Source organism: Lactuca sativa, chromosome 4 (genome assembly GCF_002870075.4).
Source record: "Lactuca sativa cultivar Salinas chromosome 4, Lsat_Salinas_v11, whole genome shotgun sequence".
In the NCBI taxonomy this organism is placed as follows: domain Eukaryota; kingdom Viridiplantae; phylum Streptophyta; class Magnoliopsida; order Asterales; family Asteraceae; genus Lactuca; species Lactuca sativa.
Genome location: NC_056626.2, coordinates 243,768,319 through 243,840,407, shown reverse-complemented (window position 1 = coordinate 243,840,407; position 72,089 = coordinate 243,768,319). Strand labels below are relative to the sequence as shown.

Genomic DNA, 72,089 nt, shown 5'->3' with positions numbered 1-72,089 from the left:
TAGCGTGTAAAAAGGAAACGTTTCACTTTCCTGCGTCATCTTCGGCACGCCAACTGTTCACCCATCAAGTCAGCCGCTATTTTTGAGATAATCCAAGTTCTCAGCCGGATTTTTCTCTCTCTTCCTTGTACGTATAAAAGGAATTGGAACGGTACTCTCTTAACTTTTATCACTCACCAATCTCTCTCAAACAACACCGGCGATTTTCTGCAACTGTTCATCATCTTCTCCAAGCTACTACAATGGCAGACTCATCATCAGTTCACGGTACTTCAGTTCGTCACCCCGTTTTATCTATGAGCCATACATGCAGTATGTGGTTGAGCGTCTCAAATACTCACCGCTCGTCGACGCGCTGACTAAAGTCGAAGTTGTTCCAATGTCTTGCCTGTCTCTTGTGTACTCTACTGCCTTCTACGACAAAATTAATGAACGAATTCACTTCGAACTTCATGATGAGAAGACCTCCATCTCTGAGCATCGATTATGTGCCCTAATTCGTCTTTCTCAAGATCAATCTCTGGTAAACCCTGACTCTATTACTACTGGTCAATTGTTTTCTATGTTCTATCAGATGGGGTATACCAAAACCCTAAACACCATCACAAAGTTCAAGAAGTCCTGCCTTCCTCCTCAATGGAATGGCCTTTTCACGTTGCTGTTCAAGGGACTTTCTGAGCGAAGCGCTGGCTCAGATGGTGCGAACAAGTCTTTCATGACTGTGTTGTATGGGCTGTACCATGGGATTGACCTAGATTATGGGTCTATTATCTGGCAGCAGTTGGTTCAAAGCTTGGTCTCTTCATCTAGGCATTCTGAGATCTCATGTGGGCACTTTTGGTCAATCATCACCAATGGGGCAATGGACCGCCTTCGTGTTCCAATAATGGCAGATTCTCTGCTCTCATCCATAGCTACCTTTCATACGACAAAAATCATTGTCACTGATCCAACCAAGTTCTCTTTTATTGGATCCATTCCTGAAGCAATGCTCGGTCGTATCTCTGCGTCGAGTAACGTTCTCCAACAGTACAGGAAGCATCCATCGGCTGGTCCAAGAGAGCTTACGGCAGCCATGATTCGCTCTACTGAAGAGGTGACAAGCCAGCCAAAAGGGGTAAGAAGCCTGATACACAGAAGAAAGGCCCTGTCATTAAACCAACTAAGGGGCAAACCCCCATGAAGTGAAAGTCTGATAAGGTTGAAACTTCTTAGGTTCAACCGAAGAAGCAGAAGAAGCCTGCTAGGAGGCTTATTCTTCAATCCACAAGTGATTCAGATTCAGAATATGTCCTTCCTAAGCATAAGAACACTCCTCCTTCAGAATCTGAGGGCGAAAGCTCTAATGAAGAGGCTTCGAGCCGAGGTGATACTCCGCCTCGCTCCCCTAACCCAGAAATTCCAGGTTGCTCTAATCCTCCTTAACCTCCACCTGTAACCATCACAATATCCATCCCTCCTATATCTCCCATTACCACCTCTCAACCATTCACTACAATTCCTATCCCCACTCCCATTTTCACAGATAGCACTACTACCACTACTTCCACAAACCTCACTTTACTGTTCCCAATCCACCAGGAACCGAACCACCTATCACAACCGAACCTCCACCTACTTCAAAACCCTTATGTCCCACACAATCCATTGAAACAACCCTTATTCTAGGTGGTGAGGACTTGGAATTTGATTCCACGTATTTCAGTCCTTACCGAGTGCAGAGCGATGATGATGACGATGAGGCTGTTACAAAGCGTCATCTCAAGGCGGTAAATGAAAAGCTTGATCAACTGCTTTCATCCTCTTCGTCCGGTGCTTATTCTAAAGTTGCATTGAAGGCCTTGTTCTCCTCTTTCATTACAGAACACAGTGCCACTTTATCTGCTGCAGCCAAAGCAATCGAAGCCTCTACTTCCCAATGTCAGCAAGCCTCTCTTGATGTTGATGCTTCTACTAAGGAGTGCAAGGAAGCGACCGCAAAAGTCGATAAACTAGTCTTTGAAGCTCATTTGTTTTTAGATTCCTTGCAGGCTGCTGCTGCTAAGAATGTTGAAACTGTCAACACTTCAGTAGAGAACCTTCAAAGGTCTCTTCAATCTGAACGCTCAAACCTTGAAGTTGCACGCCAAGCCATTGAAGCAGCCAACGAAACTCTACATGCTAACTTCAATGACCGATTAAATCAACTGGAGGCGGAGTTAGGTATAGAGAATCATATTATGGATGAGCTGGACAGATGCACTGCACAGCTTAGATTGCAAACTCACAAGCTGTGTACTGCTAATGCTGAGATTAATGACCTAAAGTCAGAAAGGGAGGCCATTAGGAGTTCTGCTGCTGATGCTCACTCCATCCTCCTTCATCTCACCGGCATTGGACATCCTTAGTCATATCGAGGGTGTTCCAGTGACCGGGGTGCAACCGAAACAAGGGGGAGAGAAGGTGACAACTCAACCTCCTTCTGGACCAAAACCATATACTGAACCGAAGGGTAATGAAGCTTCGGTCAGCAACAAGGAGAAAAAGAAGAAGAAAATTGGCAAGGACGACATAGACAATGAAGATGATGTCTATGCCGAGAATCCCAAGAAACCCTTACAGAAGGTTAAGACCTCTAAAAAAGAAATGGAAGAAAATATCAAGAAACAACGAGTTGAGCTAGAGCAGAAGCGAAAGGAGGCGGAGCTCCTAGAGAAGAAAAAGTCCATGTTGCCTGTCTGGAACATAGACTCACTTCAAAGATGTGCAATCGATGAGCCAAGCATTCTCTGGCTTGACCCAATAATGTCCTTTGGACTTGACAACTCCAAGGATGCACAATTCGATATGCCAATCACTCGAAAGGCATTTATTTTCCACTGCTTCAATTCGACTTCTGTTATTCCGTCTGCAGACCCGAAGGTAGACAGGGATCTTCTGGATTTTTACTTGGAGTTTGCTCAACCCCAACACCTGACTTGGAGCTCAAAGAAAATTACAACTGTCAAGGTTATGAAACCCTATTCAACGGGGAAGTTTATTAATGTCAAATTCAGGGTGACTCGAGGAACCGAAGGCTCAGTGTACCACTTTACCCTCGTTGATCTACCGAACCTTAATCCCCATGACTGGATACTCCTCAACAATATTCTTCTGTCAAATCCTCAGGAGTATCAGCCAATAATTGATCATGTCAAGCGTATGCTTTTTTGCTACATACATGAGGTAGCGAAGATGGACCAGGAGATTGCCTCTGCCATACACAAGTGAACAAAGATCAAGACTATAGGCAGGACTGGCAATGTCAACACTATGAACAAAGGGAAAATAGATTCAAAGTACCACACTGTTATGTTCATCAGAGGCGAAGGTCAAAAATGCCTGTTCGCTCTTGTTGACAAACACCTCTTCTCAACATCTTGCCTAGAGCACATCTTGGAGATCATTCAGAGGTGCGATCAGAACAGTGCTGCTGATAAGAAATTATTTACTGACATGCTGAGGTGGTACATACATTTTAGACAAACACTTCTCGCTATAATTCCTCGTTTGTTTAAACTAATAAAGACGGTGAAGCCTACTCAGATGAAATGATCTCTCGCCTCATTTGACGCAAAGGGGGAGATTTTTGGGTCTATTAGGTTGCGTCATGGGCTCGGTCCTTAGCCCAGTTTTGATTGCCGGTATTGGGCCTGTCCAACTGTGCATATTTTTGTACTAGGGTTTAGTATATAAGTTGCATGCATGCAGACTTAGAAGTTATCGCTTTCATTGTTTATTTTCTCTGAGTTTTGTAAACCCTAGCTCGCCTTTACAGCGGAATTTCTTCATCGAGCTCTACTGAGGCATGACTTTATTTTGAATCATAAGCATACATTTGATTCTATTATGTGTTCATTCTCTTACTGTTCTTGAGTTGTTTGATTTCAATAACCATACCTCTGAAAGATCTAATCGATCTAGAGTTTAATTCTCATCAGATCCCATCACTAGCCGACACTGGGTGGCAGATATGGAGAATGCCCAACGCATGATATTTTGCACTGAGGTGGCAAAGGTGGGGTTCGCACCTTCTATGTGGTGGGATCGAGCACGAGATTGGTGGGAGGAGGTTACCCATGAGGTGGGATTAGCGGGTGTGGCTGAGATGACGTGGGAGGAGTTTGTGAGGACGTTTGATAATGACTCTTCACTGTCCATTGAGGTGCAACATTTAGTGAGAGAGTTCCAAGATTTGCAGCAGATTACAAAGACTATGGTGAAGATCACAGCCAAGTTTCGGGAGAGGGAACTATTTGTTCTACAATATGTTGCGGATGAGGACATTTAGAAGATGAGGTATCATTCCATGCTGATGGCTGATATCTATGAGTTTGTGAGATTTTTATGGTGAAAGACCCTGAATGACGTGGCAGAGAAGGCTTGGGAACTGGAAATTGAGTTGGAGCTCCGGACAAAGAGGAAGCCGGAGCATGTTCAGGCCGCAGTGGGTCAGGCTAAGAAGCCTAAGACCTCAGATCCTCCCAGCAGTGGCCAGAAGGGCCATGGCTGATGTGCCAAGTACGGTAAGCCGCATATTGGAGTTTGTCGAGCAGCGGGCTCGGCATGTTATGCATGTGGCAAGCCTGGCCATGTGAGCATGGATTACCCCAAGAAGGGCTTGTATTGGTTCCATTGCAACTAGACCGGTCATAAAAAGGCCGATTGTCCGAGGTTGGTTAGAGGACGAGGAGTAGTGGTGGCGCCTGCGCCCGCCAGAATGAGGATTACTAATGGCCGCTCGGTCAAGGCGGAAGCTCTTGAGGTGAAGAGCAACACATTTCAGCTGACTACAAAGGAGGCTCCAGCAGTGCCATATGTCGAGACTGGTATGTGATCTAGTTCTGTTTTATTTATTTTATAGTTTATGTTTATATGGTTATGATCTAGTGTATAAAACTTTTTATTCAATGGTTTGTCAGATCCTATTCTTTTTGATTTGGAGGCTACCCAATCATTTGTATCTCTTGCACTAAGCTAGAAGTTTCGAGATGCTTCGAGGACTTTGGAGTCCCCACTTAATGTGGAGATCGCGGATGATCGTACCATGAGCACTGTGAGGGTATTTCAAAGGAGTGTGTTGAATATGTTCGGGGAGAGGTTTCTCATTGATTTGGTTCTGATTCCTTTGAGAGGATTTAAGGTGATAATTGGGATGGATTGGTTGGGGCCCAATATGGCCATGATAGATTGCAATAGTCAGTTGGTGAGGTTTCGAACCCCAAGTGGGGGAGAACTGGTTATCCTTGGGGAGAGACCTTGCATGGGCCAACTCTTTATTTTTGGCTGCGAGGGCTAAGAGACTCCTTCAACAGGGTTGTTCTGGGTTTTTGGCTTATGTACCGGATACAAGGGGGAGGCCGTGTCAGAGATGAGCAGGGTACCTATTATGCGAGATTTTTTGGACGTATTTCCAGAGGAGTTGCCTGGGGTGCCTCCCGAGAGGCGAGTGGAGGTTTGTATTGATTTGGTGCCCGGTGTGGCTACGATATCCAAGGCGACGTATCATCTAGCTCCGCCTGAGATGCAGGAGTTGTATCCATTGCTTCATGAGCTGCCAGACAGGGATTCATTCATTCGATCAGTTCCTCGTGCGGAGCACTGATCGTGTTCGTGAAAAAGAAGGATGGGTCACACAGGATGTGTATTGATTATCGGGAGCTGAACAAGCTAACAGTGAAGAACCGTTATCCGCTTCCGAGGATTCACGACTTATTTTATCAACTTCAGGGTGCTTGTTGGTTTTCCAAGATTGGTCTTCAGTTAGGGTATCACAGATTAGGATCAGGGACGACGACACACCGAAGACGACATTTAGAACTCGTTATGGCAATTACGAGTTAGTGGTGATGCCATTTGGGCTCCGCAATGCTCTAGCCGCATTCATGGATCTCATGAACTGGGTTTGTAGACCAATGTTGGATTAGTTTGTTATCATGTTCATTGAAGATATATTGGTCTATTATAAGACCAAGAGCAGCAAAAGCAGCATTTGAGGGGGTGATGGAGATCTTGAGGAGGTAGAGGCTTTATGCTAAATTCGACAAATGCGAGTTTTGGTTGCATGGGATGTAGTTACTAGGGAACATCATAAACCAAGAGGGTATTTTGGTAGATCCGGCCAAGATTGAGGCGGTAATGCGTTGGGAGGTTCCAAAGAATGCATCCGAGATCTGGAGTTTCTTGGGTCTAGTAGGGTACTATCGGAGGTTCATCCAGGATTGCCGTACCTTTGACTCGTTTGACCAAGATAAGTATGACCTTTTGGTGGGGTCCGGATCAGCAATCGGCTATTGAGACCTTGAGGAAGAAATTATGTGAGGCCCTGATTCTAGCGCTACTCGAGGGATTGGATGATTTTGTAGTGTATTGTGACATTTCTATTTCGTGTTTGGGAGCTATTCTGATGCATTGGGGCATGTGATTGCTTATGCCTTGAGGCAGCTGAAGATTCATCAGGCGGTGGTATTTGTCCTCATGATTTGGAGGCCTTATTTATATAGGGTCTGATGCACCATTTTCACCGATCACAAGAGTTTGAAATATTTTATGGATCAACAGAGTCTGAATACTAGATAGAGGAGATGGTTAGATGTGGTAAAAGATTATGACTGCGAGATTATGTATCATCCCGGGAAGGCCAATGTGGTGACTGATGCCTTGAGTCACAAGGCAATTAGTGTTCTGATCCGAGATGTTTGTTTTTGGGTGACGGTCACCTCACCATTGATGGAAACGATCAAAGGAGCACAGGTGGAGAGATATAAAATGAGAACTAGAAGATTGAGTGGATTCGGGGAAGATTCCATTGTTTGTTTGAGATTGTCGGGGGTTATTGACTCAGTGTGGCATAGTTTGAGTTCAAACATTTGGGGGAGTGAGGCAACAGATCTTGGAAGAGGTGCACAAGTCCAAGATTTCTATTCATCTGGTGGGCACGAAGATGTACCAAGACTTAAGATTGTCCTTGCATGAAGCGGGAGGTTGCTTGGTTTGTTAAGTGGTGTTTGACCTGCAGGAAGGTCAAAGCTGAACATCAGAGGCCTCACGACAAGGTTCATCCGCTACCTATTCCCATTTGGAAATGGGAAGAGATCACTATGGATTTTATCACCAAATTACCTAGGACAACACAAGGTGTGGATTCCATTTGGGTTATTATCAACAGGTTGACTAAGAGTGCACATTTTATTTCAATTTTTGAGAGTATCTCCGATGAGAAATTAGTACATATTTACGTGCGAGAGTTGGTGGTCAGGCACAGTGTGTTGGTACCTATGCTCTCGGAACACGATGTTTATTTCACCTCTAGATTATGGAGGAAGTTTCATGAGCAGTTGGGTACTCAATAGCATTTCAGCGCTGCTTACCACCCTTGGACTGATGGTCTGAGCGAGTGGATGATCCAGACACTCGAGGATATGCTTTGGGCATGTGTATTGGATTTCGGATGGAGTTGGGATACTTACCTTCCACTAGCAGAGTTCTCATACAACAATAGATATAATGCTAGTATCAAACGACTCCCATTTAAGGCGTTGTATGGTCGGATGTCTAGGACTCCATTGTTTTTTTTGGGGGGTGGGAGGTTGGTCATCGATTCATGGGAAGCACCGAAGTCATGCTTACGACCACTGAGTAGATTCATTAGGTGCGTGATAGACTGCGGATTGCACAGAGCCATCGGAAAAGGGGCAAGCTGGGGCCCCGATTCATCGGTCCATTCAGTATTTCTGCCTAAGTTGGTAGGGTTGCTTATCGGTTGGATCTTCCGGACGAGCTCAGTCAGATCCATAACACCTTTTGTTGAGTATTAAGTGTTGCATCTATTGGGCCTTTGTATTTAGTCTTTTGTATATCCGAGTTAGGCCTGTCCACTCATGTTTAATGAATATGGTTTTACTATTTAAGGTTCATGCATGCATCATGTTTTAATAAATGATGTCATTGTAAACCCTATACACCTCTACAGTTGCAGTTCTTTATCGAGCTCTTCGGAGGTTGTGATTTATAATAATTCAATACATTCTTGATTTATATTATGTGCTTGATTGTTCATACTTGTTTGAATCTAATCGATCTTAAGAGTTTTCAACTCTTCAATTGGTATCATAAAGGGAGACTATGTAAACTATACCCATTTGTTTTGTTGAAAGAGTTTTTATGGTTTCCGCTATTATAGGATCTAGTTCAGCCGTCATCGTTGTTATCAACACTAATCTTTGATTTTATATTACCCAAAAATCATTTAGTTTACACATCTGATTCATAGAGGTTTTGTCAATCTCTAAACATGACAAACAATTCTCCAGTTAACTCGATAAATCTTTCAAGCAACATCAGATCTACAACAAAAATTCCCAATCTTTTACCCAACAATTATGAAGTGTGGGTGTTGCATTTTGAAGACTATGTCCTCGGGCTTGAAGATAATGGCTATTTGATTTGGGAGGCTATTATTGTTTAGAAGTTCACTCATATAAGAACAAGAAGAGAAATTAAAACTCAGTAGACTACAACAAACTTCCTATTGATATAAACGACTTATCACAGGATGAGAAGGACATGCTGATAAGTAATGTTAAAGCAATGAGGATTATCAGGTTTGCCTTGCCACCAGACACTTTCCGTTTGATTAGTTCGTATGACACCGCAAAACCTATATGGGATAGGTTGAAGGAATTCTACTCAAATGATGTTGATCTCGAGCATTCTACTCAGACTCTATTTCTTTCTAAGTTTGGAGCGTTGATACAAAAGACAAAAGAGAGTATGGATCAAACTTCGAATCACTATAATCATCCTCTTAGTAGGATTATGAAGCACAAGATTGGACATGAGCTAATCGAGCAAAAATTCATGTTCATGAAGGGGCTGAGATCTGAGTGGAAGGCGGTTGGTTCTACTGTGAAAGCGCATGAACATTTTGAGAAGTACAAGCTGACTAAGCTTGATGGAATTTTGAAGTCACATGAAGCTGAGGTGACAAAAGAAGGGAATATTTTTTCTGGGATGGGATCGTTGGCCCTCGTTGTGAAGGGTAAAAAGGCTATAGATGGTGATGATTCAAAGTCTGATCTCTCAAATAGCAAGCTTTCTAAGTAAGAATTCGCTCTTATGGTTCCTAATCCAAAGAGATTCGCAAAGACGAAGTTTGGTAAGAGTAAGAACCAAAACTGGCAGGGCAGTTATAGCTCTAAAAAGGTAAAGGAATAGAGTGCGAATAAATCTCAGAAAGAATAAGCAAAGAAGGATAAGAAGCTTATGGGAGACTCTGGATATGATTGTTACTACTATCATGGCAAAAACCATCTAGCTAAGGAATGTATGTTGAGAAGATTATGAGAATAAAGAGTGAGAGGACGACGAAGCTTATTATCTCCAAAAGCTGGAGGAGATTAATAAGAAGAAGAATAATGATAACACCATGCCTGCTTTAATTGTGCAGGAAAACAATGCTGAAGGCGAGTTTAGCAGAGTCGAGGTTCGATCGACTGACTCTGAAGATGAAGAGGTCCGCAGATCTACCCATGGTAGGGGCTTCGTGGCGAAGGAAGAAGGTTCACAACTCAATTGAAGGTGTTTGATGGTTACACGCAAGGTCTTATAGATGAGAGGCTATGCAACATATGGAGGATGCAACATCGATAACTGTTTCATTGCAAAACCAGTAGCAAAACAGATAGGCGAATGCAAGCAGGTGATCAATATGGTAAACTCCATTATGTAATCTTTGAATATACCTCTATCTAGATATGAAACTGAAGTGAACGACTTAAAATACACTTTTTCAAGTTTCAGTGATAGTTTAAAACAAACTCTCTTAACAAACTCTCACTTAACCAATAAACTCGACAGGGTCTCGTCAAAGAGTGAAAAGAGACGCATATGGATTGAAAAGTTGGAGTCTTATTTATCTAAGTCTAGGGATGAGACTATTTATATGCATAGGTACAATTTAGGTCTGTTAAAACATCGTAATATTTTCTGGTTGATTGCAAAAAGAATTTACTTTAATATTACTCAGTTGCATTTAAATTGTGAGATAGGAAAAAAAATTCACAAGATGATTCTGCCTTTCCTTGAGCTGAAAGAGGACGAAATAGACGCTGAATGTTACCGGTGTGAATCCATCGTCTCATCAGATGAAATTTTTGATGCTTACAGGGTAGGACTAGACAAAATTTAATCCTGCATAAAGTCCAAAGAACACAAGAACATGCTTAAACAACTTTTAGATGAAAAAGATAAAGAACAAAATAAATCTGAAACTATATAGAAGTTTGACTCATTAAGCACCAAGTTAAATTCAGAAAGTAAACTCGATGTTTAAAATATCTCTGAATTTGACGATGAAAGTGATATGATTGAAATCATTGTGGAGGATGAGGTTGACTACTCAAAGTTTGTTAAAAACGAACATTAGCCAACGAAAGTTCTAATTATTTAAAATTCGGTTGAATTCACACATGCTTCTAAAAACAAATATAAAGTATTAAAAGCGAAAACAACTATTTTCCCTGATGTCCAAACTATTCCTAACCATGTCTTTACAACTAAAGGACTGAACAAAAATCAAACAATTGAATTAACGTCCATGGTAGAAGATGATACCTGTCACACCCCAAAACCGAGAACGGCGGAAACGTTATGAGGCGGAGGACGTCATGTAAAGTATCACAACATAGTATAATAGTAAACAAGAAAACAACATCATCCATTGCATTAAATATATTATTTTAATACAAGCGTCTTCTGTACAGTTATAGACACCAAAAATGTAATTCAAAATAATAAGATGAGTCTTGAATGCGCTCCATCTTCTCAAAACCTGGCCTCGGTACCTGTCTACTGATGACCTAAGAATACAAGTTATTTAGAAAGAGTTTAACAGCATTAAAGTTGGTTAGTTCATAAGTATTTAGTGTCGGTGTATGTATCAAAACGTTTGAACGTGGTTTGAAGTACGAGTTTGTAAACATTTGTGATAAAAGTATGTGAATGTTTGTAAGTGTTTGTAAAAGTTTGAATCTCTTAGAAAATCCTATATCTCCTATTAAAAGTAGCCTTCTACCAAGGCGTAACTGCTTTGTATGTTCGTTTGTTGTAAAAGTGTGTAATTTGCCCAAGTATAACTATCATTATCAAAATATAGTTTGTACATTAGTGTTTAAGTGAAATGATCACTAAATATATGCAAAGGGTAAACTAATGTAGTACTGTAGTGTTGTATTATAGGAACTGCTGCTGTACTAACTACCTTAAACCGGATTTATATTAAGGTATTATGTGATTGATTGCACCATACTATCGACTATGTAACACGACAATGTAGGTCGTAAAAAGGTATGACGTTTGGCACCCGCAGACCTGCAGGTCCTTCTGTAGCTAGCAGCAAGGTGTAGGATAGTCACTCTAGTATAGATCTATACGCAAACTTAAGCTCTCCCTCCAAGAGACTCTGGCTACAACTCGGGCCATGACATTGAAGGCATGCTCCGATACACTGGATCACATTTATGTTAATGTATTCATGTATATATGTAATGTATTATTACACGTTCTAATATCGTTGTATATGTTCTCTTTCTAGTATAGTTGTATATGCTCTCCTTCTAGTATAGTTGTATATGTTCTCATTGTAATGTAATGTATATGTTCTCATAGTAATAAGTATTGACTCATGAATGAACTGACTCATTGTATGTTTCATTGTTCTAGTAATAGTATTAGTATTCTCCTGTGCTACCCCTATGGTAACTTACTAGTGATGTAATGGGTATTATGAATATGGAAGTATACCCTTGCTACCTAAGGGTATTGAATAAACTGGAAGAACTTTTATGACTATATATGTACACATTATATACAACTAATATTTAAACAACCTTCGGACGGATACCCGATACCCCACTAGACCACATCTCAACGGCGAAAAGGAAATAAGGCGGGCAGGCCTTCCTAAGCCTTTTAAACATTGCTTATATAGCTATACATACATAGACATGCAATTGATAATAAGTATAACAAAGCTTAAATAATTGTATTTGATAAGTATAAGAATTTGTAAAACAGTTTGAAGCAATGTTTGATAAACAGTTTCAACAATAAGAAAATCATTGGTTTTGTAGTTATTAATCACATATGATTGATGTAATAACTATAAGTGTTTGACTTGTATTCCCCCCCCCCCCATAAAAGCATTTAAAAACATTTAAACCATTGATTAAGGGGTATGAACTCACCTGTAGTGAGTGGTACGGATGTAATGAAGATGTAGGATTGCTAGGTGTCAAGTGAAGTCTCGAATAATCCTCACACAAGGAGTTTACGGTCGTAAACCCTTGATTTTACGGTCGTAAGCTCCTAGGACTTATGTCATTTGGTGTTTTCGAGTTATAAATAATCCCTATAAGCATTCCCACTTGATGGATTAATCCTTGGAAGGGTTTAGGGCTTAAATACCCTCCTTTGAGGAGTTTACGGCCCCAAGGCCCTTTCCTTTTGGGTTTACTGCAGTAAAACCATATGGAAAGGGTATTTTTTTATGTCTTCAAGTCCCATGCTCAACTAGGATAGGTTTTTAGACAATTATCTAAGGCTAATGAAGGCCTTAGGCACACTTTGGTACCCTTCTTTGATGTTCACGGCACAAGGACCAAAATCATCTTTGATGTTCACGGCCCAAGGACCAAAACCATTAGATATTACGGCCGTAATCTCTCTTTGGGATGGGTTTTTGATGATTTAAAGTCCTTAAATTAACTAGGAGTAAATCAAGGCTATTGTCCAAGGCTTTAGGAGTGATTAAGGCACCTTTTGGGCCTTGAGTTTGGAGTTCACGGTCCAAGAGCTTCTTGGGTCGTGAACACCTTACTCTTGCTGTTTTGGGTGTTTCCTAGTCCTATATACAATAAGATATGAATCTAAGCTAGTTTCCTATCAAGAGGAAAGGACTAAGCACTCACTTGACCCTTATAAAAGGGTTTACGGTCCAAGATGTTCTTGCGCGGTAAACTCTTAAATCTTGCTGTTTTGACATGAAATCTAGGTTATTAAGCACTTAATAAGCTATATAATACAACAAGATAGAAGGACTCACATTTTGGGACGAAAGTCTGAAGATCCGAGAGAGAGAATTCTGCCTTTTCTCTAGTTGGAAATGTAACTAATAAAAAATTATGGCTCTGAACCATATATATACTCCTGGGGTTTTTGGCAGATATATTTTTATTCAAGAAATGAACTCTAATATCATAGAGTTTTGAAATAACCGAGTTAGATGAAACCTTAATGCATCCTCTCTCCTGATATCTCTTTAAGTGTAAATCCTGGAATACTCAAACTTATTCTAAAAAGTCTAAAAATTTACTGCAACTGACCTGACTTCTATTGACTTGATAATGTTTGTATAGAATAGAAATTTCGGGTTGTCACAATACCAAAGATGGATGTGATGAGTTCTTCTAGTCTACTCCAATTGACAATGCAGACGAAAACAAAGGTCTATCTAAAATGACCTCATGGAAAACGAAGAGTCGATACATAGTAGAACCCGTCAACAAAGTTAATTTAGGCTACGAGAAGGGAAGTCCAAGTGGAACTATGAACGTTCCAAGTGAAACATCTTTTTTTCTGACCGGATATCTTATCAGAAAGCCAAAACCTAAGGCGAGCATTCATAATCTTATGAGCAATTCGCAGCTCAAAAATAACAAAGGAATGCCGGATACAACAAGAATCTTAAGGAGAGAAAGAAGTTCTGGCAGTCTAAGAATCCCAACTTTGTTCATAATGAAAAATCTAATCGATTTGCGAAAGTCTCTACACATACGAACCTTAAGAGTACTCATCAAAATAAGTCTCCATAGGTTTCGAATCAAAAAGTTTTTCAAAAACCATCTTTTCCAAATCCTGTGATATCCTTGCAAAAATCCAACTCACACTTCTCTCCTAACAAGAATGTTTCGCATTTAGCCAAGACATCACAAGATGTTAAAGGCAAAGGAAAGATTATTTTGCAGCCTAAGGTTCCTCTCAAAAGATCTAAATCTAATCCTAAGATAGTTAAGAAAAAGATGGTTAAAAAAGAAATCCAAAATAAACAAAAGAAACCCTCCACCAAGGATGTGAACTCTAAAGACAAAAGGATTACTGTTTTCAGATCACAAAGAAAGATAAAACGACTTTAATAAAACGAACTTATTTGGTTAAATCTACTATTTCTTTTCATCTGAGAAAACTCACGAGGACCCAAGCAACTCTGGGTTCCTAAATTGGCTTATCTTTCGCAGGTAATACGTGACACACAGTTTGACTCTGAGTGGTATATCAATAGTGGCTGCTCGCGTCACATGACAGAAAGAAACGAGAAACTGCGAGAGTACAGACCACTAAAGGATGGAGCCAAGGTGAAATTTGGCAACAACTCACTTGGTGAAATCAAGGTTTATGGGATGATAACCAATGGAGAGTTTTCAATTCACAAAGTATCATACGTGGAAGGACTACAACACAATCTCATTAGTGTTTCGCAGTTGGTGGTGGGAACAGGACTGAAAGTATCTTTTGACGACAAAGTATCAGAGATAATTCAAAAAAATCCAAGATGGTGCTCCTGAAATCAGAACCTAAAGGAGAAATGCATCCATTGAAGCTAAATCTCATCAAAGGGAAGCCTGCAATTTGCTTTCTTGCAAAAGCTTCTACTAATGACAGCTGGCTATGGAACAAGAGACTCTCGCATCTCAATTTTAAAGATATCAACAAGATTGTTCTTAGTGATCATGTGTGAGGATTACCACTCCTAAAATTTGACAAGAACATATTTGTGCAGCCTACAAAATAGGGAATCAGTGTAGGAAGAGTCATCCAACAATCGTGAATATGAAAGTCATTGAGTCACTTGAAGTTTTGCATATAGACCTTTGTGGTCCTTCTGCAATTAAAAGTGTTGGTGGTAATAGATATATTCTTGTTCGTATAGATGATTTTTCAAGATTTACTTGGGTGCATTTTCTTAAATAGAAATGAGAAGCCACTCAAAAGCTCAAAGACTTCATAAAACATATAGAGCCTGAACTGTGAAAACTAGTTCGTAACGTTCATAGTGACAACAGTCTGGAGTTAAAAAACCAAGCGTTTGAAGAATTTCTCACTACGAAAGGAGTATGTCACAATTTTTCATCTCTCTATACTCCTCAACAAAATGAAGTAGTTGATAGACGAAATCGTTCATTGTGAAAAGCTACGAGAACCATGTTATCATTCACAAATCTACAACTTTACATCTAGGCGGATGCGATAGGGACTGCTTGCTTTACCCAAAATCGATCTATTCTCAATAAGCGATTCTCTGTCACCCCATACGATATAATATGTAATCGAAATCCTAATGTCAATTTTTCCATTTTTTTGTTCGAGGTGCTTCATTTTCAACTTAAAAGAACAATGGAACAAATTCGATGTGAAGGCTGAGGAAGGTATTTTCCTGGGGTATTCTTTAACTTCCAAAGCATACAAGGTTCTCAAAAAAAGGTCTAAAAGGATGAAGGAAACTTACTTTGTTACGTTTGACGATAGTTACATAAAGAAGTTTCAAAAGAATCACAGTCCAATGCAAGAGATCTTTCCTAAACCAAATATTGTTACCATCCTACTCTCCAATCTATACGAGGAGTTCCTAAACTTATTTGATGATCCAGAAAAGGCAATATCCTCAGAGTCCAAAGTAGCAGACAACAAGGAAGATAAACTGAAAAAATCATTGATGATGATGTGAAAGAAATAAAACAGGAGAATCCCACTCTGAAAGATCCTGAAGTTCCATCTCACCCTATAGAAGCGAATACTACATCGCAGGGGGAGGGTTTTACTCCTCATGTGATACACCGGTTCAGGGAGAGAAAGAAACACCTGAAGTCAGCTTAGAGTGACCTTTCCAGGGGGAGAATCTGAATCCAGAAGATGATAATCATACTTCATTCGAGGGGGAGAATGGAAATACGAATGATGATTTGCATGTACAATAAGAATTTGAAGAAGTGAATGCATAATTGGATCCAACATATGATCCAAATTACCCTCCATTGGCTAAATGGACCAAAAATCATCCGAAATCTCAAGTCATTAGAGGTTCGTCTTCGGGCGTTCTTACAAAAGCTCAACAAAAGGCGAAGTGAACTGCACTATTCTCTAAAGTGGAATTTTGCATGTTCAATTCGTTTATGTCCAAAATTAAACATAAAAATGTTCAAATTACTCTTAATCATTCTAATTGGGTGCAAGCAATGCAGGAGCAGCTCAATGAATTTGAACAAAACAAAGTCTGGTGACTTATTCCCACTCCGAAGGATGCTTACGTTATTGGTCTTAAATGGCTATTTCGCAACAAAATGGATAAGGAAGGAAATGTGATAAAAAATAAGGCGTGACTCGTAGTAAAGGATTACTTTCTGGAAGAAGGAATCAACTACGAATAAACCTTTGCACCCGTTGCAAGTTTAGAATATGTTCGTATCTTTCTTGCATACGCTGCACACAAGAACGTTGAATTTTACCAGATGGATGTCAAGTGTGCAATTCTGAATGAGGAACCAGAAGAAATAGTGTATGTGGAACAAACATTATACTATTATAATATTAAAAGATTAATATATATATATATATATATATATACATATATATATATATATATATATATATATATATATATATATATATATGTATAAGATAAGTCAATGTTACCATTAGTAGGCCTCATTTGCGAAGCTGGTCTATATGGGACGTTTAAGGAAGCGGCCTATAAAGTAACTGTCGGGTATCCACTCTTACCCACCGTACTCTTGACTAGTGGAGGGTCGCTAGCCGAATGGGTAGGATAGGACATTAATTCTCTTATTAATAAGTATTACGATTATAATAGAGTAACTAAATACTTTTATAAATTACCAATCTTAGTTACTTTAGGAAAAATGTGAAAATGATGCTAGTCCATGAAATTGTACTTTATGTTAGGGTGCAATGTCATGCTTGGATGTATTTGTGCTTTACTCACTTATGTTGTGTAATGAGCTGTCTTTCCTATAAATAGGAAGTAAGTGTCACTCATTTATGTAATGTACACTTTGAGAGCATTAGCTTAGAGAGTGAAATTGCAAGAGCCATTTGTACTCTTTCTATCAATACTGATGAGAGCCAAAACCAGATTTATTTACTTCATGTGTTCTTAAGTTTGCATGATGATTCCCTAGATCTTTTCTAATTCCGAACACACCATCATAATCAACACCACTACCATTGGTACTAGGGCGAGTGTTCCTGATCAGATCAAGAATTGATCTTTGATCTTTGTGATTCATTTGGTGATTTGGTGATCCATACTCCGCTAGATGAAAGAATCAACAACATCAACATCGAGGCCTCTCATCATTTTATCACACATCACATATTACATCTACCCATGTTTTTCCCCAATATTTTCATAGATATAAAATACATAAAGTTTAAATCATTGAAAACATGTATAACAATGTTCATCTAGCATAGATAGCAAGTATTCAGATAATATGCACACATAGCACGTAATTTATATAAATACTTCATATCTATGTGTAAGCTGAAAGTAACTATGCACTCACCTGGTAAGGTGGTGACTCGGCACTCAGACAGCTCTTCGTTACTTCTTAAAACAATTTTTCCTTGACCAAAACCTTGTATTAATACCACTAGAGTTTAGTTTTAACGTTAATCGCGACTAATTACTAGTCTAGCTATTATTAGTATTATATAAGCGTTAAATAACACTCAATATAACTCATTATAATAGCCCAAACAATTATTTTAAGGTCCTAATAATGTTACTATAATTAAATAAGACCTATATTAAATATAGTATAGGCGTAACTCACTTACGATGGGTTTTATTAAAAACCGGGCTTCGCTGGAGCAGCGTTTCCGAGCCGAAAGCTTTTCTTCTCGGAGCCGTCGGGGCTTTCTTCTCGTGATAGGGAGGTTCCCTAGACTTGGGAGGGGTTTAGGGAGGTTAGAGAGAAGTTAGAGAGAGAAAGAAAGGTTTGAAGGTGTGAGGAAATAGTGAAGAGTTCGTCTCTTATTTATAGGAAGTGTATAGTAAAGTAGTCTCCAAGCTTCGTCCGTAACTTTTGCATATGAGCTCTGTTTTTGTCTGTTTTTTTACTGTTGAGTTCCTATTAATGAGATCTTCAACTTTCATTTAGACCTCGTTAGCTAATTCTCATTCTATCTCGGATTTACAAAACTGTATCGAATTTGCCGCGCTCGAAAAGTAGAGACTAAGCTTCGTCCATAACTTTCGCATATGAGTTCCGTTTATTTCTGTATTTTTACCGTTGATTTCCTATTAATGAGATCTTCAACTCCCATTTAGACCTCGTTGGCTAATTCTCATTCTATCTCGGATTTACAAAACTGTATCGAATTCGCCGCGCTCGAAAAGTAGGGACTAAGCTTCATCCATATCTTTCGCATACGAGCTCTATTGTCGACGTTCTTTATATCCATGCATTGGTATTTACGAGTACTACAACTTTCATTTAGATCCCGTCGGCTAAAAATCGACCGATCTAAAATTCAAATTTCGGGTTGTGCACTGCTATGCTAAATCTTAGAAAAATCATAACTTCCTCATACGAAGTCAGATTTGGGCGTTCTTTTTATCGATGTTCTTAGTTTAGAATATTATACGACTTTCGTTTAGAGCACTAAGGCTAAATCTCGCTCTATCGTAAATTCACTATTTACGCTTCCTGGTATCGTCCCGGTTTTGTCGCGAAACTTCGACGGGTCATAACTTTTTCGTTATAACTCGGATTTCGGCGTTCCTTATATGCATAGAAACCTTGAGACATATTCTACATCTTTATGTAGAGATATCGGGATTATGTCACACTTTAATTTTGACACTTATTTTTATTCTTTATTAATTATACATTTATAATTAAATAATAAACAAATAAACACACATAATCCACATAATACTCAAATATTTCATCTTTATTACTTCAAAAAGAGTTACAAGAGTTGACCTAGACTATTATATTGACAAAAATGTTTAGCCATGAAACCCGGGCATTATAATTCTCTCCCCCTTAGGATGATTCCGTCCCGGAATCATGCATCAGCAAACAGATGTGGATAGCGACTTATCATGTCATCCTCTGTTTCCCAAGTGAAATTCGGCTCATTCGAATGTTTCCATCGGACTAGCACCAAGTCGACCATCTTGCGTCGTAATTTCTTAGTCTTATGGTCAACAATTGCCTCAGGCTCTTCGATCAGCCTTTTGTTCTCATCCATCCTTAACTCTGAGATTGGAATTATGTCGGGAACATCTCCCGTGAATTTCCTCAAATAACACACATGGAAGGTGTTATGAATACCATCGAGTTCGTCGGGCAATTCCAGCTTGTAAGCTTGGTTCCCAATCTTCTGAAGAACTTTGAACGATCCAATAAACCTTGGACTCAATTTTCCTCGTTTCCCAAATCGTATAAGTCCCTTCCACGGTGAGACTTTAAGCAAAACGGAATCCCCAACTTCGAAGGTCATCGGTCGTCTTTTCTTGTTAGCATAGCTCTTCTGACGATCCTGAGCTACTAACATTCTTTCCCTAATCACCTTCAACTTCTCAGCAGTCTCATGGACTATCTCAGGGCCCATAAACTGCTTCTCTCCGGCTTCAAGCCAACAAGACGGCGTACGACACTTCTGTCCATACAAGGCTTGATAAGGTGCCATCTTGATGCTCGAGTGAAAACTATTGTTGTAGGAGAATTCTACCAGAGGTAAGTGCTCGTCCCAATTTCCTTGGAATTCGAGGGTACATGCTCTCAGCATATCTTCCAACATTTGAATCGTTCTTTCGCTCTGACCATCAGTTTGCGGATGGTATGCAGTACCCAAACACAACTTTGTACCCAACTCCTCTTGTAGACTCCTCCAAAACCTCGATGTGAAACGACTATCACGATCTGATACAATCGTAAGAGGGACACCGTGAAGTCTTACAATTTCCTTCACGTAAGCATTTGCAAGCTTATCCATAGACCACTTCTCGTTGGCTGCTATGAAGTGTGCACTCTTGGTGAAACGATCCACGACTACCCAAATCATGTTGTGTCCGTTCTTCGTCCTAGGAAGTTTATTCACAAAATCCATGGTGATGTCTTCCCATTTACCCATGGGTACAGGTAAAGGTTCTAAACTCCCATACGGTTTCTGATGTTGTGCCTTAACTCTCGCACATGTCACACACTCGGCCGAATACTTCGCAACATCGAACTTCATCGTCGGCCACCAGTAGTAGGGTTTTAAGTCCTTATACATTTTAGTGCTACCGGGATGAATTGAGTACATGGTCTTATGTGCTTCTTCCATCAGAAGATCTCTTATTCCTCCCGTCTTAGGTACCCAAATTCGATCTTGGAATAACTTCAGTCCTCGACTGTTTGTACCGAACACTAACGTTCTTCCCAAACGTTCTTCCTTTCGGTCATTTTTCTCTAAAGCTTCTTCTTGAGCTTTCCTGATACTTTGTGACACCCAATTTTTTTTTGCAAAAATTTTAAACTTTTAAAACCCATCTTAAATTAAATTAAAACAACTGAATAGTCATAACATAATCCATCAACTTAATAATCATATAAAATAAGTGCGGAATTAATAATAATAATAAGGTCCCAACAAAATAACTAGTAGCGATGTCCCGATGCTCCATGTCAAGCCTTAGCCTCTTTAATCTTAGCACCTGAAAAGTTATAAGGGAAAAACGTAAGCACGAAGCTTAGTGAATTCAAACACAGACATTGTACTAACATTCATATTTACTAGCCCTAATCCATTTTCCAATTATAATGATAAAGACAAAGAACGAATCAATGTCTATATTACGAGAAGGACTTGTAGGTTTGAACCGCACCGGAAAGATCCCGTATCATTTGGCCCTAATCACCGCACCTCACGAAGAGTATTACGTTGGTGATCTTACCTACCCACCGCACCGGTAAATCCGTATCCTTTGGTGGTGTCCCCATATCCATAATTAGTTACATACAGTGCACATGTACGAATTAAAACAATGCTTATATAGCATGCTTTTATAATAAATTCAAATAATCACACACGAGCTAACTAGCAAACACAATCATCAATACAACGGTGTGAGAGAACTCACCTTGAGTGAGTATTAAGGATGGCTAACAATCAAATAATGCTACCAAGCTTGAGCAAACTTCAAAACCTCGCCTAAGAAGGACTAAAGGTTAGAAACGAGAAGTAATGAAGCTATGAGTTGAGAAAAGAGTAATCACAGCAAGGTCTCTAAAACAGACCTGCTGTTCAAAACGGATTTACTCTAAAATCTAAAACAGAAACATAGCTTTAACTAAATTTTATAGGAAACTATGATTGCTCAGGATTCCATAACTATAAAGAACTCATTCTAACTCCAAAAGATGAATTAAATATGAATTTTACAAAATGGTGTATCACTTCTGTCTCCAACAATACAGTCAAGTGATGTTGGCCAATTCTACCCAACTTGTGAGTAGAATTCGTCCAAAAGAAAATTAAGAGTAGTAAAGGACATACAAGTGAAAGTCTCAGAGTTGGAATTGAATGAAAAGCATCTCTCAAACTCCAGATATAAAATTCACATTGTGGACAATCACAGCACTAGCAAAAGCTGGTGACTGCCCACTGACCTGGAGTGTGGATCCATTCTAACCAATTTATAATTGGAAATAACACCCCATATTCTCCAGATATTAAATTCATAATATAAGGAACATATAGAAACTTGGAATCACTCTGGATCCTTTCCCAAGCCTTAGAAATGATGGAAACAAAATGACATATCAGAACCGACCCGGATCAGACCTAACAGCAAAGATGCCATTCTTTCACATAGATAAAGCCCTTATCAGTGAGGTTGGCCTTCTTAAGAAAGTTAGCCAACTCAATTTGTGAACTTTTGGAACTGGTTTGGGGTCCGTTTGAGTTCTAGAGCTCCAGATATGATTTTTACAAAATGACTACAGATCTGATGGAAAACAGAATCGTAGCCACCCGTGATTCCTTTTTGGCTTATCCATCCTTCTCCTTTTGAAACACATTTTAAGATGTGTTCATCATCCCAATTCAGTCCCCATGATAATGGTGGTACTAAAAAGGGTTAGGGATCATTAGGATTTCATTTAGCCACAAGGATGTAATAATAATCAACATGAAAATAAACATAAGCACATAAAATCATCATTCTCCCTTTTAGGGTTTCCATGATCTTTTGCCACATGTAATCCCCTAGATCCATCATCCACCATATATGGGGTGAAGATAGGATCTTGAGATGATGTATAACATACAATTACAATAAAATAAGAAGGAGAAGAGGTGAAGATGAAATCATAAAACTAGAACAAGGTTATGAATCAAGTCGTAAGAAAGGATAAGGAGGTTCATACCAATAAGAATCAAGGCTGGAAATGAACAAGAATTAAGCTCCAAACAGCCCCTTGGCTGCTCTTGATCCCAAAGAGAGAGAGAGGGACGATTTTTGAGAGAGAGGGAGGGTTTAGAGTGTTTTCCTTGTGTGTGTTCCAAATGATTCAATTTACACATTAAGTACTATTAACTAGATGGACTTTGCAAATAGGCCCATAGCCCATGGACTTCAATAAAAGGAGTTTACAAGATGATCAAAAGAGTCCAATAACATAAGAAATTAGACATTGGTTAAATAATTTAACCCAAGGTTACAAGGATAATTAAATTAAAATAACCAAACGTACCGAGAAAACCCGGGGCGTTACAACTCTCCCCCACTAAGAACGGACTTCGTCCTCGAAGTCAACACCTAGAAACAGATCCGGATAATGAACCCGCATCTCGCATTCCGGTTCCCAAGTCCATTCCGAACCCTTCCTATGTTGCCACTGCACTTTAACCAGGTTTATAGTCTTGTTGCGAAGAGCTTTCGTCTTTCGTTTTAAAATAGCGATTGGTTTCTCAACATAATTGAGACGCTCGTCAATTTGTATGTCCTCCAGTGGTATCACAACGGTCTCATCAACAACGCATTTTCGTAACTAAGACACGTGGAACGTATTATGAATTAGACTAAGCTCGTCAGGAAGCTCTAAACGGTAAGCCACCTTCCCCACACGAGCTATGACCTTGTAGGGTCCAATGAATCGGGGTCCGAGCTTTCCCCGCTTCCGAAATCGAATCACACCTTTCCAGGGGGAAACTTTAAGCAACACATAATCTCCCACCTGGAACTCAAGATTGGAGCGTCTTTTGTCGGCATAACTTTTCTGACGACTGCTCGCTTTGACCAAATGATCCCGAATCACTTGGATTTTCTCCGTAGTCTGTAGCACGATATCGGTACTCCCAAGTACCCTCTGCCCAACCTCGCCCCAACAAACGGGCGTCCTGCACTTCCTCCCGTACAAGGCTTCATACGGAGGCATTTTAATGCTCGAGTGATAGCTGTTGTTATAAGAAAACTCAGCTAGATGTAGATGGTCATCCCAACTACCCCCAAAATCAATCGCACACGCCCTAAGCATGTCCTCCAAGGTCTGAATCGTCCGCTCACTCTGCCCGTCTGTCTGCGGATGGAAGGCAGTACTAAAATGTAATCGTGTGCCCAATTCCTCTTGAAACTTCCTCCAGAACCGAGAGGTAAATCGGGTGTCTCGATCGGAGACGATAGAAACGGGCACCCCATGTAATGAGACAATCTCCCGAACAAAGATCTCGGCTAATTTCTCCGCCGATGAGCTCTCCTTTATAGCCAGAAAGTGAGCACTCTTAGTCAAACGATCAACAATCACCCATATCGTATCTGATCCTCGGGTAGTTCTAGGAAGTTTTGTAATGAAGTCCATGGTTAGATGCTCCCATTTCCATTCAGGAATCTCTAATGGTTGCAACTTCCCATGCGGTTTCTGGTGTTCCACCTTGACCTTCCGACAGGTCATACATTCTTCCACAAATCGAGCCACATCATTCTTCATTCCATGCCACCAGTAAGCCTCATGAAGGTCCCGATACATTTTAGTAGCACCAGGATGGATAGAAAATTTTGACTTATGAGACTCATCCATTAGGGTTTTCCGATTTCCCCCGGTATATGGGACCCAACCCCTATCGTAGCGAGTCAGCAAACCCCGCCCGTCTCGTTCCATCTTAGGCAACTCTTTCCCAATCTTCTCACGCCTGATGTTTTCCTCCAGTATTGCCGTCTTTTGGGCGTCCCAGATTAGATCCAACAAAGACGACACCATCATGATCCGGAGACACTTAGCTCGAATCGGTTCGGCAGATTGTTTACGACTGAGAGCATCAGCTACCACATTAGCTTTACCGGGGTGGTAGTGAATTTCACAATCATAATCTTTTACCATATCCAACCCTCGGATCTGCCTCATATTCAAATCCCACTGCTCGAACAAATATTTTAGACTCTTATGGTCAGTGTATATGATAAACTTCACTCCATAGAGATAGTATCTCCAAATCTTAAGAGCGAAAACAACAGCCCCAAGCTCCAAATCATGAGTGGGGTAGTTTCGTTCGTGGGGTTTCAGCTGTCGGGAGGCATAGGCTATCACCCTATCTCGTTGCATTAACACGGCACCAAGACTTTGAAGCCATGCATCACAGTAAACCACCATATCCTCAACCCCATCAGGTAAGGCCAAAATCGGAGCATCACACAATCGTTTCCTTAGCTCATCAAACGCCAGCTGCTGCTCTGGGCCCCAAACGAAATTCATTGATTTCTTGGTCAATCGGGTGAGTGGTAAGGCGATTTTAAAGAAATTTTCAATGAACCTCCGGTAATAACCGGCTAAACCCAAGAAACTGCGAATTTCAGAAGGTGTTTTTGGAATCTTCCATTTTTTAACCGCATTAACCTTGGCTTGATCGACCTTAATACCGTTTTCTCAATGTTAGAGGGTGAGTACGGAATGCTGTTTTCTCAATGTCTTCTTCACGAACCCGCATCTGATGGTAACCGTAACGTAAATCAATCTTGGAAAACCAAGATGCTCCCTGAAGCTGATCGAAAAGATCGTCAATACGTGCCAACGGGTACCTATTCTTTATTGTGCGCTTGTTTAGCTCCCTATAATCAATACACATTCGCTGGGATCCATCTTTCTTCTTCACAAAGAGAATAGGAGCACCCCAAGGCGAACAGCTTATCCGTATAAACCCTTTATCACTTAGTTCTTGAAGTTGATCTTGGAGCTCTTTCATTTCAGGTGGTGCCAAGCGGTAAGGAGATTTCGCTACCGGAGTCGCACCTGGCACCAAATCAATGCGAAACTCCACTTGCCGAATAGGCGGAAAGCCAGGGAGTTCCTCCGGAAAGACATCGCTGAAGTCGGAAACGATAGGAACGTCTTCTAGTGCTATAGCAAAAGAGCAAGAAGCCATAGCCAGGCGGGGAATGTCCCCCTGAATAATAAGTTCTCCACCTCTAGGGTTTCTAACACGAACTTGCTTCTTACGACAGTGGATTTCCGCATCAAACGCATCAAGCCAATCCATGCCTACGATAACGCAGAGCTCTCGCATCGCAATAGGGATAAGATCAATAGGGAATTCAACTCCAGAAAACTCGAGAGTGCAACCCCGATAGACATCGGTGACAGAAATAGTGCGGTTGTCGACAACATCGACAACCATTGGGTGAGCCAATTTTCCGATACTACGCCCCAGACGATTAATAAACGTGTGAGATACAAAAGAATGGGTAGCACCGCTATCAAACATAACAACATCGGGCTTGGAATGTAGCAAATAAGTGTCTGCCAGTGTCGTTGTAATCACCGGCTCCTCCACAGTCATCTGGTGAGCACGACCTCGTGTCACCATAGTGGTTCCCTTAGAGGATGATGCAATTGCAGGATTTGTACCCCTGTCTCCTTTACCAGTCTTCAACTTCGGGCATTCAGGCTTCTTGTGTCCCGTCTCGTTGCAGTGATAGCAGACGGGAACTGCAGAAGTAATATGAGGAACTGCACTCGCAGGGGGAGCCCTACAATTCTTCCGATGATGCCCTGGCTTTTTTTTACAGTTGTAGCATATCAACGGATTTTTCTCGCCCTGACTTGAAGACGGCCTGTACTCATACCTTGACTTACCACCCTGCTTTTGCTTTTTCTGGGCATCTCCGGATGTCTTGCAGGAGGTGTCATTGGCCTTCCTCTTGGTCTGAGTCTGCAACTCGATTTCCCTCCTCCTCGCTTCATCCATGATCGCGGATAGAGTCGGGAACTCCTGCATGCTAACGAATTCCCGAATCTCGATACGTAGGATGGCCGCGTACCGGCTGACTAACCAGGCCGCGTTCCCAGCAAACGAGGGGCAAAAAGATAGCATCTCCAAGAACTTGGCGTACAGGTCACTAACAGATTCAGTAGTCTGCTGTAAGGCCATGAACTCTTGCTGCATCCGCTGCTGCTCCACCTTAGGCACATATTGTGCCTCGAACCTCTCCACAAATTGGGCCCAAGACATGGCCTTCACTTAGTCTTCGTTCAATAGGGCGGTGATGGTGTTCCACTATGTCTTTCCCCTTTTTCACAGCTGATTCATGGCGATCACTGCTTTGTACTAGTTCAGACACCCAACACTTATGAAGGCGCCCTCAACATCTGACACCCAGGGCTTAGTAGCAACTGGGTCGGATTCACCATTCCAAAGAGGAGAGCTACACTTGTTGAACTTCTCGAAGTAGTATGCCGAATCCTGAACAGGCAGAGACAGTAACGCCGCTCATCCAGAAGAGCACCGAATTGGTTGATTATGTCATTGGTCACACCCGGGATTAGTTCGTTGAAACCGTTATTGAATTCCTCAATGACAATATCCCTAACTTGCTCCATTTGGAGCTGATTAAGTCGAGCAGGCGGAGCCATTGGTATCCACAGAAGAAGGAAAATCTTAGAAACAATTCAGTCTAGATATTTCTAGGAAGACAAAACACTCAGCTTGCCGAAAATTTTTCAACCTTGCCCCGACTAGAAACCGGCACCGATGTTTCAAATAGTAGGGGCCCTTCTACTACCTTCCACACAAGTTCCAATTTCGCATTCGCGTCTAGTTTCAAAATTTCCAGTTCGCTCTAGCCGTTAATTTTACAACTCTCTCACATGTTAACACTAACTAAGTGTGTAATCTAATATTTTAAGGCTAGTAGAATCCAATTCATCGTCAACAATTTAACATAAACATTTAACATAAGAAATAAGGCTTACTTGGCTGGCTGACTGGTACACCGCGACATCTTTCACTACTAGTCTTCAGAAAGTTTGAAAAATATTTTAAAAAGAAAATAAACTCTTATAGAGCCTCAAATTTGAGTCTAGAACATCCACAAGAATGCCTAGTTCCCTCAAACCTGGCTCTGATACCAACTTGTGACACCCAATTTTTTTTTGCAAAAATTTTAAACTTTTAAAACCCATCTTAAATTAAATTAAAACAACTGAAATAGTCATAACATAATCCATCAACTTAATAATCATATAAAATAAGTGCGGAAGTAATAATAATAATAAGGTCCCAACAAAATAACTAGTAGCGATGTCCCGATGCTCCATGTCAAGCCTTAGCCTCTTTAATCTTAGCACCTGAAAAGTTATAAGGGAAAAACGTAAGCACGAAGCTTAGTGAATTCAAACACAGACATTGTACTAACATTCATATTTACTAGCCCTAATCCATTTTCCAATTATAATAATAAAGACAAAGAACGAATCAATGTCTATATTACGAGAAGGACTTGTAGGTTTGAACCGCACCGGAAAGATCCCGTATCATTTGGCCCTAATCACCGCACCTCACGAAGAGTATTACGTTGGTGATCTTACCTACCCACCGCACCGGTAAATCCGTATCCTTTGGTGGTGTCCCCATATCCATAATTAGTTACATACAGTGCACATGTACGAATTAAAACAATACTTATATAGCATGCTTTTATAATAAATTCAAATAATCACACACGAGCTAACTAGCAAACACAATCATCAATACAACGGTGTGAGAGAACTCACCTTGAGTGAGTATTAAGGATGGCTAACAATCAAATAATGCTACCAAGCTTGAGCAAACTTCAAAACCTCGCCTAAGAAGGACTAAAGGTTAGAAACGAGAAGTAATGAAGCTATGAGTTGAGAAAAGAGTAATCACAACAAGGTCTCTAAAACAGACCTGCTGTTCAAAACGGATTTACTCTAAAATCTAAAACAGAAACATAGCTTTAACTAAATTTTATAGGAAACTATGATTGCTCAGGATTCCATAACTATAAAGAACTCATTCTAACTCCAAAAGAAGAATTAAATATGAATTTTACAAAATGGTGTATCACTTCTGTCTCCAACAATACAGTCAAGTGATGTTGGCCAATTCTACCCAACTTGTGAGTAGAATTCGTCCAAAAGAAAATTAAGAGAAGTAAAGGACATACAAGTGAAAGTCTCAGAGTTGGAATTGAATGAAAAGCATCTCTCAAACTCCAGATATAAAATTCACATTGTGGACAATCACAGCACTAGCAAAAGCTGGTGACTGCCCACTGACCTGGAGTGTGGATCCATTCTAACCAATTTATAATTGGAAATAACACCCCATATTCTCCAGATATTAAATTCATAATATAAGGAACATATAGAAACTTGGAATCACTCTGGATCCTTTTCCAAGCCTTAGAAATGATGGAAACAAAATGACATATCAGAACCGACCCGGATCAGACCTAACAGCAAAGATGCCATTCTTTCACATAGATAAAGCCCTTATCAGTGAGGTTGGCCTTCTTAAGAAAGTTAGCCAACTCAATTTGTGAACTTTTAGAACTGGTTTGGGGTCCGTTTGATTTCTAGAACTCCAGATATGATTTTTACAAAATGACTACAGATCTGATGGAAAACAGAATCGTAGCCACCCGTGATTCCTTTTTGGCTTATCCATCCTTCTCCTTTTGAAACACATTTTAAGATGTGTTCATCATCCCAATTCAGTCCCCATGATAATGGTGGTACTAAAAAGGGTTAGGGATCATTAGGATTTCATTTAGCCACAAGGATGTAATAATAATCAACATGAAAATAAACATAAGCACATAAAATCATCATTCTCCCTTTTAGGGTTTCCATGATCTTTTGCCACATGTAATCCCCTAGATCCATCATCCACCATATATGGGGTGAAGATAGGATCTTGAGATGATGTATAACATACAATTACAATAAAATAAGAAGGAGAAGAGGTGAAGATGAAATCATAAAACTAGAACAAGGTTATGAATCAAGTCGTAAGAAAGGATAAGGAGGTTCATACCAATAAGAATCAAGGCTGGAAATGAACAAGAATTAAGCTCCAAACAGCCCCTTGGCTGCTCTTGATCCCAAAGAGAGAGAGAGGGACGATTTTTGAGAGAGAGGGAGGGTTTAGAGTGTTTTCCTTGTGTGTGTTCCAAATGATTCAATTTACACATTAAGTACTATTAACTAGATGGACTTTGCAAGTAGGCCCATAGCCCATGGACTTCAATAAAAGGAGTTTACAAGATGATCAAAAGAGTCCAATAACATAAGAAATTAGACATTGGTTAAATAATTTAACCCAAGGTTACAAGGATAATTAAATTAAAATAACCAAACGTACCGAGAAAACCCGGGGCGTTACATACTTTCCACAATCGTCGAGACGACTTCAATTCTTAATGCTCTTGGCCTTTTCCTTTCAAGATTGACTTTCCGACTGAGAGCATCAGCAACAATATTTGCTTTACCTGGGTGGTAAAGTATCACACAGTCGTAGTCCTTAAGAAGTTCTATCCAACGTCGTTGCCTCATGTTCAACTCCTTCTGATTAAAGAGATACTGGAGACTCTTATGATCAGTGAAGAGCTTGCACTTCGTGCCGTAGAGGTAATGCCTCCATATCTTTAAGGAAAAAACTACCGCTGCCAACTCCAGATCATGAGTGGGGTAGTTCTTTTCGTACTCTGTCAATTGTCGAGATGTGTATGCTATCACCTTTTCTCTTTGGGTCAGAACACAACCCAACCCGACTCCAGATTCATCACTATAAACCGCAAAGTCTTCAACTCCATCGGGTAGAGAAAGTATTGGTGCTTCACATAACTTCTTCTTTACCTTCTCGAATGCCTCATCGTGTTTCTCACTCCATGTATATGTGGCTCCTTTGTGGGTCGAAGCTGTCAATGGAGCAGCTATCGAAGAAAAGCCTTGGATAAATCGTCGGTAATATCCGGCTAATCCTAGAAAGCTTCGAATCTCTGTGGGACTCTTCGGACGTTCCCAATTCATCACAGCCTCGATCTTTGCGGGGTCAACCATTATTCCCTCCTGGTTAACAACATGACCCAAGAATTGGACTTCCCGTATCCAAAAGTCGCATTTGGAGAACTTTGCAAAAAGCTTCTCCTTCTTCAACACTTCTAATACTTCTCGTAGATGTTTGCCATGCTCCTCCTGGCTTTTCGAGTAGATGAGAATGTCGTCGATGAATACTATCATGGATTTATCGAGGAATGGTTTACAAACCCTATTCATCAAATCCGTGAATGCTGCAGGAGCATTTGTTAGTCCAAATGAAATAACCAAGAACTCATAGTGTCCATATCTTGTTCTGAATGCAGTCTTCTCAGTATCCTGCTCTCTCACCTTCAGCTGATGATATCCTGACCTAAGATCGATCTTTGAGAAGTAGCTCGAACCTTGCAGCTGATCGAATAGGTCATCAATCCTCGACAATGGATACTTGTTCTTCACCGTTGCCTTATTCAGCTCTCGGTAGTCTATACACATTCTCATACTTCCTTCCTTCTTCTTTACGAATAACACCGGAGCTCCCCAGGGTGACGAACTAGGTCGAATGAAACCGTTGTCCAACAGCTCCTGAAGTTGCGTCATGAGCTCCTTCATCTCCGTCGGTGCTAATCGGTAAGGTGCTTTTGCTATCGGTGTCGTTCCTGGTAACAAGTCTATACGAAACTCCACTTCTCTATCAGGTGGTAATCCAGGAAGATCTTCGGGAAAGACTTCTGGATAATCACACACAACCGGTATATTCTGTACCTCTTTCTTCTCCTTCTTAGCATCGATTATGAATGCCAAGTACGATGCACATCCTTTGGACAAACATTTCCTGGCTTTCATCAGGGATATGATTCCAGAATTCACTCTGCGTTTGTCCCCGTACACCATAAATGATTCTTTTCCAGGTGGGTATAACTTTACTATCTTCTTTCGGCATTGAATCTCAGCATCGTTGGCGCTAAGCCAATCCATACCCAAAACGATGTCGAAACCGTTTAACTCTATGGGTAATAGCTCTTCGTGGAATTCATTTCCGTTTAGGTCAATGACGATGTTCCTAATACGATTACTAACATGTACGAATTTGCCACTAGCAACTTCTACAATCAAGGCATTATCTAGTTTTTCTACAGACAATGCTAATTTCCCACCAAATTTATGCGACACAAAGGAGTAGTTGGCTCCGGAATCAAATAGTATACTTGCAGGCAAACCATTTACAAGAAAGGTACCTGAAGCGACGTTTGCTGCCTCTTTCGCAGCCTCGAGCGTCATCTGGAAGGCTCTCGCCTTCGGCTTCGGTGGTATGTTGGGTCTTCCTGCCTCCTTCTTTTTCGGGCAGTCCTTCAAAATGTGCCCTTCTTCATTACACCCATAACAGGCCTTCTGTTTGAGGGTGCATTCATTGGTATAGTGTCCAGGCTTTCCTCATTTGTAACAAGTGACCCCTCCATCACACTTCCCAGAGTGCTTTTTCTTGCACTTGTCACACCACTTCGCTTCTGATCCTCCTCCTCTCGAACCAGACTTCGAGAATTTACTCCTCTTGCTGGACCTTGAAGATCCATCTAGCATCCTTTTCTCTCCTACCTCATATCTCTACAGACCTTCTCCCTTAACTAGGTCGCTACATTCTTGGCTGCTCTAACGGTTGTCTTCAAAGTAGTTGCCATTTTGACCATTAGGCCAAAGTCGGCTGACAATCTATTAGCAAACCTCTCTATCTTTGAGAGTTCGATAGGCACCAAGCCGAAGTTTGAGACGAGAATATTAAGATAGGGAAATCTTTACTTACGATAAACGTTTAAATCGTCCTCGAAACATTTACACATAAGGTTTCCAGATCCGGTCGGCAACAGACCATAGATCCGAAGAATTAACATCATCTTATGCACAAAGCATTTTAGACACAATTCCTAAAATAAGCTAGTGCTCACACCTCACAATCATCGCTTAGCATTATAAGTTTAAGTCTAGAAATCCTACAAATTCCTAGTTCGCTTAAACTAATGCTCTGATACCAACTGTGACATCCCCAAAATCACGGCCAGAAAAAACCGATTTTGTTTATGCTTTGTTTGAAAATCAGAGTAACATTTTAAATAAAAGTGTTGCGGAATTTGTCCCAAAACAAAATATGATAAAGATTTATCAAAAGCATTTCCATATAAATGTATTTCATTAAAAGACTTGGGATGTCATGTTCGTACAGATCAAAAGCATAAACAGTACAATATAAGCCTTACTACTTTATTTCATATCTACAGGCCTATATCCGTAATCCCTCGTCCAAACATCATATCTATGCTCAAGCGCCACTACCTGTAATACATAAAAATTAGTGGGTCAGGCTTGGGAGCCTGGTGAGCACATAGGGTTTTCAACCCACAATAAATAAGTTTATTAATTTCATCAATCAAAAATAACCCGATTACCCGTTCCCGTTATCCTCACTTTACATCCCTAAACACCTATCATAAGGGACCTAGCCTAAGGATCACCATCGGGATGGACACTACTGCTAAGGGGATTCCTCGGCAATAAATGTCCCAAAGGCAACCATGTGGGGGATGGAGTACACCGGTGAACACATCGTTCACAAACACCTACAGGTTGCGAGCCTGCTAGTGTTCCTCTAGACTGTCTAGAAGAGTCCGTGGTCGTCATCCATACTCCGCTAGATGACAGAATCAACAACATCAACATCGAGGCCTCTCATCATTTTATCACACATCACATATTACATCTACCCATGTTTTACCCCAACATTTTCGTAGATATAAAATACATATACAGTTTAAATCATTGAAAACATGTATAACAATGTTCATCCAGCATAGACAGCAAGTATTCAGATAATATGCACACATAGCACGTAATTTATATAAAATACTTCATATCTATGTGTAAGCTGAAAGTAACTATGCACTCACCTGGTAAGGTGGTGACTCGGCACTTGGACAGCTCTTCGTTACTTCCTAAAACAATTTTTCCTTGACCAAAACCTTGTATTAATACCACTAGAGTTTAGTTTTAACGTTAATCGCGACTAATTAATAGTCTAGATATTATTACTATTATATTAGCGTTAAATAACACTCAATATAACTCATAATAATAGCCCAAATAATTATTTTAAGGTCCTAATAATGCTACTATAATTAAATAAGAGCTATATTAAATATAGTATAGGCGTAACTCACTTACAATGGGTTTTTATTAAAAACGGGCTTCGCTGGAGCAACGTTTCCGAGCCAAAAGCTTTTCTTCTCGGAGCCGTCGGGCGCTCCGGGGCTTTCTTCTCGTGATAGGGAGGTTGCCTAGACTTGGGAGGGGTTTAGGGAGGTTAGAGAGAGAAAGAAAGGTTTGAAGGTGTGAGGAAATAATGAAGAGTTCATCTCTTATTTATAGGAAGTGTATAGTAAAGTAGTCTCCAAGCTTCATTTGTAACTTTTGCATACGAGCTCCATTTTTGTCTGTCTTTTTACTGTTGAGTTCCTATTAATGATATCTTCAACTTTCATTTAGACCTCGTTAGCTAATTCTCATTTTATCTCGGATTTACAAAACTGTATCGAATTTGCCGCGCTCGAAAAGTATAGACTAGGCTTCATCCATAACTTTTGCATACGAGTTCCGTTTTTGTCTGTCTTTTTACCGTCGAGTTCTTATTAATGAGATCTTCAACTCTCATTTAGACCTCGTTGGCTAATTCTCATTCTATCTCGGATTTACAAAACTGTATCGAATTTGCCGCGCTCGAAAAGTAGGGACTAAGCTTCGTCCATATCTTTCGCATACAAGCTCTATTATTGACATTCTTTATATCCACGCGTTAGTATTTACAAGTACTACAACTTTCATTTAGATCCCGTCGGTTAAAAATCGACCGATCTAAAATTCAGATTTCGGGCTGTGCACTACTATGCTAAATCTTAGAAAAATCATAACTTCCTCATAAGAAGTCAGATTTGGGCGTTCTTTTTATCGATGTTCTTAGTTTAACATATTCTATGACTTTCGTTCAGAGCGCTAAGGCTATATCTTGCTCTATCGTAAATTCACTATTTACGCTTCCCGGTATGGTCCCGGTTCTGTCGCGAAACTTCGACGGGTCATAACTTCTTCGTTATAACTCGGATATCGGCGTTCCTTATATGCACGAAAACCTTGAGACATATTCTACAACTTTATGTAGAGATATAGGGATTATCTCTCACTTTAATTTTGACGCTTATTTTTATTCTTTATTAATTATACATTTATAATTAAATAATAAACACATAAACACACATAATTCACATAATACTCAAATATTTCATCTTTATTACTTCAAAAAGAGTTACAAGAGTTGACCGAGACTATTATATTGACAAAAATGCTTAGCCCTGAAACACGGGCGTTACACACACCCCCAAACCTGAAAGGCGAAAACGTTCAGGAGCGGATGACGTCATGTATAGTATTATAACAATTGAATAGTAAAGAAAGTACACACCACCATAATATATATTTGAAAAGTTTATATGATTGTTGTATTACATGTTTCAAAAGTCAAATACTATGTGATGCTCCAAAAGATGTTACTAACGCCAGAGCATTAGTCTCCAAAAGTAGTTGCTTACCCGATGTTTAGCGATTCCCTGGGAATACAAGTTCATTTCAAAGAAAAAGTGTCAACAATTAAGTTGGTGAGTTCATAAGTAGATATTTGTGTAAATGTATGCCATTCGAAAGTTTACTTTTGTTTTCCAGAAAATCCGATATTTTCTTATAAAAGGAGTTATGAATCGTTTTTTGTATGAAATGAATGTATCAAACCAGGAAAAACCTATATTTTCCTAAAAGTGAGGAGTAGTTTTAAATGCCTAAGACTGTAACTTGTAAGTAAATATGTCATACTTAAAATATTGATGTATAGTTTTATTAGTAAACAAAACTATAAGAAGTTTATATTTTCACGTGAAAACCATTGTAATATTACTTTTCCTGCAAAAACATAATACCATAATAATTGTCTATCGTGTGAGTTTTCATAACCATACTATGACGGATTTGCCTGTAGCAACGTTCTTCAAGCGTCGAAGCGTTATGATATTTGTCACCCCGCAGACTGCAGCTAACAGTCAGGGTGTGGGATCATCAGTCCCGTATGGATCTATACACACTTATCACATTCTCCGGGTGGGAGACTCTGGTTATATAACAAGGCTTTATTTTATACCTTTATATGTATGATGAAGACAAATGACTCACATATTCTCAATTAAGTCATGTATTTTGAAATGTATATGTTTATATCCAAAATGATTACCCTTGTCACGATATGTTATGCCAGCAGATAAATAAAACATATTTCTGTTTATAAAACATATTGTATCCCATGAGGGTAAAGTTGTGATGTGTGATGTTTTGCATGTTAACAACTTCATATGATAGTTATAACAATAGTATGAAAAGTATAACAAAAGATTTTTGTTTTTCACACGATTGTAACCGTGTGCTTACTTTTATTCCTCCCCTTAAAAGTGTTTAAAAGCATTTGAAAGTGTAGTGATAGGGGTATGAACTCACTTGGTAGAAGTGAAGATTTTGATGAAAACGATACTTTGCTCGGGCAGCACTTCGACCGGAAAGAAGTCGATTTCTCGGAAATCTCGGGGCTTCGATCTTCCGTCAGAGCTTGGATATGAAACCGGGGCGTCGGGGTAGTCTCAAGAGGGTAGAAGTACGAAATTAGGGAGAGAAAGTAATGAACTAGCAACCAAAACTCGGAGCCCTCGCACCCTTTATATAGGGTGCATTTTTGTAGCTCACGTCGTGAGCATGGAGTGGCTCATGTCATGAGTTTGATCTTATCCCCTTATGAAGTCTCGACGTATGATAGCCCGACTCTGGCACCCATCAGTCACTAGATCACATCGTGAGCTTCTGTCTCACTTCGTGAGTTTCTGACAATATGGGGTTTCGTGTCCCGAACTTCGGAAATTCATATCTCTCGCATACGAGTTTTGATTTTGACGTTCTTTAAATTCTCACGCAGGTGAGAATATACTCTACAACTCTCGTTTAGACTTCGTCGGCTAATTTTGAATTTTATTTTTAATATTACATTTTTAACAGGCCGGGACAGGTAAAGTCCGTTAAAAATTCATAACTTCTTTATTTGACGTATGTTTTTGTCTGTCTTTTTAACGTTGTACTACTATTGCGAAGATCTTCGATTCTCATTTAGGTTGTGTCTGCTAAAAGTCGCTCGATCTCTATTTTGAGTTTTTAGTTGTCTACTGCTGTATTTGAAACTTAGAAAAATCATAACTTCCTCATACGAAGTCAGACTTGGATGTTCTTTTTATGTACGTTTACGGTTTAATGATATCTACGACATTCATTTAGATACCTAATGCTGAAAAGTATTTTATTGTAATTTTTATGCTTAATAGTGTTTTATAGGTTTTGTTGCGGATCTTCAATTGGTCATAGCTTCTTCGTTATAACTTGGATTTTAGTGTTCTTTATATTTTTCAAAACCTTGTTACGATATCTGCCACTTAGTACATTCACATTGAGATTTTTGAACAATTCATTTTGTCGCTATTTTTATTATCATCACAAAATAGGTTTCAATAACTGACTTTAGGACATTACGTTGACTTGAAATATCGGGTTGTTACATAGAGCCTAAGAGTTAGTGAGGAACTTGAGAACCAGATAAAAGATAGAGGTGACCAATAACCGGCTATGAGCCTGGTGCTTTAGGTGTTGTTTTTCGTAAATCTTTGCTGCCCGTGTTAGCTCGACTATTTACACTAAATAATTGCTTATTATGAGTCATGATGTTGTGTTTAATGGCAGAAAATACATGAAAAACAAAAAGCATATGAATGGTTGGAGTTTGGTTTGGTAACATATTTGTGCTAGGTTATACTGTTTTAGTTTTCACACAAAGCTTCAATCTTTAAAGAACCGAACCTATAAAAGGTTTTTAATCTTTATTTTCAGGTTCTTTTGGTACTGTTCATTGTCCTAATTGGAATGGCTCTGTAAGAAATACACCTTTTTCTTTTTATTATGATATATGTAAGTAGGGTATTTTGGTCTTTTCGTTTAAAACTTTACAAACTCCACTACTTTTCAGGATGTTGCTGCGAAAATTCATTTAGAACAAGATTTTCGTCCAGAGAGGTTGAACGAATTCTTGCAGGTGGTGAGTCCTAGTGTATTTTAGGTTAAATTTAATCTAATTTAATATATAATAAAATATTATATTATTAATTTAATTATTCTAATTGTTACTTTGACTTATTGATTTAGGTTACAATAATGAGAAGATTAAGGCATCCAAATATTGTTCTTTTTATGGGAACAATTACTTAGCTTCCAAACTTGTCAATAGTGACAGAATATTTGTCCAGGTTTAGTCCCTCCACATTTTAAAACAATTTTTGGAGATTGATGTTAATATATTTGTATGGTGGGCTAATTTTGTAATATTTTTTCAAGTGCAGGGGTAGTTTGTATATGTTGTTGCATAAAAATGGAGCAAAAGAGTCATTGGATGACAGGAGAAGGCTGAGTATGGCATATGATGTGGTATCTACCTTTAACCTTTTACTACGCTTCCCCCCCCCCCCCCCCCCCCCCCCCGCTTAAAAGCATATTATCCTTTAAAAAAATTGTTTTGTATTTACATTGAGTTCCTCAACAGCATGCCATGAAAATAGAAAAAAAAAAGTACAAAATTATCTCTAATGTTTTTTTTTCTTCTGTCAATTATTAGTATATTAATATTAATGGCTTCTCTTTGGTATAGGCGAAAGGAATGAATTACCTCCACATACGCAATCATCCTATTGTTCACAGAGATTTGAAATCTCCAAATCTTTTAGTAGACAGGAAATACATAGTAATGGTAAAACACATACTCATTAATAGTTTTTTGTTTGTAAAAAAATTATATAAGTTATTTTAATTTATCAGGTGTGTGATTTTTGGCTTTCGAGGTTAAAAGCAAACACGTTTCATTCATCCAAGACTGCAGCAGGAATAGTGAGTTCCTTCCTCTTTATTCTATTTATTATTTATAATTATAAATAATTGAAGATGGTTTGTGTATTAAAATATAAATATATAGCTTGAATGCATGGCACTTGAAGTTCTTCGTGATGAACCTTCAAATGAGAAATCTGATGCGAGTAATTCTTCTTGTTGCATTGATAGACACTGAATGAGTTCATCAGCATTGTCGAGTCAGAAGTGGGGTCCATAACAAATTGCATTCTGTGGTGGCAAGAATCAAGAACAACCCTTTTAATTGTTTTTTGCAATATATATTTTGTATTATATAATAATTTTTGTGTTGTAGGATAGAAATGTTGATGCATTCGCCTTATATTTTGGTGAAGATCATGCTCGTTGCCCTTTTGAACAAGGTAACATATTTAAATCACATGTTCATTTATAAGCAATGGAAAGATAGTTATGGCATTACGGGGAGGATACAATCTCAACTCCATAGCAAATTCAGTACCTTCTTATGTATAAGTTCTATTAGAAGACAATCATATTTTTGAACCCTTTGAGCTTTATCTATTTGTCTACTATTGGAATGATTATTTATATGACATTAACTTTTGTGCAATGGATTGTATTTTTTGTATATTGTAATGTATTTTCTATTATGATACATGAAATGCAAATTTAATTTGAAAATTAGTAAATCTTTAAATAATTTATTTTTAAAAAACATTAAAATTACCATACGCAAAAATGTGTGTCATCATCATTTATGACATGGCCTTTCTTGCGAACGGCTTTAATGATACACATTATGTGTCATTAATGCGTGTTGTAAAGGCACGTCGCCTATAGACGGCGCGCAAAAGTGTGTCGTCTCTCGTTATGACAGGGTCTTCCTTGACACACATTTACGCGTTGTCTGAACGTTTTACAACACACATTGTGCGTCGTAAAATGCTGTTTTTCTTGTAGTGTCGATTCATCAAAAATGTATCTCAATTTCTCAAATGGATTCCAAAACGTCCATGATTTCGATTCGTGCTTTGTATTTTTCATTTTTGATTGCTTTGATTCGTTGGATTTATTCCATTTCAACTCCATTGTTGATCCAATAATTTTTTTTTAAGATCAAGCTCAAAACAATCATTTATTTTTTTTTGAATAATTCATAACAACAAATTTTAAATTCACTGTTCATCATCAAATTTTTTTTTCAAAGCCCAATTCTAATATTAATTAATCAATTCGATTTTAAAGCCCAAATTGGTAAAGTCATCATTGTTCATTGATTGATTAATGGAAGCCCAATCATTCTATTTAATGATTCGATATTACTTTTTAAGCCCAAAATCCAACAAATTTGTTTGAATCTAATTTGTAGTTCGTCATTCTTCTTTCTCGTATACATTTTATCGGTTGTACATCGTATTCTTGATTCATGTTTTGTTCAACTTGTTCTCATGGATTTGATTCCGTTTCGTCATCTCTAACATTCGATCAGCTTTGATTGTTGAGTTGGACTTGTGAATCGGTTGTGTATGATTTCTTCCATTATCAAGCCGATGATGATGAAGTAATTATCGATCAATGTTTTGATTTTGATGAAATTTTTCTAAAACTTTGAAATTTTTGTGAAGAACAGTTAGTTTATCATATTTTTTATTTGAAATCGGGCAAAAGAATCATGAATTTGGTGTTTGTTGATCTTTGACATGGAAAAGTTAAACTGTGAAAAACTCAAATTCGAAATTTATGAGATGAATTGAAGAATTATATGCTGAAATCGATAGGTATAAGTTGTTTCAAGGTCATAAGAGTCGAAATCTAGTCTAATTTGAGTCTAATTTCAATCTCAGAGGAGAGGTGTTCTTGATGACGAAGACTAATTTTGAATAACGAACCGGGAAGAATTGATTTTAATAACGATGGAAAAATGTACGGATGATGAATTGTTTATGTTTGATGGTCGATGGTGTTCTTGATGGTTTGGTATTGTCGATGGTGGTTGTATGCTAATTGATAGTCGATTGCTTGAGTTTCGATAGGTCAAGTCAATTGTTTATGTTTGATGGTCGACTGATTGAAGTAATTGGAATCGAAGGACGAACTGTTAATATTGGTTTTGGTCTATTGATGTCGACTTGTGCTCATGGATTTGATTCCATTTCGTCATATTCACTTGGTAGCTGACTCCCATCATCGAGAGTTCCACAAAGCACAAAGCAAGCAGCATCCAGGCATCGAAGAATACATAGAACTCACTCTAGGTGATAACTCCGCTTGCTCTGCTCATCCTCGAAAGTACCATTGAACTCTGCAACTCTACCCCTCGCGGGTTCTAACTATTTTTTCGATGAGCACCACGGTACTCATCTACGCATCTCTCCTAGATTACTCCTCTACTCAAATCCCCTAAAAGGATTCCAACTAAATACTCTCACTTATCACCTACTCAATAGCACATCACATATAACAACAACTCCTAGGCTAAGGCATCACAAATCAGGCCACTCTAGTCCTATGATATGAAGTACCTAGCCTGTCTCTAGCATGCATAATATCTCATAAAATGCATCGTAATTATCTCATAACACAAAAGTAAGGGTATTTTGGGAAATTACCATTCAGGCTCTGGCAGGTTGTACACACTGCTCTTTCTCGCTTTCTCTATGAACACTTATTTACTTTTAGAAAATCATTTCTTTGAAAACTTTTCTTACTTCCTCAATTTGAGTCCATATTTACCCGAAGGTCCGTTCGAATCCCTCAAACCAAGGCTTTGATACCAACTTGTAACACCGAAATTTTCAAAACAAAATTTTCATTTAAAATCGCTTATCTCTTTAACACTTTTCATAAAAATCTCATTTTTCTTATTTAAATAACAATACATGAATCTTTTGTTCCTTCAATTAATAAACCAGGATCCTCAAAACAAATGCTTCCTCTGGTGTGTACAATCGAGCCGGTGCCTTCCCGTGATGCTGACAAAACCTAAAACATATAACACAAAACACTGTAAGCACGAAGCTTAGTGAATTCCCCAAAATACCACTCTAACACGTATTAGGCACTGAAGGGTATAACTCTGTTGACCCTCTGGTCAGTGTGTCTCATTGGGACCCTCCAGTCCCAACTCTCTGTGGGCCCTCTGGCCCTAACTTTATGGACCCAAAGGTCCTAACACTATGCATATCACATTTCACAATAAATCTCAACACTTAAATAGCATACAAATACACTGGCACATAACTATAAAATACACTGTCACATAACTCTGTTACCACTCTAGGTAAAGTATAGTGAGAAGACTCACCTCAATGAAGTCGGATAAACTTTCGTGCGCAACATCCTGACCTGGCCTCCTCCTATTATTCCAATAACATCCCCGATAAATACTCTCTCATTGTCTCATCCCTGAAGATTGGGTAGAAGACCAATCTACCCATCCCTGAACTCTCTTAAGTCAGTCTTGACCAAAACCCTAAAGTCATTGAATGTCAACGGTCAAACTTTGACCCGACTTGTCGAGTGCACATGGGCGACTCGGCGAGTCCACACATGTCCACGGAATCCTCCTCCTAACCTCGCTTGACACATTGAGTCAACCCCTTGCTCGACGAGTTACACCTAGTATGAATCGCAGGGCAACCCCGACTCGACTCGTCGAGTCCTCTCATGAACTCGGCGAGTTGCTCCCATGACAACACTCATCTAACCTTCTGAGGTCAGATCCGCTGCTCTAATCCATAGATCTGACTTCCCTATGACCAATAACCACATAAAGGTCGAATCTTGGTACACATGCATGGCTCTCTATGCTCATTTTGGTGAAATCCTTCATATCATGACAACCCTAGCTCATAACTCCAAGGAAAAGGTATAAAGTAGAATGGAAGGGACTCTCTGGACCTCTTAAGGTCCATATCTAAGAATCATTTCACCATGGGACCTCTCATACTCTAGATTCAAGCTAAATAAAGCATGAAGAAACCTAGATTCATGAAATCTACTAAATAACAAAGATGAACATGAATCCTTACCTCTCACAGCAGCTCTGAACGAAATGATGGGAGATTTGAGTCCCACAAGACAACCCAACTCAAAATCCTTCCTTCCTTTTGCTAAGACACTCCAAAGGATGATGAATTAGCCCTCCTCTTGCACTACAAGCTTCCTCTCTGCTCTCCATGTTTTTCTCAGGGTGTAGTGGCCGCAAATGAAGGCCATAAGGACCTTTAAATAGGTCCTAAACCTGAGAAATTAGGGATTCTCTGCCAAGAACCTACTCGGCGATTCCCTCCTCTGACTCGTCGAGTCCACTCCTTAAACTCGTGTGAGAAACCCGACTCGACTCGGCGAGTTGGATCCTCAACTCATAGAGTCTCTCCTTTAATCAACAGATTTAACTACACAATAATAACCCTAAAAATCCAGATGTTACAATTCTCCCCCACTAGAATCAGACTTCGTCCTTGAAGTCTTACTCCAAAAATAACTCCGGATACTGCTCACGCATTGTGACAAGTCGAAATTTCCATTCTGAACAAACCATATCAAGCCAATAGAAGTAGAACAGTTACAGTGAAAATTCAGACTCCGAGTATAAGTTTGGCAGTTTTCAGGATTTACACTTAAGGAGATATTAGGAGAGTGGATGCAGTGGGGTTTTGTGCAACACTTCTATTCCAATACTCTAGGACATTAGAATTCGTTTCAGGAATAAAAATATTTTCTGCCAAAAATATCTCAGGACTATAAATAGAATTCTGAACCAAATTGGTTCATTAGTTGAATCCCATTTAGAGAAAAGTCCAAATTCTCTCTCACGGATCTTCGGGTTTTTATCCCAAATTGTGACTAACTCTTTCTAGTAGTGTTAGAAAGCTTTAAATGTGTTCATAACATAGATTACATAGCTAAATCATTCGATTTAGGAGTTTACTCCCCAAGGTGTTCTTGGGCGGTAAACTCCCGAAACCAAGCCTTGATTGTCCCCCGTGATATACTACTGCCTTGGACCTGTATAGGAGTGTATTATGGACATGAAATCAAGCAAGAATCACCCATGTTTGGGAGTTCACGGCCTAAGAGTATCTTAGGCCGTAAACTCCAAAAAGCATGCTCAAATTGGTGCTTTTAAGGCACCTAAGGCTTAGACTTGATTTTAGACATGTACCCTAAAGTGTTTAAAGGCTAGAAAACATAAGGAGTCACAAGTATTAAGGAGTTTACGGCCAAGACAAGTTCTTGGGACGTAAACCCCTATAAAGGGGTCAAATGGCACCCTAACTCCTTCCTTATGCCTAGAACCCAACATAGATCTTAACCTTGAAATGTTAGAGACTTGAAAACACCATAAACACCCTCCCAAGGGAGTTTACGGTCGTAAACTCCAAGGGAATATGGTCCCAGGGCCGTAAACCCCTATAAAGGGAGCAAATGTCACCCAAACACTTGATTTAGTCTTGAAACAGTTCACCACTAGAGTTGTAGTAAATCTAAGCTTCATTTAGTGACCCTAAGGAGAGTTTACGGCCAGGGGTTTACTCCCCTGGGCCGAAAACTCCAAAACATATGGTCATTAGACCTTAAACTCCCATTAGAGGCCTTGCACTCCTTTGTTGCAACCCATTAGCCTCCTAGCACTTGACCAAAAGTGTTTTCCTCACGTTAAAATGTTTATACTTGTATAGTTAGTGTTTTAATCACTAATTATTTATATAAATATGTCTTCATATGTAATTAGGATCATTGTGTGTGTCTAGAGTCTTCACTTGAGACCAAGCACTTGTCCGATCCTTCCTTACGATAACAGTCCGTTCGATTCCAGTCACTTACTACAGTTGAGTTCATACCCCTTAATAAATGTTTTAAACTGTTTTTAAATGTTTTTTTTTGGGGGGGGGATACAAGTAGAATTATGCTAATTATTATATCAATCACATGTGATTAATAAGCAGCATTCAAATGATTGGGTACTCATTAGCCGTTTTACCAAACAGTTTCCTTCAAATGTTTTTCATAAACACTTTATATGTTTAAAAACTCCTTATTACACTATACATTTTATTCTATATATTACATTTCAAACTTAATTACAATTGTGTTTCAAACAAATGTTCTTTATACTAAACTGTTTTATCAAACCCATGCCTTCGAAACCATTTTATAGATCGACATCAAGTCGATCTTTTCTTAGAAAATAATTATGTTCAAAGGTTTTACAAATCTTATTTTATGCTTTTATATTATAAATTGCATGCTCGTATATGTATAGTTATATAAGTAATGTTTAAAAGACTTAGGAAGGCTATCCACCTTGTTTCCTTTTCCTCGATTTGGATGTGGTCTGATAGGATATCGGGTACTCGTCCGAAGGTCGTTTAAATATTAGTTATATATCATGTGTACATATATAGTCAAAAAGGTCCTTCCAGTTCATCCCATGCCCTTGGGTAGCAAGGGTATACATCCATGTCCATACGTACCAGTTAGATTACTAGTAAACTACCATTTGGGTAGTTTAGGAAGATACTAGAACTATTACTAGAACGCGATATCATACAATGAGTCAGTTCATTCATGAGTCTATACTTGCTAGATAGAGAGCACATACATTACAGCTAGAACATTTCATTACTATGAGTACATATACAATTATACTAGAGAAGAACATATACAACTATACTAGAGAAGAACATATACAATATTACTAGAAAGAGAACATATACAACGATACTAGAACGATTACATTAGTATACTTGCTAGGTAGAGAGCACGTACATTACAGCTAGAACAGTTCCTTACATTACATATATATATGAATACGTTAATTATTGTGATATTTATCGGAGCATGCCTTAAATGTCATGGCCTGAGTTGTAGCCAGAGTCTCCAGAAGGGAGAGCGTGAGTTTGCGTATAGATCTATACTGGATTGACTATCCTACATCTTGCTGCTAGCTATAACCGGACCTACAGGTCTGCGGGTACCAAACGTCATTTTGTTATTATGACCATTCTTATGTCGTTGTTAGCAGTCAATAGTATGGTACAATTAATCACATGATGCCTCAATATATATCCAGTTTAAGGTAGTTAGTACAACAATAGTTCTTATAGCGCTACGTTTTAGTACTACATGAATTTTCCCTGTACATATATTTAGTGATCTTTTCACTTAAACTATAAATGTAAAAACTATATTTTGTTAATAATAGTTACAGTTGGGAAAATTACACACTTTTACATGACACAAACATTTAGAACAGTTAAGTCGTGGTAGAAGACTACATTGAGAACAGTTAGGTCTTGGTAGAAGACACCCTTATATAATAGTAGGAATCATAGAGATTTCTAGAGTTTTTTAAACGTTTACAGTTGTTTTACAAACATTTTCATACTTACAGTTCATATACATTTTCAATCCTTACAATTCATTTACTTACAAATTCTTACATACAAATTAAGACACTAAATACTTATGATCTCACCAGCTTTAAAGTTGATACTCGCTTTCAAAGTTACTTGTATCCTCAGGTCATCATAGACAGGTACCGATGCAAGGATTAGGGAAGATGGAGCTCGTTGAAGACTCATCTTTCATTTTGATTTATGCTTTAGTGTTTATCAAAATTTGACAGAATACACTTGTATAATAATTATATTATTAATGCAATGGATGATGTTGTTGCTTGTTTACTACTATACATTGTTGTGATATTGTACATGACGTCCTCCGCCCCAGAACGTTTCCGCCGTTCTTGGTTTTGGGGTGCGACAGATTGGTATCAGAGCATTGTTTATAGTGAATTAAGTATATCAACCCATAAAAGATATACTAACTATAAATACATAAGGGATTAAAAATACTCTGACCAAGAGTTTATACTATAAATAATAAAATATTTAATAAAGTATACGTGCCTACATTCATACTAAAATCAGTGTCACTAGGATAGTACAAAAGAATTACGGTTGTTGGGCAACACTGGGAAGATATAGCCTGATCAACTATATTATCCGAGGGTTGACTAGCATGTGCCTAAGTTAAATTGTGTGGTTGCAACAATGCTAAAATCTTACCAACCCTACCACAATGAGAACAATAGAACATAACATTAAAATTAAAATAATATAGGAGTATTTGGTGTTACTATAAGTACTTTATACTTGAGAACTAAAACAGGATCTTCATTACTAAGTTGATAGTTGCTAAGTGGATACACTAAGGCTATATGTAATTAGGATCTTATAGACTGAGAATCTGTGAAAATTTTACTTTACCCCTATTCTGTGTGAATTTGGAGTTAAGATCACTTATTTGAAGGTCTATCCTGTTTAGATTACACATAGCTGCTATGCACTTCACAAATAGCGATGTAACTAATGAAGGTTTTCTAAATAATTATCTAGATAGTTCGTCTAATAATTATTCTCTTACCCTAAATTCCCGCATAGAAAACATAGCTGGACTCCATCCCCTCGGCAACCAGTATCTTTCGAATGAAGTCATAGCTGGTTGGTTTGGAGAAGAACCAGATAATGATCATCCTATCACTTTGAATGATCACCATGATGAAAACCCTTCGGACGATGCTAACTCCAAACCAAAGGTTGAGAACCTACCCCAAGCGGCTCCCTTTCCAATTCCTAACCCTCGTACGGCTTTTCATGGCCCGACCCTGAGTGAGTGGAATGCTTGGAAACATGGAACCAAGGACAATATCAGCCCATGCCATTTAATGGCGACCGAAGTTTTTACGACTTGAGCAATGGGGGCTCAGCAGATAGAGTTTTGCCAATCTTGGCCCGCAGAGTGGAGAAATGAGATTCAAGGCAGGACAGCCCTACATCAGATTTCCGAAGATGTCACCGATACGAGAATACATACCCTCCGCACCATTAGTCTAGAAGATGCTCGCGTGAGAGAAGAGAGAAACCATGAAACCCTGCTGCAAGCACTGGCTGAATCATGAGCCGAAGTCATAGAGCTTCGAGTACGCCATAGGGTGTATAACAGACACCTACTTGATGAGGAACGTTGACTGGCTAAACTGAGAGTTCACCAGAGGGATGACCGTCGCCAGGAGTAGATGCTTTTCTTTACTTCCCTTGTTAGAAAGTAATCATTTTCTGTCTTTACCTGTTGTGGCATTTTCTATGAAATTATCTTGTACTGTAAGTACTTTTAGTTAGGTCCTTATGCTGTGAAAAACTATCTTCTGTAGATATGATGTAAGACCTTTACAAGGTCATTTTCCCAAATCTTTACGTTGTGAATATCAAAGATATTGACATCCGGCTAACTTCTGTGTCATTCTTCATTCAAGTACTCTTATCATACTCTCATTGGAGTCTATCTGAAACCTGCTTTAGTCAAGCCATTTGACTATAGCAAGTTAGATCCGGAGACATTTCCAAGTCTCTTTCAATGGTTGGATCTTGTTATTCACCAACCCACGATACCTCGGCTTGAACGACATACGTCTTGAGACCATCCTACAAACTCACTTCCATTCTGTACTAGGACTGCATCATAGGGATGTAGGTCAACCTTTCGAGAACATACTCTTACTCCTTACTTGAACAATCGAAGTACATCTAGGTTCAACCATGCTCGCTCACAAATTCATTTTCTTTCCATGAAACAGAATCATGTCGCCCAAGAAAAACGATCAACCCCTCAATCAAACACCAACTCTTTAGATTGATGCAGCTACCTTTCAAGCTGCAGTCTCGGCTGCCGTGTCAGCTATTCTGACCCACTTTAGCGCTGACAACGCGAATGTTAGCGGGATTGTTAACAACAATTCCAATCCGAGTAACAATCAAACACCACAACGAGCAGCAAAATACCATGACACCCCGAGTTCCGTGATGAAGAGTAACAAACGGAAGTTTTGGGCTAGAAAGAAGGACAAATCGCTTAGAGGGACGTTCAAGAAACAACCACCGGTAACGACCTTCACAACTACGACATTTGTACCTCCTACTACCATCCCTTCGGATATACCAGTTGTCCCTAACCCAGCCCGACAATATGTTGGAAATCTCCCGAATTGCATCAAAGGTAATTATCACCACCATGGACCTTGTCAGGAGATGCAGTGCTCAAACTGCAACAAAAAGGGGCACACCAAACATTACTGCAAGAGCCTAACAAGACCGATCAACAATTCGCCTAACGCCAATGGGAAACAGACTTTCTATAGTTGTGGCAAGGTAGGGTACTACAAAAGGAACTGCCCGGAGGCAGCAAAGGCTGGTAGAAACGGAATTATACTACCGACCACCGCCGCTAGAGCCAGCCAGGGTTGCTATCATTGTGGTGAGTTTGGGCACTATAAAAGAGATTGCCCAAAAAAGGAAAGAACCCGCGTCCCCATAACTCCTACTAAACACTTCACTTCTACCACCAATGTTGGTGTTGTCCAGATATGTCACCAATTCGGTGAAATTGGCCACTTCAAGAAAGATTGCCCGATAGCAAAGAACTCGGGTGCTGATGGGAAGATTCTCAAGATCACAGCTGCAAGAGAGCCTACACCGGAACCCTCGTTAATGTAACTTAGGCGTGTTGTTGTAACAGACTTATAAACTATCCAGAATTAGTGCAACTAGAGTCTTACCTTTTTCGAGATCCTATCGGTATAGGGATTCTCGTGTTGCGTATACTTGTCTTTTGTAGTATATCTTATTGGCAGCAATTGTCTTCTGGTAAATGTAAAGTACTGTAACTCTGTTCATGGTTGCACGGTTGTGTTTTGTCTATAAACATCTTATCTTCAAATCTAATGTCTTTAAGTTTCAGTATGATTTCGACATTATCATACGACTCGATTCAATTTGATCCTCACAAAAACGGCTTCATACGTATAGTTATATAAGTAATGTTTAAAAGACTTCGGAAGGCTATCCACCTTGTTTCCTTTTCCTCGATTTGGATGTGGTCTGATAGGATATCGGGTAATCGTCCGAAGGTCGTTTAAATATTAGTTATATATCATGTGTACATATATAGTCATAAAAGGTCCTTCCAGTTCATCCCATGCCCTTGGTTAGCAAGGGTATACATCCATGTCCATACATACCAGTTAGATTACTAGTAAACTACCATTTGGGTAGTTTAGGAAGGTACTAGACCTATTACTAGAATGCGATATCATACAATGAGTCAGTTCATTCATGAGTCTATACTTGCTAGATAGAGAGCACATACATTACAGCTAGAACATTTCATTACTATGAGTACATATACAACTATACTAGAGAAGAACATATACAACTATACTAGAGAAGAACATATACAACTATACTAGAAAGAGAACATATACAACGATACTAGAACGATTACATTACTATACTTGCTAGGTAGATAGCATGTACATTACAGCTAGAACAGTTCATTACATTACATATATATGAATACGTTAATTATTGTGATATGTATCGGAGCATGCCTTAAATGTCATGGCCCGAGTTGTAGCCAGAGTCTCCAGAAGGGAGAGCGTGAGTTTGCGTATAGATCTATACTGGATTGACTATCCTACACCTTGCTGCTAGCTACAGCCGGACCTACAAGTCTGCGGGTGCCAAACGTCATTCCGTTATTACGACCATTCTTATGTCGTTGTTAGCAGTCAATAGTATGGTACAATTAATCACATGATGCCTTAATATAAATCTGGTTTAAGGTAGTTAGTACAGCAGTTGTTCTTATAGCGCTATGTTTTAGTACTACATGAGTTTTTCCTGTACATATATTTAGTGATCTTTTCATTTAAACTATAAATGTAAAAACTATATTTTGTTAATAATAGTTACAGTTGGGGAAATTACACACTTTTACATGACACGAACATTTAGAACAGTTAAGTCTTGGTAGAAGACTACATTTAGAACAGTTAGGTCTTGGTAGAAGACACCCTTATATAATAGTAGGAATCATAGGGATTTCTAGAGTTTTTCAAACGTTTATAGTTGTTTTACAAACATTTTCATACTTACAGTTCATATACATTTTCAATCCTTACAATTCAGTTACTTACAAATTCTTACATACAAATTAAGTCACTAAATACTTATGATCTCACCAGCTTTAAAGCTAATACTCGCTTTAATAATTACTTGTATCCTCAGGTCATCATAGACAGGTACCGATGCAAGGATTAGGGAAGATGGAGCTCGTTGAAGACTTATCTTTCATTTCGATTTATGCTTTTGTGTTTATCAAAATTTGATAGAATACACTTGTATAATAATTATATTATTAATGCAATGGATGATGTTGTTGCTTGTTTACTACTTTACATTGTTGTGATACTGTACATGACGTCCTCCGCCCCAGAATGTTGCCGCCATTCTTGGTTTTGGGGTGCGACACGCATCTCTCGCTCTGGCTCCCAAGCCAACTCGGACCTCTTTCCGATGTTGCCACTGGACATGCCCCATGGGCACTTCCTTGTTCATTAGAACCTTCATCTTCTGATCCATAATCGCAACCAGTCTCTCAACATAGTTCAAGCTCGCATCCATCTGAATATCCTCTAATGGTACCACTGTCGTCTTGTCGGCTATACACTTCCTCAGCTATGATATGTGAAAGGTGTCATGAATCTGGCCCAACTCTGCAGGTAGCTCCAACCGGTAGGCTACCCGGCCTACCCTCGCAATCACTCGGAATGGACCAATATATCGGGGTCCCAGTTTGCCCCTCTTCCTGAACCGGATCACTCCTTTCCAAGGAGATACCTTCAGGAGTACGAAGTCACCAACCTAAAACTCAAGCTCTAACCGTCGTCCATCCGCATAACTCTTCTAACGGCTCTGGGCCGTCAGTAACCTCTGTCTAACCTGCAGAATCTTCTCGGTCGTCTGAAGCACTATCTCTGTGTTGCCCATCACACGCTGCCCGACCTCTCCCCAGCAAATGGGACTCCGACGCATTCTCCCATACAACAGCTCAAAGGGTGGCATATTGATGCTCGAATGATGGCTGTTGTATGGGAAAACTCAGCCAAGGGTAAATATGTGTCCCAACTCCCTTCAAATTCTAATACACATGCCCGAAGCATGTCCTCGAGCGTCTGAATTGTTCACTCGCTCTGAGGTTTCCTCATACATCACCATGATAAGCTCTAGCTCATTTCTCAAATCCCTCTTTGATATTGAGCACCAGGTCAGCTTTTGACTCCACAGCAAAACGTCCAAAGGCAACCCATAACATGATCCAAAATATCTCACTAACTTCCTCCCCGTGACTTGTAACACCGAAAAAATTTAAACAATTTTTCACTTTTTAAAAACCATATAATATCATTCACATTCACTTTTCAAAACATTGTATCAACATTATCTCAATACAAAACCACAAGATCAAAAACATATAAACTCCGGTGTCCGTTTGTACGAATCATGTCGGCGCCTTCCCGTGATCATCGCTGGTACCTAAAACTCATAACTCATAACACTGTAAGAATAATTGCTTAGTGAGTTCCCCAAAATACCACTCTAACACATATTAGCCACTCGAAGCTATAACTCTGTCGACCCTCTGGTCAGTGTGTCTCAGTGGGACCCTCCAGCCCCAACTCTCTATGGTCCTCTAGCCCTAACTCTATGGACCTGAAGGTCCTATCTCTATGGACCCACTGGTCCTACTCTGTAAACTCTGAATCATGCATATCACATATCACAATAAATCACAACACACAAATAACATGCAAATACACTGGCACATAACTCTAACATATTCTGTCACATAACTCTGTTACCACACTTGGTAAAGTATAGTGAGAAGACTCATCTCAGATGTCTCGGTAAATCTCTAACTTGGTAGAAATACGATCTAGTCCCCGCCTAATCACATAAAGTAAATACTCTCACAAATATAACTCTCGGAACTAGACTCAACCCTCTCTTGGCACCCTCAGAAGGGTAAAGAACCATTCTACCCCTCTCTTTTGGCTCAACCCTCTCTTGGAACTAGACTCAACCCTCTCTTGGAACTAGACTCAACCCTCTCTTTTGGCTCAAAGGCCCCATTGTTGACCAAACCCTAAAAGTCAACAAAAGTCAACGGTCAAACTTTGACCTGACACATCGAGTGCACTTGGGCGACTCGGCAAGTCTACATGTGTCCACTAACTCTCTAGTCTCGCTTCGCACGTTGTCACAACTAGAAATTTTTGGTGCCTTGTAACTACAACACTTATGTCAATTATGAATCAAAAACATGAAAGCATTACTCTATGACAACAAAACTTCAATCAAGCACTTCATACATGCACTACAAATAGTCAGCAAATAATTGGAAACCCTAGAAATCCTTGTTTAAGTCCATTTTGGACTAGGATTTCCTTATTGGACCCAATGGACCAATAAGCTTCCAATTAGACTATCTTGGGCTTAGAACTCTTGAATGTGCTCTAATTGGACCCACTTTCATTTGTTTTAATATTATGGGCCATATTGGGCGTAGAATGAAACGAAATATTCAAATGAACCTTATTGGGCCATAACTAAGTTAATGTAGCCCTAATAGGTCATAAAAATCACATTTATATTTATTTGGACCAAAAAAATCACTCAACATAACCAAGAAATTGGACTTAAGAATTTAAGGCCCAAAAATTTTCTTTTCCCTCTCTATTCTCGGCCCAAGCCCAACCCATGTAGAAGAATTGACTTCGGCTTGCCACTTCATTTTTACATGGAGATTATCCATGCAAATAACCCAAATCTCCATGCACCATCTTATCACACTCTCTCGTCTCCTTTCTCCTTTGCTCTCGGCCGAATCCAAGCACACACACACACACTTCATTCAAAGTTCTCTCAAAGAAACTCTCCCTCCATTCTCTCCAAATTTTCAAAGATTTAAGAGGTGTTCAAGGAATTTCTTCCACAAAAACTCATCATCTAAGGTAAGATATTACTTAGATCCATAATCTAGCTACTTCTTTTCATCAAAAATCATCTCTTAATCCACTCAAGTTCATGATCTTGCATCTTAGAACCCACTAAGTTTGAGATCCATCCAAGGAACTTGATAGGGCCGAAAATAGCACCAAACTTCTCCAAATCTTCTTCAAAACCGATCCAACCCTCAAGGTGAGTTTCATACCCCTTCTTTTCGATTTTTATGAGTTTTTATGGGGGAGAATACAAGTAAATGTGTAGATCTATGTGTAAATGTTTGCTATGTGTGATTTGATGAATGTATGTGTGTGATATCACGTGTTTGTGATGAATATGTTATCCAAAAAGTGTGTGAAAAACCAAGATCTAAAACATGAGGAAGGAAATAAACATAACTTAAACTATTTTACACTAATCAAGTCAAGAAAAATAGTTTATATTGTTAGGATGAACATACTTGAACATAAAACCCATTTTTGGGCTTAAATTGTCAAAAATACAAAACATAGGGTTCAAACCGACAAATTATAGTTTCTGGAAGGTCAAAAAGGTTCAAACAGTTTTCTATAATAATTTTTTTGAACAACAACATTTTTGAGGGGCTTAAAATGTAAAATTTGAATTTAATAGGCTAACTTTGGGCTTTTCGGCCCAATAAGCCTCAAAATGCGAGATTTCTAAGTTTGAGGGGCTGAGAATGCAATTTTTTGTAAAACAGGGGATTTGAAGTGTATTAAAACTATCTCAATGGTCAAAAATGCTTTTCAAATTCAAAAAGGATCAAAATGTAAAAATTTTCTATTTTGGGCCAAAACTGTAAAAGTTGCGAAATTGGGGGTATTAACCGAGAAAACATCATTCTGGAAGGACTAAAGCTGTTTACAAGATAAATTTGGGCTAAAAATGTCTTTTCAACAAGTTTATGATACAAAAGTGTCAAAATAATGTTTTAAGGACTAAAATGAAATTCTTTTATATAAAGGACTAAAAGTGCTATTTTTATAAAAGGAAGGAAATGAAAAGGACCAAACTACATTTTCGAGCAAAGTAAATCAATAATACAAAATACAACCCACGACTATCGACAAAACGGAAAACAATTACACTTTCAACAATAAACATCGGTACAAATCAAATTGATTCGTTCTCGAATCAACAACAATACAAAATCGTCAAACCAAAACAATTGGTTAAACACGTGCTAACTATGTGAAGTCAATATATAAACTTTGGACTTGGAAGTTTCAAATCATGCTTGTTGGGCCTTGCTAGCCCAATAACATGATCTTTGGGCCCGAAGGGAACGGGCTTACATGTTAATGGGCCTTCTATGACCTAATTTCATGTAAAAGGACTTTCAATACCTCTATTGTGCTATTGGGCCCCAAGGGTCCATTAGTACTGCTAGTGAATTCGAGAAGTCAAATGCGAGTCGGGCCAAGCGCCTTTCGCATTCCTGATAGCCTTGAATAACTTATGGAAATAAAGGGGGCTTCGTACCATCCTTTCTCCTCGGTACTTGGGTTTCTGATAAATCGAGTAAACAGATTCGTGGCGTTAATCAAGAGAAGTCAGGGTGGTTGGATTTAGTGAGCAGTACGGACGACGCCTTAAGGATCGTTCGTAATTTGTAGTTATAAACTATTCATTTTCATTAATGTGTGATTGTAACAACTCACGGACCTTAATTAATCCAATGTCACCTGGGTAATAAAAAACAATCGTCGTATCGGTGTAACAATAAACAAGTCATGTAATTTACGTATTGGGAAAACATCGGGTTTTCCCGGGGAGTTCAACATTTTTACCAGTATGATGTATACAAAGTTCAACAATGATACATGTTTTAAAAATCAACAACCATATTTACGGATCTTCACACTTTTTATAAACAAACATTTTTTTTACAGAAAATATCGGATTTTCTGGGTTTTTCAAACTTCAACAAATCATTTTACCCTAACATTCCTTATGAACTCACCAACATTTCCTATGTTGACGTTTTCCAAAATAACTTGTATTCTCAGGTAACAGGTAAACCGAAGAATAAGTATCAAGAAATGTCATGGTGTTTGCTTAGATTATCTGTCAGACTCTTTATGTTATGGAACTGTAATGTCTTAAATAATGTACCGACTGTAGACAATATTAGTTGTAATATTTCAATTCATGGTGATGAATTATGTTATGATTCATGTATATTCATTGTGATGGTATCCAATTTGAGTCATGAGAGCCTTCGAACGTTTCGGCCGTCCGGTTCGGGGGTGTGACAGGTTGGTATCAAAGCTATGTTTATAGTGAACTAGCATATCTAACCACACATTGATATGCAAATATAAACCAAAAGAGGGACTAACATAACTCTGAACAAAACAAGTAAAACATAGCAATAAAAATACCCTTGCTTGAATTAGGAAAAAGAACATAATACCGAACCAAACAAGATAATGCTAGTATCTCGGTTAAGCCGGGACTGTTCTTAGTTGTATCAAGGAGTGGATGTAGCATGATCAACTACATTTCCTCCAAGGTACAACTATCACATGCCCTGAGGAAATCGTGATAGCTAGGGAACCTAAAAACATACCCCTTTATCACCCAGAAGAGAACATCCGTTCAGTCTATGCAATAGTTGTAGAGTCATAGGAGTAATGATAGTTTATTCGTATACCTTCTCACAGTCTTCATGGAAGGGTAGCAGCAGGGAATTCAGTTGCATCAAGTCTTAGTGGCCCACGGGATGCTTGAAAATGAACCTGATAGGAATCAAGGGGAAGCACACGACGTCGGACCTGACGAGTACACAGACACCGACTACGAGTTCGAGGAGGCCGTTGATGACATGGAGGAAGAACAAGACTCGGGCAAAGATCGCACCACGTCATTTGTCAGCGAGGCGCAACAGGACCACCCCGCCCCACCAGTGAACCCCGCAAGGGAGAATCGCTCCCCCGAAGCTGAGATTGCCGCCCTGCGGTAACAGCTGTTCGCCATGGAAGCACGTACAGTGCGAGCTGAGCATGAGAGGGATGAGGTCATTGGAGACATGACTGAGATGGCTCAATTGTTGGCTCAACACTTCGGAATATGACCTCGCCACTATCTTAGGACACTCCACGGAGTGTTAGGGATAGACTTATCTTACTAGGTCATTATGATCTATGCTATGTACCCCGACTCTATGTTTAAGTGATTACACTACTCATAGAGTCGTTATGCCGTCGAACTAGTATCACTCATGTATGCTCTTGGGAGCAAAATTTTCATGTATCAAATGCGGATAATATTCGTAAAACTTTTATATGTTTTACTTTGACGTTGTAATCTGCTATGTGTTATATATCCATGATTGTGTGCCAATTTGTGAAAGTACCTAAGTTCATGCCAAACACCTAGCTCATGGGATCACACTCTCACAAAAAGCACAGATACTCAACATCTTTATGTTCCATGGAAGAAAGATGCCTCGATGACCAACCCACAGAAACCCTGAGCCAAACCCTCCTGAGTTCAACTTTGTTGCCTTTCAAGCAGTGGTGTCGGTTGCGGTTACCGTGGCTATCGCCCAATTCATCAAGGGAACAATGGAGGAGCCAACGGACCAGGCGCTAGAAGCTGAAACAATGGGGTGAATCAAGGACCTACAAAAACATGCTCCTACAAGGACTTCACCAATGCCAAACCACGAACCTTCAACGACACTGGAGGAATGATCACCCTGAAACGGTGGATCGAGAAGGTGGAATCGGTATTCGAGATATGCGATTGCCCTGAGGAGATGAAAGTCGAATTTTCCGCATGCACTATGGTTGACCAAGCGCTCACTTGCTGGAACGAACACGTGGAAGCCATGACACTCCCCGTAGCCAATTCCATGCCATGGGCAGAAATGAAAGAAATGCTAATGGCTGAATACTGCCCTCGTGGCGAAATTCAGAAAATGGAACAAGAGTTGTGGAACCTCACCGTCCGAAACTCGGATATAGATGCATACATATCAAGGTTCAGTGAACTGTCTCTGCTATGCCCTGGCATGTTCACCTCAGAAGGAAAGAAGATCGAGCGATTCATCTGGGGACTAACCTCCCCGATCCAAGCAAACATGATAGCTGCAAATCCCGAAACTTTCGACAGTGCCAAGAGATTGGCCAAGAAGCTGTATGACCATAACAACAAGAAGGGTGAGAAGCCAGTGGAGACTGAAGTAATGAAGGAAAACGACAACAAAAAGGGGAAGAACAGTAAGAGGAAAGGACTTCAAGGCTCTGAATCATCCAAGAAACAGCAAACGGTAGCAGTTAACGCTGCAACCACTCAAGTTCCATCTACACCACATGATCCAGCCTCAGCTGCTCCAAGTGCCCCTAGGCCTTATTCCGGTAATCTTCCTAAGTGCAACAAGTGCGGTCTCCATCACAATGGAGAATGCAGAGAGATGCAGTGCACCAGTTGCAATCGGAAGGGTCACACGGCAATGTATTGCAGAACCTACCCACCTCAGAACCAACAACAGAGAAACAACAACAATAACCGCAACAACAACAACAACAACACCAACTATGGCGACAATAATGCAGGACCTAGCCACACCCGCTATGGATGTGGAAGGACTGGGCAATTCTATCGAAATTGCCCCAACAACAACAATCCCGGAAATGGAGGAAAAGGAAGGATGCTGACCATGGGTCAGGGAGAAGCGATTCAGGATCCCGCTGACGTTATCGGTATGTTCCTCCTAAACCACAATTATGCATGCATCCTATTTGATACCGGAGCAGAATGAAGTTTTGTGAGCAATAAGTTTAAACATTTATTAAAACAACAACCCAGAAGCTCAATGAAACCTTTACGGTCGAAATGGCTAATGGGAAAACCAAATCCACTAGGGAAATCTACATCGGATGTACCCAAACTCTAAATCAACACGTCTTCCAAATATACTTAATGCCTGTTTCCATTAGGAGTTTTGATGTGATTGTTGGCATGGACTGGTTAAGCTCCCACCATGCTGAAATTATGTGTCACGAGAACACCGTTCGCCTTCACCTTCCCAATCACGAAACCCTAGTTATTTACGGAGACAAACCTAGCACGAACCTTCGCCTCATCTCATGCATCCAGGCACAGAAGCATCTGCGAAAGAACGATTTGACGTTCCTAGTGCATATAGTGGATAAAACCAAGGAAGTGGTTAACATTCGAGACATTCCAGTAGCGCGTCAATTCCCAGACGTATTTCCTGAAGATCTTCCTGGAGTACCCCCAGAGAGAGAAGTTGAGTTCCAAATTGATCTTGTTCCAAGAGCAACTCCTCTCGCTAAATCGTCTTACCGACTAGCTCCTGCTGAGATGCAGGAATTGTCCAGCCAACTCAGCGAACTATTGGGCAAAGGATTCATCTGACCCAACTACTCGCCATGGGGGGCTCCGGTTCTCTTTGTCAAAAAGAAGGACGGATCTTTTAGGATGTACATCGATTACTGGGAGCTAAACATGCTCACTGTAAAAAATCACTATCCACTCCCACGAATCGATGATCTATTTGACCAGCTCCAAGGAGCCAGTTACTTTTCTAAGATAGATATACGATCTGGGTACCATCAACTCAAGGTCCGGGAAGAGGATATTCCCAAAACCTCTTTCTGAACTCGTTATGGACAGTATGAATTTGTCGTAATGCCCTTCGGTCTAACGAATTCCCCTGCCGCATTCATGGACCTAATGAATTGAATATGCCGACCATTCCTTGACAACTTTCTTATTGTTTTCATTGACGACATTCTAGTGTATTCCCGAAGCGAAGAAGAGCGTGGACAACATCTCCGACAAATCCTGGAAACCGTGCGAATAGACAAGCTATACGCAAAACTCTCCAAATGTGAGTTTTGGATCCGTAGCGTGAACTTTTTGGGTCATGTTGTTAGTCAGGAAGGAATACATGTGGATCCTTATAAGGTCAAAGCCATCGAAGGATGGGCAGTTCCGACAACACCCACATAAATTCGGCAATTCTTAGGCCTAGCAGGTTACTACATGAGGTTCATTCAGAACTTTCTAAGATCGCCAAGCCACTTACCTCGCTTACACAAAAGGACATACCATTCAAACGGACGGACAAACAAGAAGTTGCATTCCAAACTCTGAAGCGAGCACTCTGCAGTGCCCCAGTACCATCTCTACCAGAGGGAACGGAAGATTTTGTGGTCTACTGTGACGCGTCAAATTAGGGTTTAGGTTGCGCTCTCATCTAGCGTGTAAAAGTGATAGCTTACGCATCCCGCCAACTAAAGACACACGAAGTGAATTATACAACCCATGATCTGGAATTGGGAGCAGTGGTCTTCACTCTGAAGACTTGGAGGCATTACCTCTATGGTACGAAGTGCACCATCTTCTCGGACCACAAGAGTCTCCAACACATATTGAATCAAAAAGAGCTGAATATGAGGCAACGAAGATGGGTTGAACTATTAAACGATTACGAGTGTGAAATCAAGTATCACCCAGGCAAGGCCAACGTGGTAGCTGATGCCTTGAGCCGTAAAGAGTACTCTAACCGTTGCGTGAAAACTCTCTCAATAACCATTCAATCTCACCTAACCACTCAGATTAAGGCAGCTCAGTCAGATGCCATGAAGGCGGAGAACAGAGCAAGCGAAGCATTATGCGGAATGGAAAAGAATCTCGAGAGGAAAGAGGACGGAATATACTATTTCATGAACCGTATTTGGGTCCCTAAACTTGGAGGATTTAGGGAGGTAGTCATGAATGAAGCTCACAAGACACGGTACACCATCCATCCAGGTTCGGACAAAATGTACTTGGATATTAGACAACATTATTGGTGGCCTAACATGAAGGCAAAAATTGCCACCTATGTCAGCAAATGCCTTACTTGCGCCAAAGTAAAGGTGGAATACCAGAAGCCCTTAGGGTTATTACAACAACCAGTAATTCCCGAGTGGAAATGGGAAGGGATTTCTATGGACTTTGTGACCAAGATACCCAAGACGTCAGATGGATTAGACACTATATGGGTAATAGTTGACCGACTGACGAAATCCGCCCATTTCCTGCCAATAAAAGAATCCTACAAGATGGAGAGAATGACAAGAATATAGATTCGAGAAATCGTGAGGCTTCACGGAGTGCCCGTGTTTATCATCTAAAATAGAGATAGTAGGTTCACTTCACGTTTTTGGCAATCACTTCAGAAAGCACTAGGAACCCATCTCGACATGAGCACCGCTTATCACCCACAAACGGATGGTCAAAGCGAACGAACCATCCAGACGCTCGAAGACATGCTTTGCGCATGTGTTATAGACTTTGGGAAGTCCTGGGATACCCACTTACCCTTAGTTGAATTCTCGTATAACAACAGCTACCCTTCGAGCATCAAAGTCGCTCCTTTCGAAGCACTATATAGATGTAAGTGTAGATCACCGTTGTGTTGGGCTAAGGTGGGCAACACCCAACTAGCAAAGGATCTAGCATCAGACAAGACATTAACGAGACCGGAGATCATACGGGAAACCACGGAGAAGATAGTTCAAATCAGAGCTCGACTACAAGCATCGCGCGACCGACAAAAGAGCTACGCTGATAGACGGCGAAAGCCATTAGAGTTTCAGGTCGGGGATCGAGTGCTGTTAAAAGTTTCACGTTGGAAAGTGGTCGTTCGTTTTGGAAAACGAGGAAAATTGAACCCATGAAACATTGGACCTTTCGAGATCCTTGCCCGAATAGGTCTACTGGCGTACATACTACAGCTACCCGCTGAGCTCAGCAGTGTACACCCCGTGTTCCATGTTTCCAATCTAAAGAAGTGCCTATCCGATGAAACTCTCGTCATTCCCCTAAACGAAATTGAAATCAATGAGAATCTCCTGTTCGTTGAAGAACCAGTCGAAATCATGGACTGGGAGGTGAAGCGTACTAAGCAAAGTCGCATCCCGATCATGAAAGTATGGTGGAATGCGAAGCATGGGCCAGAATTCACGTGGGAACGCGAAGACCAAATGAAGCAAAATTACCCTCATCTATTCTAGCATTCTCAAATCTAGCTTTCAAAAGAATTTCAGGACGAAATTCCCTCTAACGGGGGGATGATGTCACAACTAGAAATTTTTGGTGCCTTGTAACTACAACACTTATGTCAATTATGAATTAAAAACATGAAAGCATGCATGATGCTTACTCTATGACAACAAAATTTCAATCAAGCACTTCGTACATGCACTACAAATAGTCAACAAATAATCGGAAACCCTAAAAACCCTTGTTTAAGTCCATTTTGGACTAGGATTTCCTTATCGGACCCAATGGACCAATAAGCTTCCAATTAGACTATCTTGGGCTTAGAACTCTTGAATGGGCTCTAATTGGACCCACTTTCGTTTGTTTTAATATTATTGGCCATATTGGGCCTAGAATGAAACAAAATATTTAAATGAACCTTATTAGGCCATAACTAACCTAATTTAGCCCTAATAGGGCATAAAATCACATTTATATTTATTTGGACCAAAAAAATCACTCAACATAACCAAGAAATTGGACAAACACATTTAAGGCCCAAAAATTTTCTTTTCCCTCTCTATTCTCGGCCCAAGCCCAACCCATGAAGAAGAGTTGACTTAGGCTTTCCACCTCATTTTTACATGGAGGTTATCCATGCAAATAACCCAAATCTCCATGTACCATCTCATCACACTCTCTCCTCTCCTTCTCTCCTTTGCTCTCGGCTGAATCCAAGCACACACACACACACACACACACACTTCATTCAACCACCTCTCCAAGAAACTCTCCCTCCATTCTCTCAAAATTTTTGAAGATCTAAGAGGTGTTCAAGGAATTTCTTCCACAAAACTCATCATCTAAGGTAAGATATTACTTAGATCCATAATCTAGCTACTTATTTTCATCAAAAATCATCTCTTAATCCACTCAAGTTCATGATCTTGCATCCTAGAACCCACTAAGATCGAGATCCATCCAAGGAACTTGATAGGGCCGAAAATAGCACCAAACTTCTTTAAATCTTCTTCAAAACCGATCGACAACTCAAAGTGAGTTTCATACCCCTTCTTTTCGATTTTTATGAGTTTTTATGGGGGAGAATACAAGTAAATGTGTAGATCTATGTGTAAATGTATGTTATGTGTGATTTGATGCATGTATGTGTGTGATATCATGTGTTTGTGATGAATATGTTATCCAAAAAGTGTGTGAAAAACCGAGATCTAAAACATGAGGAAGGAAATAAACATAAATTAAACTATTTTACACTAATCAAGCCAAGAAAAATAGTTTATATGGTTAGGATGAACATACTTGAACATAAACCCCATTTTTGGGCTTAAATTGTCAAAAATACAAAACTTAGGGTTCAAACCGACAAATTATAGTTTCTGGACGGTGAAAAGGGTCCAAACATTTTTCTATAATAATTTTTCTGAACAACATTTTTGAGGGGCTTAAAATGTAAATTTTGAATTTAATGGGCTAATTTTGGGCTTTTCGGCCCAATAAGCCTCAAAATGCAAGATTTCTAAGTTTGAGGAGCTGAAAATGCAATTTTCTGTAAAACAGGGGATTTGATGTGTATTAAAACTATTTCAATGGTCAAAAACGCTTTTCAAATTCTAAAATGATCCAAAATGTAAAAAATTTCTATTTTGGGCCAAAACTGTAAAAGTTGCGAAATTGTGGGTTTTAACCGAGAAAACATCATTCTGGAAGGACTAAATCTGTTTACAAGATAAATTTGGGCTAAAAATGTCTTTTCAACAACTTTATGATACAAAAGTGTCAAAATAATATTTTAAGGACTAAAATGAAATTCTTTTATATAAAGCACTAAAAGTGCTATTTTTATAAAAGGAAGGAAATGAAAAGGACCAAACTACATTTTCGAGCAAAGTAAATCAATAATACAAAATACAAACCCGCGACTATCGACAAAACAGAAAACAATTACACTTTCAACAATAAACATCGGTACAAATTTAATTGATTCGGTCTCGAATCAACAACAGTACAAAATCGTCAAACCAAAACAATCCGTTAAACACGTGCGGACTATGAGAAGTCAATATACAAACTTTGGGCTTGGAAGTTTCAAATCGTGCTTGTTGGGCCTTGCTATCCCAATAACATGATCTTTGGGCCTGAAGGGAACGCACTTACATGTTAATGGGCCTTCTATGACCTAATTTCATGTAAAAGGACTTTCAATAGCTATATTGTGCTATTGGGCCCCAAGGGTCGATTAGTACTGCTACTGAAGTCGAGAAGTCAAATGCGAGTTGGGCCAATCGCCTTTCGCATTCCCGATAGCCTTGAATAACTTATGGAAATAAAGGGGGCTTCGTACCCTCCTTTCTCCTCGGTAGTTGGGCTTCTGAGAAATCGAGTAAACAGATTCGTGGCGTTAATCAAGAGAAGTCAGGGTGGTTGGATTTAGTGAGTAGTACGGACGACGCCTTAAGGATCGTTCGTAATTTGTAGTTATAAACTAGTCATTTTCATTAATGCGTGATTGTAACAACTCACAGACCTTAATTAATCCAATGTCACCTGGGTAATCAAAAACAATCGTCGTATCGGTATAACAATAAACAACTCATGTAATTTACGTATTGGGAAAACATCAGGTTTTCCTGGGGAGTTCAACATTTTTACCAGTGTAATGTATACAAAGTTCAACAATGATACATGTTTTAAAAATCAACAAGCATATTTATAGATCTTCACACTTTTTATAAACAAACATTTTTTTTACAGAAAATATCAGATTTTCTGGGTTTTTCAAACTTCAACAAATCATTTTACCCTAACATTCCTTATGAACTGACCAATATTTTGTATGTTGACGTTTTCCAAAATAACTTGTATTCTCAAGTAACAGGTAAACCGAAGAATAAGTATCAAGAAATGTCATGGTGTTTGCTTAGATTATTTGTCAGATTGTTTATGTTATGGAACTGTAATGTCTAAAACAATGTACCGAATGTAAACAATATCAGTTGTAATATTTCAATGCATGGTGATGAATTATGTTATGATTCATGTATATTCATTGTGATGGTATTCAATTTGAGTCACGAGAGCCCTCGGACGTTACCGCCGTCCGCTTCGGGGGTGTGACACACGTCGAGTCCATCCCATTGCTCGACGAGTCACACCTGACATGGATCGCGGGGCCACCCCGACTCAACTCGCCGAGTCTCAAGATCAACTCGGCGAGTTCCGCCTTGAACTCTAGTCCTCTAATCCCTCCCTAACTCACTGATTTATTCCCCCAAATCGGCAAGTCTACTCACTTAGTGATTTACAGGAAACCCTAACCCTACTCACCGAGTCTGCCCTTGGACTCGGCGAGTTCATGCCATGCACAAACTTAACTGGCCTCCTGAGGTCAGATCTATTCCTTTGATCCATAGATCTGACATTCCCAAGCTTGATAAACACATAAAGCTCGAATCATGACACTCATCGGACGTCTAGGAGGTTTCACTTGGTGATTTATCCCCAAAAATAACATCCTAAGCTCAACATAAAGCAAGTTGATATAAGCTCTTTAGAGCACTATGGGTCCAGATCTGAAGTCTCAATGCGAATAGGGGCCATATTCTCACAATTTCTTCCATTAAAGGACATGAAAACTCTACATCTATGGATTCCTTCAACAAAACAGATAAAGGGGCGATATAGTACCTCAAAGATGAAATCGTTTGCTCAAATCCACAGATGCACCACCTCCTTGGTCTCCTCTAAGCTGGAAACACCTCCTTCTTGCAAGAATCAACCACAATGATCAAGAAATGGCTCCTTTCCTCTCACAATCGTCCTAGCTCATTTAGGGGTTCTCTATGGGGTTTGGTAGCCGCAAATGACGGCCCTAAGGGCCTTTAAATAGGTCCCAAACCCGGGAAATTAGGGTTTCATTAAAGAGCATGGACTCGCCGAGTCCACTCATGGACTCGCCGAGTCCAGTCATGAACCCGGATGAGAATCCGCGACCCGACTCGGCGAGTCTAAGCACCAACTCGCCGAGTCCCTCCACAAACTCCAAAATAAATGAATAAAATAATGTACCTAGGAATCCGGATGTTACAATTCTCCCCCACTAGAATCAGACTTCGCCCTCGAAGTCTCACTCTGCAAATAACTCTGGATGCTGCACACGCATCTCATGCTCCGGCTCCCAAGTAAACTCTGACCCTTTCCGATGCTGCCACTGGACCTGCACCAGAGACACTTCCTTGTTCCTCATAACCTTGATCTTCCAATCCCTAATCGCCACCGGTCTCTCAACATAGTTTAGGCTCACATCCACCTGAATATCCTCTAATGGTACCACCGCCGACTCGTCGGCTATACACTTTCTCAGCTGCGACACGTGGAAAGTGTCATGAATCTGACCTAACTCTGCAGGTAGCTCCAAACGGTAGGCTACCTTGCCTACTCTCGCGATCACCCTGAAAGGACCAATATATCGGGGCCCGAGCTTGCCCCTCTTCCTGAATCGGATCACTCCTTTCCAAGGAGAGACCTTCAGGAGCACGAAGTCGCTGACCCGAAACTCGAGCTCGGACCGGAGCCTGTCCGCATAACTCTTCTGACGACTCTGAGCGGTCAACAACCTCTGTCTGGCCTGCTGTATCTGCTTTGTCGTCTGAAGCACGATCTCTGTACTACCCATCACACGTTGCCCTACCTCTTCCCAGCAAATGGGGGTCCGACACCTCCTCCCATACAACAGCTCAAAGGGTGGCATACCAATGCTCGAATGATGGCTGTTGTTGTAGGAAAACTCTGCCAAGGGCAAATACATGTGCCAACTCCTGCCGAAATCAAACACACATGATCGGAGCATGTCCTCGAGCGTCTGAATCGTCCGCTCGCTTTGGCCGTCAGTCTGTGGGTGGTATGCAGTACTAAAATGCAGCCCCATACCCAATTCCTCATTAAATTTCTTATAGAATCTGGAAGTGAAACGCACATCTCGATCTAATACAATCGAGATCGGCACTCCATGCCGCGATACCACCTCCCTCACATACATCTCTGCCAACCTCTCTGCGGAAGAGCTCCCACTAATAGCAAGGAAATGAGCGCTCTTCGTCAACCTGTCTATAATCACCCAAATTGCATCGATGCCCCTTGCAGTCCTCGGCAATTTGATGATAAAATCCATAGAAATCTATTCCCACTTCTACTCGGGAACCTCTAACGGCTGCAAGTTACCATGCGGTCTCTAGTGCTCGGACTTAACCCGACGATAGGTTAGCCACCTCTCAACGAACGACGCGACGTCCCTCTTCATACAGGGCCACCAATACTCCCTCTTCAGGTCCAAATACATCTTAGTGGCCTCGGGATGGACCAAGAACTTCGATCGATGTGCCTCTTCCATCAAAATGGTATGCGTCCCTCCCACAAACGGTACCCAAATCTGACCCTGAAATGTCATAATCCCCCGGCTATCGGTAACGAACTTCGATACGTGCCCGATAACTCGCTCTGTGTTCTAGTTTTCTGGTCTCACGGCCTCAGCCTGGGCCCCTCAAATGGTGTCCAACACCGGAGTCATCACTCTCAATCTCATACAAACATCTCGCATCAGGGTGCTCTTCGCCCTACGGCTTAGGGCATTGGCTACCACGTTAGCCTTATCCGGGTGGTATAGGATCTCACAATCATAATCCTTTACCACGTCCAACCATCTCCTCTGTCGCATATTCAGGTTGGGCTGATCCATCAAGTACTTCAGGCTCTTATGATCTGTGTATATGGTATACCGGACCCCATCCAGATAGTGACGCCAGATCTTGACGACGAACACTATTGCTTCCAACTCTAGATCGTCGGTGGGATACCTCGTCTCATGAGGCTTCAGCTGCCTCGATGCATATGCTATCACGTGCCCCCTCTGCATAAGCACCGCTCCCAACCCTGATATCGACGTGTCACAATACACCACGAAATCCTCCATTCCCTCCGGAAGGGCTAACATCGGGGCTTCGCATAGTCTCTGGCGAAGTGTCTCGAAGGAGGCCTGGTGCTCTGGGCCCCATTAAAAAGCTACACCCTTCCAGGTCAACTTGGTGAGTGGCACGGCGATCTTGGAGAAATCCCTGATAAATCTCCGGTAATAGCCTGCCAATCCTAGAAAACTCCTGATATCTGTAAGTGACCTCGGCACCTCCCAACTCATCACCGCCTCGATCGTGGCCGGATTGACCAATATCCCTTTCTGGTTAACAAGGTACCCTAGGAACTGAACCTCTCGTAACCAGAAATCACACCTGGAGAATTTGGCATAAAGCCTCTCCGACCTCAAAACCCCGAGGATTTCTCTCAAATGCTCCTCATGCTGCTCACTGGATCTCGAATACACCAATATGTCGTCGATGAACACGATCACCGAGCGATCCACATCGGCCTACACACCCTGTTCATGAGGTCCATGAACACCGCCGGTGCATTGGTGAGCCCGAAAGGAATCACCACGAACTCGTAATGCCAGTAACGAGTCCTAAACGCTGTCTTCTAGATATCCTCATCTCGCACCCTCACCTGATCATATCCCGACCTCAAATCCATCTTGCAGAACCAAGATTCTCCCTTCAACTGATCGAACAAATCGTCGATCCTCGGCCACGGGTAATGGTTCTTGACCATCAACTAGTCAACTCCCGGTAATCAATGCACATCTGGTGTGAACCATCCATTTTCTTGACAAAAAGGATAGGTGCTCCCCACAGCGAACTGGTCGGCCAAATAAACCCCTTCCCCAGCAGCTCCTGAAGCTACGAGGATAACATCTGCATCTCTAGACGCGTAAGGCGATAGGGCGCCTTGTCGATAGGCGTAGCCCCCGGAACTAAATCGATACTGAAGTCTACCTGCCTCTCTGGAGGCACACCCGGCAACTCCTCTGGAAATACATCCGAGAACTCACACACTATCGGAACCTCATCAACTGACCTCTATCTCTCTGAATCAATCCTCGTGTCCATCACATACGCTACCAATCCCTTACATCCCTGCTGTAGACTCTGTCTTGCTCTAACGGCTGAACAAAATGCCGACCTAGAACGTTTACCCTCGCTGTACACCGTAAGAACTCCACCACTAGGGTATCGTATGGTCACCAGCTGTCGCTCGCAGTCGATGACCGCTCCAAATCTGCTCAACCAATCCATGCCCACGATGACATAGACATCTCCCATCGCGATAGGGACTAAGTCAATCGGAAACTCTACTCCAAAAATATCGAGTACACAACGTCGAATCACCTCTGTGGCATACATCGCTCTCTCGTCCGCTATGGAAACTCTCAGAGGTCGACTCAACGCCTCCCGACTAATACTGATGCGCTGCGCGGACCTCCTCCGCAATCAACTGGAAGGTTGTCCCTCGTACCTTCGGTGCCTCGACCTTCGCAGGCCGACTATCAGTAGCTCTCACTACAGCAGGGGCAGATCCATGAGATGCTCCATGTGCTGTCCCTCGCAACTGTGGACACTCTGCCTTCCGGTGTCCGGTCTGATTGCAGTGAAAACATACTGCATATCCCTTGGGGCAATCCTTTGCCATATGCCCCTCCTTGCTACATTTGTGGCCAGACCCTGCTCTGCACACCCCATCGTGACTCTTACCGCACTTGCCACAAGTGTGGCCCTTCTGGTTCCCAGATCTCGAATCAGCAGGTTTGGCCCGCTTGGCTACCGGCTGGGACTGAGCCGGCCACCGATCCCTCCCCTGAGACTCAGCCTCCTCCATAGCTTGGGTCTCCAACTCTATCTCCCTCTTCCGGGCATTTGCCTGAAGCTCAGAAAATGTCCGGTACGTCGAGTTCGCCACAAACGCTCGTATATCCCTCCTCAACACACTCAAATATCAGCTCATACGTTCCTGCTCGGAGGATACGTGCTCTGGGAAGAACATTGCCCTCTCAAGAAACATCCGAGTAATCACTGTAACAGACTCGGTACCCTGCTTGAGGGTCAGAAACTCTTGTGCCAATCGCTCCCTCTCCACCTGGGGAACGTACTCGTATTGAAACATAGCAGTGAACCTCTCCCAGGTCACTTCAGCAAGCTCAGCAGGCGTGTAGTGCGCCGTCACAAACTTCCACCAGTCCTTTCCTCCCAAGCGCAGCTGGTTCAGCGCGAACCCGACTCTCAAATGCTCAGGAGATGAGAAAGTAAAGAAACACCCCTCTATGTCTGATAACCACCTCATCGCTGCAACCGGGTCCTGGGTCCCATCAAACTCCGGTGGTTTCGTGTTGCTGAATTCTCGAAATAGCAATGCATCACCACCCTGTGGCCTCGTCGCAGCTATAGCTGCAGTGGCCGCAACAACATCAGCCTTAGAAAGAGCAGCATATCTCTCGTCAAATGTCTCAATCAGAGCGGTCTTGATAAACCCGAACATCTCTGGTATCTCGACCCTGATGACCACAGCCACCTCCTCATGAATGATCCTACGGATCTCTGCATTGCTCGTACCACTGCTGTCTGGTGTGTGGCGTGTCCCTACCATGATCTCCCTCTGAAATACAACATAGGAATATTAGGGACTCACTCGAGTATAATCACACTCGATAACTCCACCCTACTTGTTCCTTAGTACCCTAGGGATTCTTACTTGGACTACGCACTGACCCGGTATCTTCAGTAGTACGGGCCCAATACTACCGTCCATACCGCATCAGCATTCATCCCAAGTCCTCCTCCCAGAGTCCCAAATCCCAAGTACTCTACTCTCTTTAATCATGTGCTACTCACTTGCAAATCTCTCATAAGCTCCTCGCTGCTATCTAAACACTCTCAAGCATCTCTAGCAGCAAAACCCCTAGACTAAGGCATCATATATCAGGCCACTCTAGTCTGAATAAGAATACATAGTCTACTCTAGCATGCATAACATAATTCATCATATAGCATAACATATCTTATAACACTTATTGTAAGGGTATTTTGAGAAATCACCGTTCGGGCGCTGGCTGATCGTACACACGACTCCGCTCTGTTTGTCTCAAAACTATTTTTACTCTTAAAAAAATTTACTTTATTATCAAAAATTTCCTCAAATCCTCAATTTGAGTTCAGATACGCTCGAAGATGCATCTGAATCCCTCAAACCAAGGCTCTGATACCAACTTGTAACACCGTAAAAATTTAACAATTTTTCACTTTTTAAAAACCATAAAATGTCATTCACATTCACTTTTCAAAACATTGTATCAACATTATCTCAATACAAAACCCCAAGATCAAAAACATATAAACCCCAAGATCAAAAACATATAAACTCCGCTCTGTGTGCGTGTGTACGAATCATGTCGACGCCTTCTCGCGATCATCGCTGGTACCTAAAACACATAACACATAACACCGTAAGCATAATTGCTTAGTGAGTTCCCCAAAATACGACTCTAAATATATTGGCCACTCAAGGCTATAACTCTTTCGACCCACTGGTCAATGTGTCTCAGTGGGACCCTCCAGCCCCAACTCTCTATGGGCCCTCTGGCCCTAACTCTATGGACCCGAAGGTCCTATCTCTATGGACCCACTGGTCCTACTCTGTAAACTCTGAATCATGCATATCACATATCACAATAAATCACAACACATAAATAACATGCAAATACACTGGCACATAACTCTAAAATACTCTGTTACCACACTAGGTAAAGTAAAGTGTGAACACTCACCTCAGATGTCTCGGTAAATCTCTGACTCGGTAGAAATATGATCTAGCCCCCGCCTAATAACATAAAGTAAATACTCTTATAAATATAACTCTCGGGACTAGACTCAACCCTCTCTTGGCACCCTCAGAAGGGTAAAAGACCATTTTACCCCTCTTTTGACTCAAAGGCCCCATTGTTGACCAAACCCTAAAAGTCAACAAATGTCAACGGTCAAACTTTGACCCGACTCGTCGAGTGCACTTGGGCGACTTGGTGAGTCTACACGTGTCCACTAACTCTCTAGTCTTGCTTGGCACGTCGAGTCCCTCCCCTTGCTCGACGAGTCACACCTGGCATGAATCGCAGGGCCACCCCGACTCAACTCGCCGAGTCTCAAGATCAACTCGGCGAGTTTCACCTTGAACTCCAGTCCTCTAATCCCTCTCTGACTTACTGAGTTATTCCCCTAACTTGGCAAGTCTATTTACTGAGTGATTTAAGGAAAACCCTAACCCTACTCGTCGAGTCTTCCCTTGGAGTCGGCGAGTTAATGCCATGCACAAACTCAATTGACCTCCTGAGGTCAGATCTGTTCCTTTGGTCCATAGATATGACCTTCCCAAGCCTGATAAACACGTAAAGCTCAAATCTTGACACTCATCGGACGTCTAGGAGGTTTCACGTGGTGATTTAGCCCCAAAAATTACATCCTAAGCTCAACACCTCCATAGCTCATCATAAAGCAAGCTGAGATAAGCTCTTTAGACCACTATGGGTCAAAATCTGAAGTCTCAATGCGAATAGGGGCCATATTCTAACAATTTCTTCCAATAAAGGACATGAAAACTCTACATCTATGGATTCCTTTAACAAAACAGATAAAGGGGTGATATAGTACCTCAAAGATGAAGTCTTTTGCTCGGAATCCATAGATGAACCACCTCCTTGGTCTCCTCTAAGCTGGCAACACCTCCTTCTTGCAGGAATCAACCACAA

General features: G+C 40.4%; 1 protein-coding gene and 1 pseudogene across 1 annotated transcript; one reads left to right on the top strand and one right to left on the bottom strand.

Moving 5' to 3' along the window:
- Positions 1 to 15,624: 15,624 nt before the first annotated feature.
- Positions 15,625 to 26,328, bottom strand: LOC128133602 (uncharacterized). The gene is made up of 2 exons (XM_052771104.1): positions 25,406 to 26,328; positions 15,625 to 15,772 (listed from the first exon to the last, which is right to left on the bottom strand). The coding sequence occupies exons 1-2, from the start codon at positions 26,326 to 26,328 to the stop codon at positions 15,625 to 15,627; spliced, it is 1,071 nt and encodes a 356-aa protein (XP_052627064.1).
- A 10,984-nt stretch (positions 26,329 to 37,312) lies between these two features.
- Positions 37,313 to 38,798, top strand: LOC111885884 (serine/threonine-protein kinase CTR1-like; annotated as a pseudogene).
- Positions 38,799 to 72,089: the final 33,291 nt, after the last annotated feature.

What these genes read in the sequence shown, in the direction of transcription:
- LOC128133602 (XM_052771104.1), bottom strand. Translation starts at nt 26,328, where the DNA reads ATGGATGAAGCGAGGAGGAGGGAAATCGAGTTGCAGACTCAGACCAAG. An exon ending in CCTGGCTTTCCGCCTATTCG is followed by an intron (nt 15,773 to 25,405) that starts GCAAGTGGAGTT and finishes TGATTTTTTCAG; the next exon opens with TTTATCTTCCTTGTTGTCTG.